The 60,948-nt window shown below is 41.3% G+C and overlaps 3 protein-coding genes and 2 long non-coding RNA genes across 5 annotated transcripts; 1 reads left to right on the top strand and 4 right to left on the bottom strand.

Annotated features, from left to right (window-relative positions):
• Positions 1-5,176: 5,176 nt before the first annotated feature.
• gyg1b (glycogenin 1b) lies at positions 5,177-16,120 on the bottom strand. The gene is made up of 7 exons (XM_084702766.1): positions 15,974-16,120; positions 14,448-14,583; positions 13,656-13,830; positions 13,197-13,359; positions 10,723-10,849; positions 8,004-8,220; positions 5,177-6,247 (listed from the first exon to the last, which is right to left on the bottom strand). Exons 1-7 carry the CDS (start codon positions 15,978-15,980, stop codon positions 6,110-6,112), a joined length of 963 nt encoding a protein of 320 aa, XP_084558892.1. The 5' UTR covers positions 15,981-16,120; the 3' UTR covers positions 5,177-6,109.
• A 2,075-nt stretch (positions 16,121-18,195) lies between these two features.
• LOC146275266 (uncharacterized) lies at positions 18,196-35,080 on the top strand. Its single transcript, XR_014766236.1, has 3 exons — positions 18,196-18,256; positions 25,360-25,441; positions 34,222-35,080. It is a non-coding gene; the product is annotated as an uncharacterized LOC146275266 (long non-coding RNA).
• Positions 21,879-27,305, bottom strand: LOC146275268 (uncharacterized). The gene is made up of 5 exons (XM_084702424.1): positions 25,884-27,305; positions 24,799-25,765; positions 23,512-23,673; positions 23,224-23,319; positions 21,879-22,926 (listed from the first exon to the last, which is right to left on the bottom strand). Exons 2-5 carry the CDS (start codon positions 24,931-24,933, stop codon positions 22,822-22,824), a joined length of 498 nt encoding a protein of 165 aa, XP_084558550.1. The 5' UTR covers positions 24,934-25,765; positions 25,884-27,305; the 3' UTR covers positions 21,879-22,821.
• On the bottom strand, positions 28,261-29,977 carry LOC146275267 (uncharacterized). Its single transcript, XR_014766250.1, has 3 exons — positions 29,914-29,977; positions 28,902-28,990; positions 28,261-28,336 (listed from the first exon to the last, which is right to left on the bottom strand). It is a non-coding gene; the product is annotated as an uncharacterized LOC146275267 (long non-coding RNA).
• Positions 35,081-42,979: 7,899 nt separating the features above from the next.
• LOC146275265 (uncharacterized) lies at positions 42,980-46,439 on the bottom strand. Its single transcript, XM_084702422.1, has one exon. It carries the CDS (start codon positions 46,028-46,030, stop codon positions 44,903-44,905), a length of 1,128 nt encoding a protein of 375 aa, XP_084558548.1. The 5' UTR covers positions 46,031-46,439; the 3' UTR covers positions 42,980-44,902.
• Positions 46,440-60,948: the final 14,509 nt, after the last annotated feature.

Raw genomic sequence — 60,948 nt, 5'->3', positions numbered from 1 at the left:
GATACATGATAACTTGTTATAATAGCCGAATTGATCCGGCCGCCATTTTGAATTAATTGAAAAACGTTTTTTCTTTACTCCTCCTACACATGTTGTCCAATCTTCACCACATTTGGCAGATATTATCTTCAGACCAAGCCTCACAAAAGCTTTCACATGTTTTTTTTTCTTTTTCGAAACTGTTTGCCCGCTACAGGCAATCAAAATGTGCCATTAAGCCAGCAAACAGGAAGTTGGGTCGTATTTCAGCAAATCTTTGATGGATTCACACCAAACTTGCTGCGTGTACTCGATACCCTCTGGTTCGCAATGTTTGGAGTAATCCGCCATTACTGCTTGCAGTTATATTTATTAGGTTCCTCCGGTAGGAGGGAACCTATTGTTAGGATTCCTCCGTAAGGAGGAAACCTATTGTTATTGTTAGTTTTATTCTTTTTTTTATTTTTTTATTCTTGTACCATGGAAGTCAATGGCAGCCCCTAGAACCATATGGTAACTTTTTGTGAAATTTGGCACACTCATTAAGGACAGTCACTTCTACAGTTACACCAAGTTTCATGTCTCCCATTAGACCACTCTAGCGCCACCAACGGGTCAAAGTTGGACTTGTGTTTACACATGTAACTTTTGAACCGTATGACCGATTTTCAAAAATGAGGTACTATTGGATTTTCAAAACCGTTTGTCCGCTACAGCCAATCAAAATCGGTAACAAAGCAACCAAACAGGAAATTGGATCAAATCTCGGCAAATCTTTGAGATGTCAACACCAAACTTGGTACGATGACTCGGAACTCTATTCTGAGGATGTCCACACAATTTGGTGTCATGTGATCACTGGGCGTGGCCGCAGGAAGCAAAAATGTGTTTTGGCCAATAACTATTGATTTGTTTGCCTTTATTAAGTGATTCCTTTGTCTCATGATATCTTGGGACATCCCGTGTGTGACTCATAATAATTTGTGATAATAGCCGAATTGATGCTGCCACCATTTTGAATTCATTGAAAAACGTTTTTTCTCTACTCCTCCTACAAATGTTGTCCAATCTTCACCAAATTTGGCAGATAAAATCTTCAGACCAAGCTTCACATGTTTTTTTTTTTTTTCGAAACCGTTTGCCCCCTACAGGCAATCAAAATGTGCCATTAAGCCAGCAAACAGGAAGTTGGCTTGTATTTCAGCAAATCTTTGATGGATTCACACCAAACTTGCTGCGTGTACTCGATACCCTCTGGTTCGCAATGTTTGGAGGAATCCGCCATTACTGCTTTGCAGTTATATTTATTATTATTATTATTATTGTAATTTAGCTCATGAACACATTGGTAAAAGGTTTTGAAATTTGGCATATTGATACAACATGCCACAACTACGGCCCAAACACAGACTGGCCCACATCATACCATAGGGGGCGCCACAGGCGACGCCCAAATGTCCACTTTGCAGAGTGGTTGCATTTCCACCCCATTGCTCCAATTCTTCTGAAACTTGGTGTGCATGCCTCATTTTTCACGAGGAACAAAAAAGCTTCAAGGACCCATAAGGTCCGCCATGATGGATTTTCCTGTACAGTGATAGTTTGGGAAAACATTAAAAATTCCTCTTCTCTTGAACCAAAGATCTAATTGACTTGGAATTTGGCACATATTTGTATCATTGATGTATTGAAAAACGTTACTTAAGGCAATTGAATCAAGTACAAAATGGCTGAAAGGGGTGTATTTATGTAAATTTCCACATTAACTCAATATGTTTATGTCATTTTCAATGATGGCTTTTCAAACCTAATAGGCTTTAAGGTGACATCACTCTGACGTACCGTACACAATTTCACCTTGGTATGTCAAAATAGGACTGAATTACAGCTGTTTGAACTTGGACCAAATCTGACAATGCTCACTATTGGAGAAACAGCTTTTTTTTGTACAGTAACTGAACATGCCAAAACTCAATACTGAGAATAGCTCAACGAGCTGGAACGGTGACCTGCAAAGTATAAGGTCGTAGGTTCGAATTCAGCCACACTGAGTCTGTCTTAAATTTGAATATATGTTTAGTTTAACAGGATGACATCGTTCTGAAGTACCATGCGCAATTTCACCTTGATATGTCAAAAGATCATTGAATTACAGCTGTTTAAACTTTGGCCAAATCGAACAAGGCATGCTACAGCGCAGGTGAAAAAAAAGTAATCTTAAGAGTATTTCAAGCATGTTCACATTTAATAGTACATTTCAAATATACTAAGAAAAAGTGTACTATCTGTAAATATATAAAAAGTATACTACCATCATGCTTTTACCAATTTTAAAGTTAATACGTTGAACACGCTTTAAAAAAATTGTACTACAGTACACTTTTAGTAAATATATTATAAAAAAATATAATTTAAGTAAAACGTATATGTAATTTCTCAACTGTACAACTGGAACTTTGTGTTTAAACATATTATTTGTATATTTTAAAATGCATGCTAAAAATGATCTTTGTAACAATGCACTTAAAGCTTACTTTAAAAATAAACATTTTAATATACTGAAATGTAAGGATATTTTAAGTTACTTTCGAAGTCCTTTCATCAATTCAGCCTTCAGTGTACTGGTATACATTTGCTGTACTGTAGTGTGTAGAAGATTAAAGTACCTCTTTTTTTTACAGTTTTCTTGTGCTTGTACGGCTTCTATTTCGAAGCGGCTTATAGTCCGGTTTTAGAACAAAAAAGTGGCTTCTTTCAAGATCTCTATTTAATGCTCAACACTTGAACGGGGGCTTATTACTTGAGGAATTATTTTCGGTATCTCTCATTTGCACTATCAGGGCTTGGAAATACAGTGAATTGCTAAAGTAGGCAAATGGCTAGTAGAACATAACATTTCATAATAATTTCAGTTAATCAAACAGCTGCAAGACCCAGTGAAATGTTACAGGCTAGCTAGCAAGCTAACGCTAGCGTCGCTAACATTACTAATTCAACTTTGGTAGTGTAAACAAGCTCTTTGTAAGCTCGTTTTAGATATTGTTTATGATCGTGTGGACCATGAGACACGGACGTGGTATCTTTTAAAAACTTGTATTTTACCACTGCTCTTCTTGACATAGCCATGCGAACAGCCCTCACTAAACTAATGGTTTCAGCATCAAGCCTAAAGCAACTCCCCAGGGACAAAACACCCTTGTCCTTTGTCACATAGAAAGGTCTGCTACAATAGGCTATCCTCCTGATTTGCAAGGTAGCTAACTAAACTTAGACAAACATAATTTCGTAGACATAACAATGGATTCTGCCACTAAATGAGTGACTTGGCTTTATTTCTGGAGATACTAGTATCCACAACCGAAGTGTGTTACACAATCCTGTAAGATCGCCTATACTCGTGCATTGCTCTTGGTACCCAGAATGCCCTGCGGCAAGCTGAAAAGCTACTAAGTTAAAGGAATTAGCTTGGTTAAATAAACATTGTTTGGAGTTCTATTGTTGTGTTCGTTTTGTTTTGATATGTGTAATGCTATGGTCTATAGTATAGATCATTTGAGTGTTCACCCTGATTGTGAATGTTGTCTAGTTAGATAGGTTTCCAAGCTATCTGTTACAAGCAGTTGACATGTAAGTACTCCATCATGTGTAGCATTACTCAACGCTGGCTGCACGATGGTACGTTTGTATTGAAAGTGCGAAATGACCCTCTGGGGGTCCAGGTAAAAAAAGTATATCAAAGTATACTTATCAATAGCATACTTGAGTAAACTTGAAGACTGATTAGTTATCAGTATATTTAAAGGTATTGAATGATTAAGTAATTTGAAGTGTGCTATTTTGGAACAACTTATTTTGTATGAAATATATTTAAATTGTAAATAAATTGTACTAAAGCACAATTTAAAGTGTATTAAGTGTACTTTTATGTTCTAAAGTCGAACAACTTCAAGTATACTTAGTACACTTTAAGTATATGGACATAGCCGTATACTTAAAGTGTACTAAGTATACTCGAAGTTGGCCACTAAATCCCTTTGGCTCTGGAGCAGTATTATAGATCGTAATAAGTAGCCAAGGCTGCTCCTGTCCAGGAGGCACTAATTCCAGAGGAACACTAGGAGACTCAACTGTTCCTTTACAAACACATGCACCTGTTGTTCTGAGCATCCGGTTTCCTTCCCCGGATCCGCAAGCGCCCCATACAGTGTTTGCACCTTCTTAAATTTCAGCTTCTTCTAAGTATTTGATGATAACTAACATAAAAGCATGAGAAGCATCCAACATCTCTCTTTCACACCATGTCTTTAGTTCCTTTACCAACATGTCATGGCCAGCCATCTTGAATGTTAACTCGAAATCAATGTAATTAAACAAAGTAAATATAATAGCAGAATGGGCACACATTACCATAGATACACTCCAAAGTCTTGTGCACAGCCTTTCCAGAAGAGAGGCAGCTGGTATGGGGAGGCAACGCCATATTTGCCCATAGTTTTTGAAGGGGATGTAGAAGAAGCTCATATTTGTGTGATGGTCAGGTGTCAACATACTTTTGGCCATACAGTATATTTTTGTAATATTCTGTATGACCACTTGATGGCAATGTGATACATAACTTCTGATTAAGGCTGCCCATCAAAAAAGAGAATAGTTATCATGCTTGCAAGTCTTATAGGACCTAAATAGATGCCTCAACACACTGTCATCCATAAATGGAATCTACACCAATTAATGTTCACTGTATGGAATAATATATGAAACACCTTGTGATATTTTAATATGTAATTGTTCCCAACCATGCATTTGTATGGTTGACTGCACCATTTAAATTGAATGTGTTACGTTAACATGAAACCTGGAGAATTGAGGCAGACTCCAATGCTATTGACACTAAAATAAATATTTCAACATTTCTCTATGCAATGACATTTTTCAAGTGTTATAATTCTGTACAGTTGTACGTTAGTGACTACTGCATACATTGACTTATCATGAGGTTTGATACCGTTTTAGAGATATGCCTTGTTATGTTACTTCCACCATGTCTAGTTACACTAAAACAAAGCAAGAGTTGTGATAACTACACCACAAAAGGTAATTTCCTATGGAAAATATTGTGCCTCCAAGACTTACAATGCAACATTGTATTATTTCATTATGTTGATGCAAATCTTGGAAACAAAAATACAACTCATGGTTCTGGTCTGACTATTCTTTATTTTTCAGATAAAGGGGCTGTGGTACAGACAACATTTGGATCAAGTAAGACAGTAGCAAGCTAAAAGACAAGCCAGGAGGTGCAATGACATGAGGAGGTGCAGAGAGAGCGGTCACCAGAGGCTGGAGTGTAACAGGCATTCAGGGTCCAGCTGTCAGACCAAAGGCCAACTGAAAACCTACACAGAGTTCAAATAAAAAAGCCTTGGCAAAGGTCTTTAAACAGTATAAAAACTAAGGCAGTAGGTAAAGCACACATTACAAAGCATTGTAAATTTCAGAGATTTAATAAAGATGCTAGTTCGTAGATTTGACTGACTGGTAAAAAATAAAAATAAATTGATGTGAATTTACATTTTGTCTCTGGCTATGTTGTGAAATTCACTCACATAAGACAGCAAGACAATGCAATAAATGCTTCTTAGAAGTATAGAGAACATGAGGATGTGTTGCCATCCATGTTCCTACAGAAAGGGTTAATTGAAGTGCAACAAAATCCTATTCGCTAATTTGGCAAACTTTCTGACAATAGTTGTAGACTCCCTTTAATTTTCTTGGCTAGGATTGATTTCATATCACATTGTGTTAGAAAATCATCCCCCCCAAAAAAAATCTGTACACCGGTATACAGTACTGTATGTTTGTTGATGAATAGTAACTTCACAGTGTAGATACATAGATAGTATATTAGAACAAAATTACAACACTAAAACACTGCATTGGGGGCCTGCACTGATTGTTATAAAATTCATTTTCCATTGTAACAGTATTAAGTTGTCTTTGAAGGTGACAGGGGTCAAGTATGGGTGGACGTGGTATGCAGCTGAAGTGAAGAAATTTTGAACTGGATTTCAGCCAATTATGGAATCAATCTATTAAACTGCATGTGCTCTCAATCTTTTTCATTACAAATTTATTTGAGAAAAGCATCTAGCTTTTTCTGGATATTCTCAAAAGAGTCCATTCCCATGTAATCTGCCTGACCCTGCTCCCATTTCTTCTTGCGTTCTTCTGAAGACAAGGCTTCTTGGGCTGCATAGTCCGTTTTCATCTAGCCACACAGAAATGCATGTCAGAAAGTCAGAATCCATCAATGTTTACACCAATTAAAGATTACTTTGCCGTTAATGCAGTTGTCTGGATTGACACCAAAACACACTACTGTCATTCCAAATAATTTAAAAGAAGTCTTTCAGATATATATGTTTAACCTTTAATTGTGATTCAAGAAATTCATTGAACTGGAATGTTACCAGATTTATAAAATTATATTTATATACCATGGGGGGGTAATTGGGAATAATGTACAGATTTTGCTCTTATGGAAAGACATTTGAACTTTTGTTCACCAATGAACTCATCACAATGTAGTAATGACTCAACTTTTGTTCCCCCGGTGTATAATTTACATGTATACAATATACAGAATACTTATCACAGCTAATCAATTCAAATAAAACTAAATTCATAATGAAAACAGTTTGTACAATTAACAGTTATTGGGCAATTATATACAAGACAATAAATCTGACTCAACTCTAAAATGATATAATGACTGATTAAATGTCACTGCCATGGCCGTGCCCGTTTAGGTTTGTTTTCCCTGCCCTGCTTAGTGTTTTCTGTCTGACTCTGTGTGTGTGTGTGTGTGTGTGTACACACCCACACAACCCCAATTCCCAAAAAGTTGGGACTATGTAAAATTTAAATTTAAATAAAAACAGAATGCAATGATTTGCAAATCTCAAACTCATGTCATTCAAAATAGATAATTGAAAACATGAAATGTTTAAACTGTGGAAATGCACCATTTCAAGGAAAAAATAACACAATTTGGAATTTTGATAGCCGCAACACGTCTCAAAAAAGTTAGATCGGGGGCAATATAAGTCTGGAAAAATTAAGTAAACAGCTTAACCCTTGTGTTTTCTTCGGGTCATTCTGACCCATCAGTCATTGTGACTCACCGTTGTTTGCAACAACTTTACCGCATACAAAAACAAAGTGAAGCATTTTCTTTTAACCGTTGGGCTGTCTCAGACACCCCACATTGCGAAGGTTAAAAGAAAATTATTCTTATTTGCTTTTGTATTGGGTAAACACAACGATGGTTCGTTATGAACCTTTTGGTCATGTCACCCAAAGGCAGGACAAGAGGCAGAGTCTCTCATACGTAAAGATTGGCAGAGGTTCACCAATCTCGGAAAACCTGCATCTACATATTGTGGAACCAGTTCCTCAACGTAAAATAATGTATAATGTTCCTCAACGTAAAATTGCCATGACTTTGAATATATCATCATCTACAGTATAATATAATTTAAAAAATTGAAGAACCTGGATAAATCTCTGTGTAAGGGACAAGTGAAAATATTGCATGCCCGTGATCTTCAGGCATGATTCTGTAATGGAAATCATTGCATGGGCTCGGAAACACCTCCAGAACACATTGTCTGTGAACACAGTTTGCCTTGCCATCCACAAATGCAGGTTAAAGCTCTATGATGCAAAGAAGAAGCCGTATGTGAACAGGATTCAGAAATGATTTATAATCTCTGGACTTTTCTGGGCTAAATGTAATTTAAAATAGACTGAGGCAAAGTGGGAAAACTGTTCCATGGTCAGACTAATTTAAATGTAATTTTGGAAACTATGGGCGGTGCATTTCTGGACTAATAAAATGTACAAGTATTCCCTCTGAGTTCCGAATCTTGGTAAATAAACACTTTTAGTTTAGATCCTGCCTGCCTTTCCTTGCATTTGGGTCCACCTCCTGCACCACCACATTAAAAGTGTTGTTGACTGACCTCCACACATCCAGAGTTGAAGGGCTGATCACCATATTGCTCGTGGAGCATGGGCACCACGGTGCTAGAGTAGAGGGTCCACCACTCCAGTAGGAAGGTGGGGTGTGAGGAGGCTTCCTGCATGTTCCCCTGGATCTTCCTTTCTTTGGGGTCAAACGTGTAGCTCCATGGCTTGGTCTGGCCTAGGAAATGGACTACCTTGGCGTTGCTACCGTATCTGAAAATGATGAAAAAACGACAACGAGTTACCGAGTTATCCTTCTTGGTCAGGTGCCTTGAGTGTGCTCACCTCAATGGAACTACCAGGTTCGGTAACACAGGCTACAACAAAACAACAAAATATAGCTGCAAGCAGCAATGGGGTGGCCAAGCAGGTGAGATGACCCAGAAGAAACTTTCGACATCCTCAGAAGATTGTTCCAAGTACACGCAGCTATGTTTGGCGGGAATCCATCATTTGCTGAGATACGACACAACTTTCTGTTTGGCGGCTCTGCTGCCGATTTCGATTGGCTATACCGGACAATTTCGAAAAGTAAAATCATTTAGATAGTTTGTGTGAGAATTGCATTGACTATAGGTAGCTTTGTATTGCTATTGCTTGTAGCTTGACTACAGGTAACTAGAGACTGCGGTGTACCTGGCTTCCTTTGCAGTGGCTTACAGTCTCGCTAATCAGAGAATCAGAGACATGACAAGGTCGTCGGCTTTGGCTGGATTCAAACATCTGACGTTGCCGTTGCCAGGACATCAACTTATCCTAGTGAGCAATTTTCAGTGCTGCAAATCACAGTTCAGTTACTGGGTAAAAATATAAGCAGTTTTTCCTGTGGCAAGCGATTGTCCGATATGGCCGAAGTTTAAACAGCTGTAATTCAGTCCTATTCTGACATGTCATGGTGATTGTGGTCTGAAGATAATCTGTCCAAATTTTGTGAATATTTGATACATTTTGTAGGAGGAGTAGGACAAAAACGTTTTTATTAATTAATTCAAAATGGCGGCATCAATTCGGCTGGTATCTCAAGTTAACATGTGTCAGACACGGGATCGCCCCCCTTGAGGTTAGAGGACACATATCTACAAAGCACAATAAATCTGACTCTTCTTGAGTGTAGATCCCCTGAGAATGAAACATTATCATTACCATTATGCTGTTAGACAGCTACTGTGGCATACCTGGCTTCACTAAACAAATAAACCAGTATCATGACATGCTTGATGACTGTGGCCTTGTTCAAACCTATGACCTTGCACTTCAGAGGAACCCGTCTTATCCCAGTGAGTTATTCTCACTGCAGGGAAATGCTGTGTTCAGTTACTGTATAAAAAAGTAAGCAGTTTTTCCTCTGGGAAGCGTTGTCAGATTTGATCCAAGTATAAAAAGCTGTAATTCAGTCCTATTTTGACATGTCAAGGTGATTGTGGTCTGAAAATGATTTGATTACATGTCCATGAAAATAAGAGCAACGGAGAACGAGGAGTTTGTTTTCATGAAAATTGACTGACTCTTCATGAGTATCAATCCCTTGAGAATTCAACATTATCGTGACCATTATGATTATAGTGGCGAAAAAAGGAGTAGCGGAAAAACGTTTCTCCTTGACATTCAAAAGGGCGGAGAATCTATATGACTGGGTATGACGTCATAGAGTGCGTTGAACTTGTCTTGATCCAGGGAATCCAATACCTCATATTGGAAAATGCGGCATATGGTTCAAAAGTAACGTGGCCACCAGTTACAGTAGTCCAGTTGTCAGAACAAATCACAGGTAACTTCCTCAAAATGTCTCCCCATGGCAATACTAGTGTTATTAGGTTTGATTTCAATCATATTTCCAATTAATTTTATGAGAAACATTCTGTAACCTAAGCAGGTTTACGACCAGCCCTGTCAATTCCATTTCCACATGAACAATCACATGCCAGTGTCTGGCACTCTGGGACAATGTGGGCAGAACTTGAAGTTCTGTCAAACAAACAACTTTTTAGCCAGTAAATACTTAGCAAAGAGAAGAGGGATAATAAGATTACCAGGGGATGCCATTAACCCATCTTAACCTTGGGCGGACCAAGCAGCGGTTAATGAGTGCTGCTTTTCATAGGGAGAAAAAAAACAACAAGATGGTGAGAGACAGTGATTAATAAAGAGAGAGTGAGAGAGAATTACCATGTGCTCAATGAGGATTTAGGACTTGAAATGGGTCTATTCTGGGATTGGGGTTCAACCACGTTATGACCCTGGTGTATATTTAACCCAACCAAAGGCAACGGATAGGAGGGGCACCTATGGGAGCTTAAGAGAGACAACTGCTGCTGTTACTGGCCCCTTCATCTCTCTCCTCATTGGTAACCTGATGTCATGGCTCAACTATACTTCCATGTGACTGTGTATCTGCTTACCTTCCCTGTATACTCTTCTGCCCACGCAGTCCCACAGTGCCCAAAGTATTTCTTGGGTTTCACTAGTTGTGTGTATCACAGCTAATTTGAAGTGGACATTAAAAGAAAATTCCAAGATTATACTTGTACTAATTTCCAAACCTCTTCATTGGTTAGCAACAAGTTACTGACAGCAATGTTTTGTAATCACAAAGACTCCATGCAGCAGCAGCCTGCCTAATGCCATTTCCTGTAGAAGGAATGTTGGGGAGGTGCGGCTTATACACAATGCAGTTTATTTTCTGAAAAATATGGTATACTTAAGGAATACACATACTGCTTGAATGCTGGAAGGTACGTGTAGATGGCTATGCTGCTGAGATTGTAGATGAAGGGGAGGTGCTTTGATATGTCTGCTGTTGCCCAAGTGTTGAAGTAGCCATTCAATACCCCTTGGTCCCCTCCTGCAAGAAGACAAACAATATGTTAATACTCAAAATGCTTAAAAATAAAATTGCTGACATTGTTACCCTGACATACAGTAGATACACTTAAGTATTGTTGTCAAATGCCAATAGTTTTGTCACGTATTTATTTGAACTAGAAAAAGGAATTCTCTGAACTGTGGATTTTTTACAATGTGAAAGGCAAGAAGTAAAGAAATGACTTAAGTATTGCTTTCCTGAAAGGTTGGATGTATAAATAAGATGAAATTGATAGTGACAGTCAACTGATGTATACACCTCTACAAACCTAGTAAGCTGATGCATGTTCACATTAGTCAGCATTTGGCCCTATGCTACTGTATAGGCCTTTGCCATTGACCCCCAGAGAACGGCGCAAGAGTTCATGAAGTCTACATTGAAGTTCCTAAACTAAATCATGAACATGCTCCTAAGCAGAGACCTGTACTGCCATAAAGACCGCAGGTCACTGTAGTTTAAGCTAGACAACCAAATCACTACATCGGCTCCAGAACAATCTTCTTATGCGAGCAAGCTTTCCAAAAAATATGAGCCTGTAGCATCCTCATTTCAAAAGGATAAGGCGGTTGAGCCAGAATTCCCATATTACATTGCATGTTGACTTTGGCACCAAATTATGCTGGAACGACAGAGCGCAAAGATGCCGCCTTAAGCCAGATCCGACTGTACAATAAAAGGTGGAATTGAATAGAGAACCCCTGTGATCGGCCTCTGGTGCCTCAAGCCATTTTAACATTACTCCCATTGTCTAGGAGATAGTGAGTTAAATGTGCTAGTATGGGAACATTATGTATTGCTTGTAGTAGGGCAGCACTCAGAAGAAATGCTAAAGGTCAGCGGAACTTCAAGCCAGTGCCCAACGGATCGTCCAGGGCAGGCTATAAATAAACACATTTTCAAATTAGCATAAAGAGGGGCTGTCACTGTCTACCAACTACACATAGAATCAAATGGTTTACATTGGACAAAAAGTTTTGGAAAAAAAAAAAAAGCACTTTGTGCAATAGATCTCATCACTAATGTGAGAGTCCTGAAGTGGATATAGTTGTAACTGGATAACATTGCAACAGGGCCTTATTTTTTATTTTTTTATTATTTATTTGCACAAAATATTATATAAAATAGATATGATTTGGTTGGCTAGTTTTAACTACAGTGACCTGTGGTCTTTATGGCAGTACAGGCAACAGGGCATTTACTTAGTGTAGTGTTACTGAGAGAGCTTCATACAGAAGCAAAAGACAATGTGCAACATTGATCTGAACTGAGCACTTTCTATGATGCCAGTCTTATTCCAGCCAACAGTCTCTAGTGGCAGCCAAAATGACCATCTCAAAGCATGTGCCACTATTAAGCACACTAATTGGTTTTTAAATAAACTTATGATGATTGCAAAGAGGTTTCCAAATTGTACTGTACATTGCACATAAGTTATAAAATGTAACACATTGTATCTATGTGCATGTTGTTCATGCTTCACATTTGCACAAATGTAATAATACAATCAGTACATTCTCATGAAGGTGCATTTACCACTTCACAGCTCTCATAAAGTTACGTTTAGCTAAAATATTGGGAGTTTACAATCTGTGAGCATACAGACAATAAAACAAGCATGAATGGCCTTCTTGTTACTAGGAGAAATTGTGCCAAGTTCCCTCATGTAGCTCTTGGGTACAATTGTAGAGGGCTGCAAGCAAGTGTTAGAGTGACAACTTTATTATGCAATACCACAAAAGAAAGTTGTAGTTTAGCTTGAGGTATGTCCTAAATGAAGAGGGATTTCTTGATTTACCTCATGAAAGAAAAAACAAAATGTTTTGTGATTACACTGAAGGCAGAATGACGACCACAAGTTAGTGGTGACCCTAGATGGGATCGTTTATTATCAACCAGTTCCTGGGATAGTTTTATGTCAACTAGTTCCCAAATTAAAATGGATCCTCAAATGTAACTTACGCCCCACCCAAGAATAACTTGAGAGCTGAGATTGGAGAGCCTTGTCTCTAAACCCCTTGCTGAAAGCAAAGTAAACTTGGAAGTTCGCATCATGCACCGAAGCACTTGAAGGCCATAGTTGAAACCTCCCAATGCTTTAAAAGGACACAGATAAACACCAACATTTGGAACTTGATTAATACACATTTCACAGTGAACTTTATTTTAATAGGAATTTAGGTTTACAGTTAGTGAGCATTATGAATTTGTGAAACAAACCCACTGGTTAGATACAGTCAACACCAAGTAAAAACTTCCCAATGCATATGGCTGTATCATAAGTACAGTATTAAACAGATGTATGCCAACAGACAAAAACATTACTTACCGTCAAAGCTGCCATGCTCTGTGCAATACTGAAGAAGTTTGCCGTAGGTCTCAAGAGATGGACAGAACACAAACACACCAGAGTTGAAACAGTCTGGCCAACCGGGATCTGGAGCAGCTGACAGCTCCTCTCTGTCAAACAACTCATCTATGTTTGAGACCACCTGTCAGCCAAACACACACAGGGATAAACACACAACTGTTGTTACTATGACAATCATTACTGTACCAACATATACGAAAGACGTCTCTTGTAGCATCTTAGAATCCAATCAGAAACCTGATAAAAATCTCTGGTCGTAACTATTACACAATACCAAGACCACAACAAATGCCATGACCAAAATACATCACCAGCACTGCTGTACTTGTTTATACTAGCGGATGGACAAAGATCACTTGCACAAACCTAAGGAGATGCCACTTCCTAAAATCTCTCGCTCCTCTATTAGGTCCTCACCAGTGTATCTGCATCCATGAAAACACATTTGGAGTAGTGGGTGAGTGCCCAGCAGTGGAGCTTGGTAAAGGTGATGCCCAGGTCTGGTCTTTTCATCATAGCCAGATGGGCAGTGTCACCACTATCCAACACATTCACCAGCCTCACCTCATCAAAGATCATTTTGAGCACTGCCCTGATGAGACAATATACAGATGAGACATTTACAAAGTTTGTAATGCATGTTAGTAAAATGATGTAACAATAAAAAAAAAAATTAGAAGCTGGCTTGATGCCACGCACAGAAGAGAAGCCTTGTGTGTAATTTATAAACATGTAAAAAATGTGCCTTCATGCACATCAAGAACATTGAACCAATTGTGGTGATCATTGTTGCAGTAGTACTTGGAACACACAATCAGCATCTGGTATGCAACAAAGCATGTTGAGTCTTGGAACTTCACTGGTTGCATAGTCCAAGACCATCAACTGTCACAACTTGTTTTTATCCATAATTCTGTAATAACCTTAATTATTAAGTAATTTAACTTGTTGCTTTACTACTGTACAAATGCACACTGAATTCCTTGAGACAATCCAACATCATAGGATAGGTAAAATAGTTTGGTCTTGTATGCTTTCACCGAGTTCTGACCCCTGGAGTCATGGCAGATCAGTGATTTCTCAAAGGAAAGGATGATGAAATAAATAATTTCAATTATAAATCAAGTATTCCAACAGGACCACAGATCAATTGCAGAAGGTCGCATCATACTACGTGTTGCATCAGAAGAGGGAGGAACAGGTTCTTACTGGCAGGGCCCTGACACTTGAGGACCGATGAGTGCCACCAATTTCTTGGCTGTCTTGTGGTTGTGCAGGGACTTGCCCAACACCATGGCTCCTCTGGCATAGTTGTCATTGGTAGCCAATGTCACAAAGGCCTGGTCTGGATGATAATCAAATCAATTGTTTCAATTAAGTTTCTAGGTGAGATAATGCTAGTTATTGCTGTGATTGTATCCCATTTCATTACATTCAAACAGAGGGAAGACGGGTTATAAATGCAGAACGATAATGTAAGATATAAGAACCTCAGAGACAACAGCTAATTCCAAATCAAATAAATTAGTAAATTATGCCAAATAATTTAGTCTGACAGTGAATAATCTGACAATTGTTGTTCTGACTGAAGCGCTCTGTAAACCATGTCTACCATTTCTGACCTTTTTCAAGTTAACTGGGTTGTAAGCTGTAAACTGCCAAGCTGTGCTCAAAAGAATGTTACTTGCCATAAATGAAAAGCTATTAATTGCCAGTGGGACTGCCAACTCATTCAAATCAGAAACAATGTTCTTTTGTATGATGGCAAATACAATGCAGTCTTGAAGTCTTAATGACAACTGCTGAATGTATATGAGGACAGAGGCAAATCAGCAGACATGGTCATTAAAATAATAACATTTTGTTATTATACATGGTATATAGAATATTGGGACCATTGCACTCATGTTTAAAACAAATCAAACTGTAGTTGTGAGAACTTAAAGCTCCTCCTCCCATTGTTTTAATTGGTTACAATAATCTGACCAAATGACAATGTAAAAGAGACGATTATTTTTGAATCCCTGCTGCTCAGTTAATTTGCAATGCGACATTAAAGCAGTTTCATAAGAATTTCGCATATTTCTCTACTCAGTCGTTGCTATAAAGAGGCGGGTCACCAAAAGCTTGCCTCAAACACAAAATACACACGCACACACATAGACACACTTGTGTATGGCAGTTAATAACTTGTTTTTTCAGATATATTGGGTGGTGGCATCGTTAGAACCCAAATAAAAGTTAAAAGGAAAACGGTTTCAGCCCACCCCCACCCGCCCCCGGTTTGTTCTATGACATAACAGCATTCTACAGCTAGGCACGCAGTGTTCAAGAACTACGTGCAGAATTTGAGTTCTTCGGGGAGGTTATAATAACAGCAACAAGCTTTGGGCTTCATTACTTCCGTATAGGGAAACAGTCAAGGATATTACATTGACGAGACAATGCGTAACATTTGGTCAACATTACAGAAAAAAACTTTCTTTCAAAGTCCAGACTGAGTCTGACAGAATTAAATATCCATGTAGTCAAATGACTAAATTATCTAAACACCTGCAGAGCTCACAAGAATCAGTATGCAAAACAAAAATATTGTGACTTTCATCCTGACAGCTTATAGTCGACAGATGCATTAAAAAAAGGTCGCGATAGGCTACCTAAACCAAACGTTATTTCCTCCATCTAAAGAAGACAAGAACTATCGGTTGTGCATGCGACTTCTGTAATGTACATACCTGCCATGATGTGAGAAGAAGTCGAAGCTACTTTGTAGCCTAGACTCGAGAGCACGGCAGCTTTACTTGGGGAAGAGACTGATCGTTTACACAAGAGGTGAATTTATACTGTCCGAGCATAACAATTTCAATGGACACGGTCACGTGACAAAGTTTAACGCACACACCCACTTCAGCAGCATGCGCCATTAAGCAGAGCTCTGCTTTTGCAAACCCACTAACAGCAGTATATACTGCAATGCATATAAGCATATGCTTATATTAAGGAATATACATTTGTTAGTGTAATTCACTGCATATTAAATCATGTTCTGATAAAGCCCATGGCGATTGTGGTGATTTGTAGTATTATACCTCAGACCACTAGGTGTCAGAAGTGGTTACTGATATAATGGTATAGCTATGGTTCGAGTTAGTAGAACTACAGGTGGATCTAAAAAGAACATCGTTGTAATGTGATTCCCGTCATGAAAATAAAAATAATATTAAAAAAACTGTTCTTTATTGAATAGAACAAAACATGGTACCAGGAGTGAAACAACTGTGAATATAGAATCGGAAGATTGAAGCGGATTGTGAACAGCGACATGATGGAAAGTTTGAAGCCACCAGAGCACCTGACGTTAACTGGGAATGTCGACAGCAATTAGCGTGGTTTTAAAGGGGCAATTGAATGTTTTTTGGGGGGTATTTCACACTGTTCCATAAGGTCTCCGAATAGGGTATGTAACATTGGTTGGGTTGAAAATGGCCCGGGTGCTGTTCTATGCCCTCTGACAGATCCTCTGAAATGTTCCCGGGAAAAAAACACTAGATTTTCTCCTTTTATGGTATGCTCATTAATATTTAGACAAGCTGTGCGCTGATTGGTTGGTTTTCAACGAGTGAAGCTGGGGAGCAAAAACGCAACACGGCCAACAGCAGCCCTCGCTGAAACACCAAAGTTGGAGACTTGAAATAAAAACGCGCAAATAAATCTATTGTGTCTACAAAACACTGTTTTCAACAGATTGACTATATATCATTTGAAATGTTAACATTACTTGTTTCCACTTCTGTTGTTGAAGCAAACCGGATTGACTTGGGTGGGTAGAACGTTAGGCTACAGTTTAACAACCAAACCATATCCTGATTCTACTCGGCTTCAGTTAGCTAGCTAGCTCTAAATAACTTGCTGAAAAATAACATGACCAATATCTGGACAAACATGCATCGTGAATCGTAGATTTACATTAGCCTACACAGGTTATTTATTTGAATGAAACACAGTCAGGAACATGATTCAACGTTAGCCCCATTGCCAATAAACTAGGCTAAATTATCACACATTCAACTTATGCTCTTGCGTAGCAAGCTAAACTTGTTTACATGCCTACAGTCTAGGTGTTACTAGTAACAGTTACTAGCAATGCTAAAGTATCCTGTATCAAGCACCTGCCTTTCTCCAGTTCTTTCAAATAGATTATCTAGACAGGCGTTAGCAATAAGCCAGACTGCTGTTCGTTTTCTGGCTATTTTTCGGAAGCTTCCCCTCTAATGCCGACTACAGCTAGTCTAGCTAAGGTCATTTGATGTGCGTAGAAACTTATTTAGCATTCTATCTGGTGTGCTATATTATATAAGAAATGTTAGCATTGCTAATAACTGTTAGCACAACATCATAATGTCCTTATAGCTTGCGGTTGCAATGAGCAGACTGAGTGTTAGCCTTCCCTGTACAGCCTGGAACACAGCATTTACGACCGAGGTCCATGTTCAATATCCTTGTTATAATTCAAAATGTTCTTCTTTGTAATTCCTTATAAGTAGCTTACACAGAGCAGCGCGCAGCTAAACTAGTATCGGAGATAGAGGCCACCTCGGGCTGGTCTGGATGTAAATTCGGGGGCGTGACAAAGATACAGACCAGAGCCAAAAAGGGCGGTCCCCGGTCCTACGTAGGACCGGTAGCTTTGTTGAAAAGCTAGCGTTTTACAGCCAAATTTTTTCTTTTTGAGATTTGAATAGGTAAGAGGTGTCAATGGACTTTGATATTCACGGTATGTTCATTTTACCCACGAACTGTCGTTATTCAACTATGACCAGGTAAAATCGGTTTTGCAGTCATTTGCCCCTTTAAGCAGCGGTTTCGTCTATATTTGGAGGCCATGGGACTGGATACAAAGCCGGATGCCAGAAAGGTAGCATTACTGCTTACAATAGCTGGTCCAGAAGCCGTCGAAGTGTACAACACTTTCGTTTTTGATGAGGAGGGTGACGGTGCAAAATTGGATGAAGTGCTGAGTAAGTTTGAGGCTCACTGTTCTCCAATGAAAAATGAGACATACGAGAGATATGTGTTCCGTTGTAGAATGCAGCAGCAAAGTGAACGTTTTGATAGTTTTCTGACTGACCTGAAGATAAAAGCACAGTCATGCAATTTTGAAACACTGAGGGACTCGATGGTAAGAGACCAGATCGTGTTTGGCATTGGCGACAAAAAGGTCAGAGAAAGGCTACTAAGAGAAGCGGAGCTAACGTTAGAAGCAGCCATCAAGATATGCCATGCAAGTGAGATGTCCCAAAAGCATTTAAAAACATTCAGTGAAATGGGAGTTGTTAACGTGAAAGAAGACGTGGATGTTGGTGCCATCTCAAGACCTGATAATGCTCGTCACAGTGCGCACAGCAGACAGAAGAAGGACTCATTCTACTGCAAAAGATGTGGCACACGCATACACTAAGGCAATGTCCTGCCTTTGGTAAGTAATGCAGTAACTGCTAGGGTAAGAACCATTTTGCAAAACAGTGTTTTTCAAGAGGAAATGAGAAGCAGAAAGGGAAATATGTTAATGTTGTGGAGGACACTGATTTGAGCGACACATTTTTTGTTGGCACGGTGAACTGTGAGGAGAAACCAGAAGATCAGATATTTGCTGTTAGAGGATAAATGGATAGTACCACTACAAATAAATGGGACTATAAATCACACTGAAATTAGATACTGGTGCAAAAGCAAATCTGATTAGCATGTCTGACATCAAAGCAATGAGAAAAAGACCAAAACTTCAAGGAAAGACACTTGCATTGAAAGATTACAATGGACAGAACATTGACCCCCCTATTTTGACGATCTGAAACGCAAGTATCAAAACGCAAAGCGCAAGTAACTTTGTGGGCGTGACTTCAGCTTGGTTGTTATTTTGCCGGCGGGATAAATGACTTTGCGCCTGGCGCAAATCTAAAAAGGGTTGGTCTGAAGTAGCTGCATTACTAATGGGTGTGGTTTGGGCGTAACGTGCAATAAAACAATCAGAGCATCATCTCAAATTCCCTTTTAGTTCCATAGCGAATTGCTTTTATAACGGCGGATTTGCCAGGCGCACGCCAGCGGTTCACAGCCGAGGAGATCGACGTTGTCGTCAGGGCCATAAAATATAGAGAAGTGACATTGTATGAGAAAAGCAGAGCAGTTTTCTCATTGCACTAAATTGCCCACTCATGCTACTCATTCAAATTATTATTCTTATTTTTACATATATATATTTTTTAATTGTTAAATTTTAAAATTGTTTAGTTCTTAGAATTAGTTTAAGTAATGTACTTAATTTATACCAGCATATGTTTATTGTTTGCACCTTCCTACCAAAGCAAATAGCGTATTTGTGTAACATAAGCTTAATGGCGAATAAACCGAATTCTGATTCTGATGGGCATGGGAGAAGAAACCTAACCAAATTAGCTTCGGTTAAACAGTCATGGGAGGAAATTGCCACCGTTGTTACAAATGAAGTTCACATACATAGAAATTTCTTATGAAAATCTTTTTATAATCACTGAAGAAATGTAACACGCCATAAATCAAAACAAAGTAACTTAGCTTCGCAGAAAGAAGACCCTGGCCCCGCCAGCAGTGTGCACGGACCAAGCTTGCGCCCTTAAAATAGCATCTGAATATTACGGCATTGACTTTAAACCACGTTTTTCCTGGTCAGTGGCGGAATAGTTTTTCGGAAACTGCAAAATAGCACCAGGGAACGTTTGCGCCGGAACACGCCTCCTTTTTCGCTGAACCGCCCACGGGAGCTTAAAGTCATTTCGACGTGCGTCTGTGGAGGGAAAAGTCGGCTTTGCGTCGAGTGCAAACTAGGAATGACACTTGCGTCGTTGACTAAGTCAATTGCGCTGGGTGCAAGATAGGGCCCTGAGTGTTTAAGCACCTGCAGGCTGCAAGTTACAGTGAAAGACAAAATGCACCACTTACTTTTCTCAGTTGTTCCTGAAGGACTCGATTCACTGCTTGGTGATAAAGCCTGTGAAGATTTAGAGCTTGTGAAAAGAGTATATCGAATCAACACTGACATGACAGCCTCATCTGACACTGTTGACTCAATAGTGCAGAATTTCTCAGAGGTCTTCAAAGGTTTTGGTGCACTGCCATTCACATACAAGATTCAGCTTAAGGAAAATACACAGCCAGTTGTGCATGCTGCAAGAAAAGTTCCAGTAGCATTAAGGGACAGTCTGAAGAAATAACTAAAACGAATGACCACGCTTGGTGTGATAAGGAAGATTGTGGAACCAACAGACTGGGTCAACTCCATGGTCTGTGTGAAGAAAAAGAATGGAGAGTTAAGAATATGCATGGATCCGAAAGATCTCAATGAAAACATCAAGCGTGAACACTATCAGATACCCAAGCATGAAGAGATCTACAGTGAGATGACAGGCACCAGATACTTCTCAAAACTGGATGCGTCACAAGGTTTTTGGCAACTCAAGCTGGACGAAAGTAGCACCAAACATTGCACTTTTAATACACCTTTTGGCAGATATTGTTTCCAGAGTCTACCTTTTGGAATGATATCCGCATCCGAAATATTCCACAGAGCGATGGAACACATCATTGAGGGACTAGAAGGTGTGCAAGCTTATGTTGATGACATCATTGTGTGGCAATCAACACCCCAACTGCACAATCAGAGACTTACAAGAGTTCTGGAGCGAATACAAAAGTATGGGCTAAAGCTCAACAAAAGCAAATGCCAATTCGCTGTTCAGGAAATAGTTTTCCTTGGAGATAAGCTGTCAGCACAAGGCATACAATCTGATCAAGAGAAGATCAATGCGATACTCAACATGCCACGGCCAACAGACAAGACAGGCGTACTACGCATAATGGGAATGGTGAACTTCATAGGGAAATTCATACCCAACCTGGCAGCGAAGACATCATGCATTTGTGACCTACTGCACAAGGATAATGATTTCAAGTGGACAACTTCACCTGAGAATGAATGGCAAGAGCTCAAAAGCACACTGACCACTGCAACTGCACTGACATTCTTCGACCCAACAAAGAGGATTAAAGTGTCTACAGATGCATCAAAGAATGGAATTGGTGGATTGCTTCTACAGGCTGAAGGTGAGCATTGGAAACCAGTAGCATACACATCCAGATCCATGACAGAGACTGAATGTAGATATGCTCAGATAGAGAAAGAATGCTGTAAAACCTGATGAGTAAAGTAAACTCAAATAGTTCAAGGAAACCGATTGCCTTGAACCATTTAAGTTAAATAACTCAAATCCTTTTAGTGAAAATAATTGCTTAAATGGAGTATTCCTAACTCAAGTATTTATTGTTAGGTATACTTAAGTAAATGAGTGACTAGTACTAACTCCATTGTTTGTATTGAACTTAAACATATTCATTATTTAAACTTATTTGTAATATTTGTATGAACTCATTAAAATGATGTAAAAGCAAATATATGATTTATATCTGCCTTACTTAAATAGCTTGTGTTACAACAACTCAAAAGGGTATAGCAGCTACTCAATTCATTTAAGGAAACTGATTGCCTTGAACCTTTAAATTTGCATTAACTCAATTCAAATACTATGTTAGATGCAATGGATTTATTTGAACAAATATGAGTCTTTGACCACAACATTACACATTATGCCATTATTACACATTATGAAATTACAAATAATTTCAATCAATCTTTACAAAAAATAAATCACTGAACAAATACATTTTCCTCACAACAGTTTCAAAAATTATAAACTAAAAGGTTGAAACGTTTTTTTAAAGTTATCATTTTATAATTATTTACCATCTCTCCATTCCTGTCTCCTCTCCATTCCCCTCTCCTCTCCATTCCTGTCTCATCTCCCTCTCAATTCCTGTCTCCTTTCCATTCCTGTCTCCTCTCCGTTGCTCCCCTCTCCATTCCTGTCTCCTCTCCCTCTCCATTCTTGTCTCCTCTCCCTCTCCATTCCTGTCTCCTCTCCCTCTCCATTCCTGTCTCCTCTCCCTCTCCATTCCTGTCTCCTCTCCATTCCTGTCTCCTCTCCCTCTCCATTACTGTCTCCTCTCCATTCCTGTCTCCTCTCCATTTCCGTCTCCTCTCCCCTTCCTGTCCATTTCCCTCTCCTCTCCATTCCCCTCCCCTATCCCTCTCCATTCCCCTCTATTAACAAAATGTTGGGCTTGCTTAAGAACTATCTTAACATAACTAACTATGCTACCTAATTAAACTAGGAGTGCTCTTGACATAACTAATTAAACCAACTGTGCTTGATCTCAGCAGCCAACAACAAGTCATTTTAAACCATGACTGCTGGAAGTATTGGTGCAGGACGTCCCCTGATTACACCAGCTGATTTTTCAAGGCCTGCAACTTAGGTTTGAGCTGCTTTCTTGTATCGTCTAGATTTAATAGGACTACCTGAATGAACTCAAAAAAGCCACTCAACTGCGCCGGATAGCTCAAATTGAGAGCATAAACCAAGCTGAACAACACCACCAATGCATCAGTCCAAGATTTGAGAGTCATAACAACCTGATCCTCCAGGATGACTTAAACATGGAGAGGTTGAAAGGGAATCCCTGCAGCCGTGTCCTCTTCAGCCACCACGGCCAACAGCGCCACTGCCCCCACCTGGAATGCTTCGAACTGCTCCTCCTGAAAGAGGGAGTACACATGAGGTCACAGAACATGTGTGTACCAAACACGTCAACTAAGATAGGCTTATTAATCAGATATAAACCTTAACTGGTACTCCTGGGAAACATGAAATTAGTGTTCTTCAAGTATTCACAGGTGTAGCATAAAACAGTTAACAATGGTATGGTAGAGGGAAGACACTTGATTGCAGAGGTGGGACAAAGTCCTCAAGTCTAAGTCTCAAGTCTTTTCATTCAAGTCTCAAGTCAAGACAGGCAAATCTCAAGTCCAGGGAGAATGAGAGATTAACGTCACCTTGCAACTCTTGAAGATCACTGATGAGTCTTCTTTTAGGTACAGTGGCAGACCAGCCAGTGCTGCTGTTGTAGTTGCACTGATGTCATTCTTGTCCTTTTACACAAAGAAAGGTTTTTAACTGAAACATTGAATATATAATTGTACAATTTTATTTCATCGATTTTATTTGATGCAACATTTAATTGTATTTAATTGACCATAAAATGTGATATCTGTTTCATCATTTCAGTCATTATTATTGTAATTACTTCCAACCTTTAGTAAACATATTAATAGCACCCTTACCTGCTCCTCATATGCCATCAGCAGATCTGCCATCTTCTCACCAAAAGCTCCAGTCTTCCTCTCTTTGTAGAGGTTGAGCAGCTGTGTAGTGTTTTTATTGAGCGCAGCAAAGAAGGAATATTGAAGGCTTTGATTTGTGATCCTATGGAATTCGCCATAGAGCTGTAACAAACACAAAAGCATAGAGACATCCAATAATGAGCCTAAATCATAACAAGTCCATATTGGAATTCATAAAGTGGTCTGATTCATGTGATTCCTTTAAAAATTTTGGACAACCGTTATATTTCCTAAGCATATCTGTAAAGGGCAAGCAGGTTGCAATGAAGCTGTTATTTTTCAAAGTTTTCCAGAGTAAGTGTCGAAGTAATGTATTTTTTATAGTGCTGTCAAACAATTAAAATATTTAATCGCATTAATGTCAGTTAGTTAACTCGCGATTAATCACAATTAATCGCACATTTTTATCTATTCTAAATGTCCCTGATTTCTTTTTGTCCCAATCTTTTTTCAAATTTTAATGCTCTTATCAACATAGAAAAGTGGTTCGGATTGCTTTGTGCAAATACTTTTTTTTATTGAAAACAACATTGCAATCGCCTGGCTTTGACGAGGGGGCAGAGAATTCGCATCAGCTGTGTGCTTGGCCATCAAGTGGTATTTCAGACTGGACGTGCTGCGATGATAGCTCAGTTTACAACGACAAAACACACAGATCACTGGTCTTGTCAATAGAACCATTTGGCAACTTTTTAAAAGCAAACTTTCCATTCAGAATCTTATTGGCATCCATTCGGCATCTCGCGCTCGTCATCCACTCAAAACGTAACGTTAGCCTACTACCAGAGAATGTCTAATATCCGTAAACGGGCTCTGCTACTACTCTTTGGCCAGCTCGCAAGCCAAACGAGTGTTTGGCGTGCCTGTTGTTTTGTTTCCGGTCTAGCTAGATCCGGTGTGGTTTTGTAGTTTTTCTAACGTCGGTAGTTGTTGCAACAGCATGTGAAAAAAACTACAAAGTTTGCTAGGCCAAAAAGAGCGTTAAAAGCGCGATAAAATAATTGACGCCGTTAATTTGGGTTTGCGTTAACGACGTTAATAACGCGTTAAACTGACAGCACTAATTTTTTACATAAATCATGAACCGTTTCCCTGATGAAATTATCGTGAGGACAATGTCACAATACATTTTTTTTTATCAAATCAAGCAATAATCAATGTTGGTTGTTTGTGTTTAACACACAACACCTTTGTTTTTTGTGTAGTGTCCCATTATGTTTTACTTACTTGAGCTTCAGAGAAGAGCCATCTATCTTTCAATTCTGCGATGGGAGGAGCTAACGTCACAATCTCTTCACGGCGAAGTGGAAAGGTGCGCTGCATGTGCTGATGGACGAGAACCATGTCTCTGTCAGCTGGCATCTTCTTGATTCCTCCAGGATCTCCATCCTTCTTGTCTCCAGTGTGTCCTTGTTCTCACCACAGGGATAGTTAGGGAGGAACCTCTTCTGGGTCGTTTTATGTTGGTCCGGGATGGTGTACCCGTCGGGTTGCTGCGGCTGCACTTTCCTGCATTCACAGCCACATCTTTTATGCCAGCTCTGCTTAGCTTAGTTCTGTAGTTGCCCATCTTGAAGCGAAGACTGTTCTTCCATGCTTCACATCCTGTTTGGGAACCTCTCTGTCAGGCAGGGGTTTTTATTCACAAGGGCATCTGCAGCCTTGCCTATCTGTTTGCTACTCGGATATGCCTTATGTCTATACATTTCCGCAGCCATCACATCCAGTATGTTATGTTTTTGATCCCTGGTTAACTTTAATATTTTGTCTTCCTTCTCAAACGCACAGTTGCCCTCTCTTAATGCAAACTCCACCTCGTATGAGAATGTCGGAACAACAAAAACTTCAGGCCATCTACAGAGGCGCTCAGGTGACTATATCTGATAACAACACTGTGTCATCAGTGCTGGCTGAACTCAGATCCAATTCAGTTACTTTAACTAACTTGACAGTTGCGATAGATGGCAGGTCCTCTATATTGACTAAATTGCATAAGGCATTATCAAATTCAGGGTCTTGGAATTGCAGGCGAAAGTCATAGTTCAGGTCAAGCTTATTTTTCAGATCCAGTATGAGGGCATTCACAGTCTCAGGGCGAGAGTGCAAGTTAAGCTTTTCAGCATTAACTTCATCCAGAATCACCCTTAGCTTGAGGACATTAGGCGTTGCCATTTGTACAACTGTGTAGGGAAGCCTGTAACAAACAAAAAAGATACTGCAAAGGTTAGTGTATGTTTCAGCAGCTACTGTGCCTGCACAGCAACATTAACATCTGGTGCTCCCTTATTTAATCAGTGTAAAATAGTACTCACTAACTGTAATTGTATTGCTTTGTCCAGGTACTCTATAGCTGTGCATGCAGGTATGACAGGCTGCTGCTGGATGTCAAGCTCCTCGTTTAATCTGAAACCGGAATGAAATGTTTAATGTGAGGATGTGTGAGGATAAGTTTGCTTGACACTTTGTAGGCCAACAACAGCATTTGGTCAGTCAGCTGATGCAGAGGTTTGACTGTATGGCCCTTTCTTTCATTAACGACCATCTCATATGAGCGCAAATGCTCAACATACCAAGAATCAAAGGCTTTCAGTACAAAGTAGATATCACTGCCAATCAGTAAGACGTTTTTGATCTCCTTAAACTCAGGCAAGGCTGCACATACCCCAGTGCATACAAACATCCCAGCCACAAAATCCATACCATCAATGGTTACCCTTTTTGTAGTATATACACTATTGCTGTCTGTGATGCTCAAAATGAGTGCATGTGTATCTGTCGGCAAAGACTGTACAAAGAGAGATTCCACTTTTGAAGTCTGGAATGGTGGCTTTAAAAATCTTGGTGATGACATGTAGAATGCCATACTCTTTTGGTGTCTCTCTGCCATAGTTTTATGAACATTTTTAAAGTTCTGTGTGTGGCGAATAATTTTCTTGAAAACGTTGTGTTTTCCCTCGAACCTCATTGTCCAAAGATGCACCAAAGGTAGGGCTGCACGATTAAGGCCAAAATGATAATCACGATTATTTTGATCAATATTGAGATCACGATAAATTATCACAATTATTTGTTGATTATAACCTAATCAAATTTTATTGTCACAATACATTGTACTTGCATAATGGATGTGTATAAAACTCATAATATATAGCCTAATCAATAAAAAACAAATACGGCAGGGCTCAGCATTAAGGCTTGTCCGCTTGTCCGGGACAAGTGGATTTTTTTTTAGGGCAAGTGGAAGAGAAATGTACTTTCCCCACTGGACAAGTTAAAACTCACACAAAATAAAATGGCACGTTACTTCATCTTTTGTTCCACTCATTACGTTTATTTTACCGATTTTATTTAACCGAATTCTGCATGAGCAAAACACAGATCTGTGTTCGCTCGAGTGGCATAGTCCCAAGATCTCTACAGACCTTGCAGCTAATTTAATGCTCAACAATTGAACGGGGGCTTATTACTTGAAAGAGGAATTATTTACTGTGTCGTCTCAGTTACACTAGGGCTTTGGAAAATTGTGCCAAGGTCAAATAGTCTAATGGCTAGTAGAACATAACATTTCAGAATAATTTCAGTAAATCAAGCAGCGCTGCAAGACCCAGTTAAAAGTTATGCAGCTAGCAAACGTTAGCTAGCATCGCTAACGACATTGGCTAACTCAACTAGTAGGCTATCCTCTGTATTTGCAAGCTATCTAAACTTCTAAAATATATGTAAGCTATCTAAAATAAGGCTTTAGGGATTAGCGAAGGCAGGTCACAGGTAGTTTTTTTTGTTTTCTTTGTTAAGATAGCAGCCTTATGACCAACTTCTATCTGTTGCGGAATTTTTCTCACGTTACTCTGTCTGTAACCGTCTACATCTAGAAATTGAGCTGCAGGTAACAACTCTGACTGGCTCATGGAGGCAGGTGAACAGACATTAGGTGTATTCGACTCCACGCAGCGCCGCAGCCTGCAGATTGGAGAAAGAGTTTACCATAGCCCAATACATAAAATGACACATTTTCCGACTTAAGGAGACGTTTATAACTACTCCCCGACAGCAAGCAGCAACTCTCGCTGGTCGTTTCACTCAGCCACAGCCAATGTCGAACGCACCTATTGGTTTACGGAGCGATAGATTGGCTTTGCAAAAAAAAACTTTGATACGGAGCGTTCTATGAAACGGCATGACGCATTTTAAATATCGCTCGATCACGCGAATTGGGGTGGGAAGGAAGTGGGTAACCGAAATCGTGATTAAAATTTGATTAATCGTGCAGCCCTAACCAAAGGTCCGAAACACTTTATGAGGTGAGGGTAGTGCTCGATGAAATGATGCTTCGGCCGTAACTGCAAGTTAGGAAAGACCTCCTGAAGAAGCTGCCTGTGATCTGCAATCTTGCAAGCCATGTACTGAATAGTATCGTCTGTGAAAGTATGTGACACAGCAAGCTCGACTATGTCTTTTAACTCCATTATGACCTCCCAAAATCTGTCCCCTTCTGGAACTCTTGAGCCAATAAGAACAAGAAGCAGTCTTAGCAGAGCGTGGTTCTCATGCCCATTTCCCCCTATTGTTCCTCGATTGGCAAACGTTAGTGGAATTGGGTGGGGGTGGTCAACTTTGTCAAAATGTTGGTAGGGAAAAGACAATATTTCTTTATTTAGATCTTCCAAAGAGAAATACTTATTTTTCATCATGCCTTTCAAACACAGGGCCAGCTCAACAGGAACCACACCTTCAAACAGGTCATGCAGTATGTCAGGTGGAAATCCTGTGATCGGGTGGAAATATGACAGATGATCAGAGAGGGCACAACTTTTTTTAACACCGTAATCATTTTCACAACCATCATTAAGTATTTCTTGAACAAGCCGATCATGTTGATTTTTGGTTCTAATCTCACAACTACCAGTGGTTGCATCTGATACCTGCATGTCTTCCTTGGAAGTGAGGCAAAACCGACAACAGTATGAACCTCTAAAACTCTCCTTGAAACCGGTTAGCCCATGTGCACCAAGGTTATCGGCCGCAACACAGTGGACTGTACCTTTGAGACACTGACCAAGTGTCTCGATATAGACACCTTGCTCTTCAAGGGTCTTTAGGTCGTTTAAGAGTGGCGCTAACACTTTTGCATATCCAAAAGTCTGTATATCATCTGTATTGCACAATAGGGCAAGTTGCATACAGTGTAGTGCTGAGCGATACTTCAGTGGTAGGCTAGCCAATGTCCAATAAACTGCACATGTTTTGTAGATTTTCCTTGAGGTTCGAAGAGGGTTTACAACTTCGAAAATCGTCAATATAAAGAATGACAGGTAATTTGAGTCCCTCACTGGAGAGAAGTGGATTTTCTTGACAGTAAGAGCTGTTGTGTGGTAGCTTCTTGGACTTTCTGCAATACATCTGCTTTTTTCAGCAACTCCTGCAGAGATGAGAGAATGGGCACATACATACATGAATGCTGTAAAGACTCAATAAGGTACTCTACAGGCTTAACAAGTGGAAACTTATAATATGACTTCCTCCTCTTAGCAGTTGACAATGGAGCATCAGATGTAATTGATTTGTGCAAAACGTTACTCTCTGAGACTGCTTGGACAATATCACTTACAACTGTGGCAGTTAAAGTGCAGTTATGTCTTTTCAGTACTTTCGTAACAGCTTCTTCTACAATAGGTTTTGATAGTGCAAACAACTCATCAACATGCTCAATGATTTCCTGTGTTGCCCTCTCTGATACATGGAGAATAGTTTGCAGTTTCAAAAAGAAGGCTGCCAAATTATGTTCCAATTGGTCAGCTAAACCGTCAGTGCTGCTACCGGCCACTGGGTTGGAATAGATAGTGTCTTCATCTGAAAGAGCTGCATCTTGACAAGTTCAATATCCTGGGAATCATTTGATTCATTTGGCACTACAACAGACACATCGTAATCAGAGTTATTCTGATGTTCTCTGCATTTGTGAGAATTATATGTTGAGTACACATTTGATTTAAACCTGCAGTCCATGAATGGACATGGAACAGTTTGCTTCATTTTTAAATGTCCCCTTAGATGAAGAAACATATCCCTCTCAACAAATGGCTGCTTGAAATCACACAGAGGGCAATGAAATGCCAAATTGTCTGCCACACCATGTGGGTCACTGCCTGCTACCCTTGTCTCAGTAACATAAGGTCTGTGTACTCTTGACATGTGTATCTTGAGTGAATTAAAACTGCTAAAAGTGCATTTACAGTTGTAATACAAACATGGTAAGGGAGAAACAGTAGAATACTGTCCATGTTGAAGTCTAATGTCTCAGTAAGCAGACTTTGATGGGACTAGAAAAAGCACATATCTTACATTTCCACATGACTTTGGTCCATGAGCTAAGCCACACCTGAACTTAAAATAATCTGTAGAAAGAAAACATAGTAGCCAAAATAAGGCAGTAACATTAATTTGATATAATTGTGTATTAGCTGTACAAGCAACAAATATATTGAATAATGCCTTAAATTAAATCAACAGTTTGATATCATTTAAAAAAATCTAAATCCCATTGTCCTTACTGCGCAACTGGTGAAAATTGCATGTGTATGAAACACACTGAATGATCTTACCACTTGAAGCCCAACACAATCACCACGTGGAGCCCAACACAATCACCACGTGGAGCCCAACAGAATCACCACATGGAGCCCAGCACAATTTTGCTAATGTTAACAATGTTATTAGGTTACGTTAACTTAAGATAACTCAAAAATTATGTGCAGATGTCAAAAACCCTAATGGATGAAAAGAGACTTGTTTCGTAGGAAAACTAAATGTTAAGAGAAAGTGCACGCTTTCCTCACAGTAATGTCGAAGTTAACGTTAGCTTTCAAATATCTTGCTAGCAAGCTAGCTAATAAAAGAGAGAACAGGACACAAAAACCACAGAAAATTTTCTCTCTTATCTCTTCACTTTCTTGAATATCTCTCTTCCCTCTTCACTTTCTTGAATTTCTTTCTTCTCTCCGCTTTCTTAACTGAGCCGTTGAGCTCATAGAGTTAATATAACTAGAGACAGCTACTTCTGTCTTTCAAGATGGCGTCCCCATTCATTTCTATGAAAAGTGCTCAGTGGCGCAGTGAGGCAAGCGAGAGCTCCTAATGGACCGCGCCATCTTTCCAGACCGACTCGTCCGGTCTTGCGCAGAAGCTTGTTCCTAGCTCCAAAACTCGTGCATGCTTGCAACTAGCTGTTTACGTCATACTTTGCGACAACCAGTCGCGAGCTTGTGAGCTGGAGCTAAGGCATTGCAGAAAACTGTCAGAATGTGGTACAAGTCCGATCAAGAAGCAGATAGCCTACATGTGAACTTTACGAAAATCAATATTAGTACTGTAGTATTATACGTGCAGGGCCTATACGTTGTTCTTTTTGCTTCACGTTTATAGTTTAACTGCTTATGTATTGTGTCAGATAAATAAACTGTAAACCTGAATATCTGGCTCCGTCGTTGTTCTAGCTTTGCAAAGCAAATTAAGGCTATACCTTTGTAACTATTATAATGATGATGAGTGTTGTTTACTATTACTATCTTATTGTTAATGCCATCGTTGTGGTGTTAACTGACTTAAAGTTCTAACAATATAACAACCATAACAATATTGACGTTATCAGACATCATTTACTCATCTTTGTCTTTGCCTCAGAATAACATGTCAACAATATAAAATGACACCGTAACATGCCACGATATTATAACTAATTATATTAGGCTATAATTACGTTTAGTCATGCCATGAGCATAATAGCGTTCATTACAAAATGGTTTAAAAATGATTGAAATTAACTCTACAAACAACCGTCATGTATGTGCAACCATTTGTAAAACGTGCTACAATACAGGCAGGCAGCTGTAGATTATCAAATCCTTTCTCCTTGTTCTCATTCAGCTTAGGTAAATCAGCGATTTGCTGATTCTCCCTTTTGTTCTCGTTCATTGTTCGTATCCGCGAGCACGTTTCCAGGAAACTTTTCTTGACGTAAGCAAATAAATGGGCTGCTAGTTTACCCATTTCGGATTGGTTTCAATCTTAGCAAAAATCAGGAAAAAAATCTATGAAAAAGCTAGTAGTATGAGCCAGGTTCGAGAATCGAACAAAAATTATTGGGGGAGATAGTTTTAGATATGTTGACTGGAGTTAATAGAATAAAAACGACCGGACGAGTCGGGTAGAAAATCGGAAATGCAATACCACCAACATCCACCGGGGCTGTTGCCTCAAGCCGAGAGTCGAGGGGTGGGGGCTTGGTTGCATAGAGTTAATATAACTAGAGACAGCTACTTCTGTCTTCCAAGATGGCGTCCCCATTCATTTCTATGAAAAGTGCTCAGTGGCGCAGTGAGGCAAGCGAGAGCGCAAAACTGGACGCAGCCATCTTTCCACTTCCGTGTCTTCCGGTCTAGCTTTAAACAGTGGCTCTTTTTTTCCCTAGCTCCGAGACCTCGTGCACGCTTGCAACTAGCTGTACACGTCATACTTTGCGACAACCAGTCGCGAGCATAGATTTATATGGTTACGAGCCTATGTTACGAGCGTGTGAGCTAAGGCATTGCAGTGGCAGAATGGGGTTCAAGTCCGATAAGAATCACACACATGATGCAAACTTAACGGAAATTTATTCTGTCACTGTATAGTATTCCTTTCACTTGTTTTTTAGAAATAGGCTATAGGGCTAAATATAGGGCTATTCTAGATGGAACTCATCACATAGGTTGTTTTTTTTCTTTGTGATATAAGTATGATTTCCAACGCATTGTATCGGATGAAATAAACTGTTAGCATGAACAGCTCCGTCTTTGTTCTCGCCAGGCAAAGAAAGCTTTATAGTTATTTTGGTAACCAAAATCTTCCATAATACAGACTTAGCATAGCTTACTTTCTTCACACTGCCTTCAATTTAACATCAGTGTAGAAATATGGCCATGTGTTTTATATGTTCATCCTAACCAAACGCCTATTAATGGATATAACGTGATCTAACAAGACTTGGTAATAATGTAATAAATAAAAGCTTGAGAACTGTGTCTAAAATATACTTTATTGGACATTTGCCTTTGAAAGGGGAATATTCGCAGAACCATATAGGCTACACGACGTTTCCATCAGATGTAAGTGGGGGTGAAACATTTAGTCACCGAGGACCTTCATTGTCCCACAAAAGCAGTCTGGCTTGATGACACGATCAACAAAAGAATAATGGGTGTGTTTAACAAAAGCTTCTGAAGGCAAGACTAATATTATTTAAATATAGGCCTATATAATTTCCTATTGTGGTTACCGGTTAAAGTATTAATCTTCGTCTTTGCTCCAGGCAGACGTCAACAATCTATGCTCGCGCTTAACATATTATATTTGCCATCATGTCATGAAAGTTTTTACGAAAAATCAAATCTGTTTTAAAATAACAGGAATAAACTATATTAACAACATGTCATGTATGTGTGACATTTGCTTAACTTGCTGCAACAGGGCAGGCAACTCAAGCCAGTGCTCCCTGTGCTCATTCAATATAAGTCTATGGCTCATTCAGCTCCATGTAAATCGGCTATCGGCCAATGTGAACTATTGTGCTTGTGCCCTGTTAGTATCCGCAAGCACATTTGCAGGCAACTTCTATTGACGTAGGCAAATAAATGGGGTGCTAGTTTACACATTTTGGATTGGTCTCAAACTAAGCAAAAATCGGGATAAATTATTCTATGAAAAAGCTAGTAGTATGAGCCAGGTTCGAGAATCGAACAAAAATTATTGGGGGAGATAGTTTTGTAAATGTTGACTGGAGTTAATAGAATAAAAACGACCGGAAGAGTCGGAAACCTAACCGTAATGCAATACCACCTACATCCACCGGGGCCGTTGCTTCAAGCCGAGGGGCGAAGGGTGGGGGCTTGCTTGGTTGAGCTGAGCTGGGTCAACGTGCCGTGTATCGTCACGCCTGGCTAGTTCTACTTCACACAAACAACAGCATGTGAGTGCGCTGCGTCGATGTTAAATAGATCGCTTGTCTAGATCCCCAAAATGCTGTATGGCGTCAATAATATTGGTTTAGGGTTGTAAACTGCATTAATGGGATCTAGACGCTACATTTCCTCCCCCCCCCCCCTTCTTTATTGACAAGTGTTTTCTGAAATAGCCCAATCCTCATAAAAGATGCTATGTGGGTTCTTTGATTTATTTATTCAACTGTAATCTCATTGTTCAAAGCTGCTAAAAACAAAAACAAATTCACAATGAAAATTACTAAGAAATGAAAACAACAGTGAGGTTTTAATGGTTTTACAAAAAATTTTAGCGAGAAAACGCCCCCCCCAAAATGTACACTTACATCCAGAGAAGACAAATCCACTGTCTTACGATTTTTCTTCCCTTAGCATCGATGCAGCCTCAAGCTGCCTATTAGCCACAAATCTGCGTAAGCTCCCGGGGCAACTGGAAATTGTGAACAAAGATCGCTTCTCGGCCTTTTGGCTCATATCAGTGACTCAATTGGTTCAGAGAGCGATCGACCGGCCGGTGGGCGTTACCCCTTTTCAGTTGGTGTCCAATTATTTTTGTGTGTTTTGTGTTAATTTGCATTTTCACTGACCCAGATTTCTGTCTCCCTTTTGTTCACAGGTCCACAGCCGGGTGCCGGAGCCAGTGCTGGAGGAGGAGTCACTCACCGGAATTTTCCATCTTCCACTGGCCCAGCCCAGTGCTGGGCCAGGTGAGTGCCTCCAAGGCCAGTACTTTTCCGGTCCCTCTGTGGGCCTTGTCTTGTGCTTGTATTGTGTTTGTTCTGTGTTTTAGCCTGTTTTCTGTCTAGTTCCCCCTTTTTGGTTGTGTAGCTTGTTAGCTGTTTTTGTCTGTCCCCCCCCCTCCCTTTGGGGCCTACTTTGTTGTCTTTAGTGTTGTTTTTTGGTGTTATAGTCTTGTGTTTTGTAGTGTTTGGTGTAGCCTAGCCACCAATTGCTTGATTGGTGGCAGGTGTGTCTGGTTAGGTGTTGTCAGTGTTTTTCCGTTGAGTGTGAGTCTCCATCTTGTGGCCGTTTATTTATTTAGCTTTTGTTTAGTCAAGTGTTGTTTGGTTTTTTTCTTGTCCCCCCCCCCCCCTTTTTTGGGCCTATTAAGTGTTGTCTTAAGTGTATTTTGTTTTTAGTCCTTTGTGAGTGTTAGTGTTGTTGGCATAGCCTAGCCGCCAATCCTAGATTGGTGGCAGGTGTGTCCTGTCTGGTTGGTGTCAGTGGTTTTTTCCGTGTCTCGTGAGTGTTTGTCTCCATCTTGTGGCCGTTTTTTTGTTTGGTTTTTTTGGATTTATTTAATTATTACTTGGTTTTTGTTTGTCCTCAGTCTTTGTTAAGTGTTTTGGTTTAATTTTCCCCAGCCGGTCCCTTAAGCCCCTTATTTTAGGAATTTCATTTAGGTGTTTTTGGTGGTAGTTTGTGTATAGTCCAGTTGCTGTTTGTCACCCCCTCACTTTTGTTCTGTAAGTCATTCCCTCGCCCTACCCCCCCCCTCCCCTACCCCCTCCCCCCTGACCTGTGTTTTTGTCTTCCCTTACCCTGTTGTGTTGGTGTGCCCCCCCCCCCCCCCCCCCGTTACCTCTCGCTGTGTCACCCCCCCCCCCCCCTAAGTGTATTGACCTTTGTTGAGTGTTGTTCGTGCCTCCAAAATGTCGGCCGCTCGTGCTGGCATGAGGAGGCACAACAGTGTCCGTTTTATGTTCAAGGTGGTGGGAGGAGTGAAGGTGGAGATGTCCAGGCTGGACTTCTCCAGGAAGGTGCTGCAGAGACTGCTCAGGTTCACCCCGGCCGACCTGAACTGCATCGTGGCCTTGCCTGCCGGGCAGGGCTTCGATGTCAGTTTCAGCGTGGCTGAAGGAATTCTGGACACGTTTCGAAGTAAGCAAAGATCAAGTGACCCAAACGTTTCGCGTGGAAAAACTGACTGACAACACCTTGAAAGTGGTGATTGTCAGGATGTTTAATGAGACTGTGAACCCCGAGGATATCTGTGTCTGGTTGAAAAGGTACTGCACAGTTAAAGGGGTTCCAGTTAGAGTGAAGGATCTGGATGGCATATGGAACGGAGCTTGGAGGGTGCCCATCCAGCAGGTTCCAGATACGACAGGTTTTGAAGGACTGAGGCAGTTACCCTCAATCATAGTGTTGGGGGAGAACAGGGGCTTCGTGCACTACGTGGGACAGCCAAAGTTGTGCAGAAAGTGCATGAAGCAGGGGCACCTCGCGGAGGCGTGCCAGGAGGTGGTGTGCGGCAAGTGTCGGGAGATTGGGCACGTCTTCGCGGAGTGCCCCAATGGGAGGGCTTGCAACTTGTGCGGCGAGCTCTCCCACCTGTTCAGAGACTGTCCTCGGTCCTTCGCCAACAAGGTCCGGGCGAGCAGGGCGCCCGCAGAACCTGAGGTGGCAAAGGAGAGACCCGAGGAAAAGAGGGCGGAGGGAGAGAAAGGAAAGGAGGCGGAGGAAGTGGGAGAGGCGGAGGAAGTGGTGGCGGACCCTGTTTTTACCCCTTTTAATCAGGTGGCCGCCGAGCACGAGGAAGCGAGAAAGGGCGGGGGAGAGGAGGCTGGGAGCTCTGAGGAGATTCTGCCAAATGCAGAATTCTCTGCATTCGGCAGAGAATTCATGAAGGGCACTTAGGTGTCGAAAAATTTAAAAGAAGGGCCATGCCAGACATACAGGTACAAGCAAACTAAAGAGCCCATGACTGTAACTGATGTACCAACAGCACCATGGTACAAAGTAGGGATGGACTTGTTTCATCTTAAAGGAAAGGACTACTTGGTAGTCATTGATTATCTCTCAAATTATCCTGAAATGGCATTACTATCAAGTACTACTTCCAGCTGTGTTATAACTCATGCAAAATCAATCTTTGCCAGACATGGCATTCCATATACAGTAATGAGTGACAATGGACCATGTTTCAACAGCAAAGAGTGGCAAGACTTTGCAAAAGCTTATGATTTTAACCATGTAACATCCAGCCCTCTATATGCACAGTCCAATGGAAAAGCTGTAAAAGGAGTCCATATTCTCAAACAACTCCTGAAAAAGGCAGCTGACAGCAGCTCAGATCCTTACCTTGCTCTACTCAGTTACATTGCATCACCTTTGGAGTGTGGGCTGTCACCTGGTGAGCTACTGATGAAAAGGAAACTCAGGACAACACTTCCAAGCTACTCGAAGCAAAAGAAACATCCTAAGCTGGAACAAAAGCTAAAACAACAGAAGATGATGCAAAAGACTTTCTATGACAGAACAGCTAAGCAGGTTCCGCCTCTGTCAGAGGGAACATCATGTTCTTATTTTCCTATTAAATTCTTGTTATTCACAGTCTCCATCTAGTGGCAAAGACAACATCCAACAAGATTAGCTGACTACAAAATCAATATGTTTATTCTTGCTAGCCCAAAGTTGTAAACAAAAACATCTAGAGTGGATGTAGAAACAGAAATCACCAAAAAATCATGAATTAAACTGCGGCCACACCAGAATCCTTACTGGACGTCTGCCCCAGTCTTTTTGGAAGGGAGCCAGGACCTTCTGTGTGGCCGGCACAGTTGAATATGTCCCTCTCTGAGTCTCTGCACTCTTCTTTCAGTTAATAGGCTGCCTATATATCTAAATAAATTATGTTTCAATATAGGCTACTGGAAAGCCTTAATAGTAAACATGCTCAATTTATTGCTCTGCCTTGATTTGAATTGGAAGTTGAATAAAAAATTTTTTTTACTACTTTAACAGATTTCTAATGGACATAAATGCACATAAATTATGTGTTGGATTTTCTGATCATATGCAGAGCTGCAAACTGGCTGCATATTCCTGCTTATTATGTGCATTCCTTTTGCACATTACATTACAACATAAAAATCCATCAAGCATTGTATAGATACAGCAATGTTCAATCATGCACATTCTGAGATTAAATGGATGGTTGATTGAACAGTTCTTGACTTTCTGTCAAGATATATGTGTACTATAGAAAGAGTGAGAGAGCGTAAAGAAAGTACAGAAGATACTGTATAGTCAGAGTGTGTGATATTCAGAGAATGATCACATTAACACTTGTGTACAGTTTATGACCTTACCCACAATAAATAAGACACCTACTGTACAACAACACAAAGAATCTCATCAACTGTCCATCTCTGAAGAGAATGTGCTACAAATAGCACAATATAATTGCATTATGAATAAAGGTCTCTGATTAGCATTTCAGCAAGGTGTGAGATTGTCCCTAGTGGGTGTGATCGCCAGTTTGAAAGATGGTGCAGGGGCATGAATGTGAGCTAATCTCTGGGACATTCCTGTGTGAATGCAGACAAGCGACAAAAGGGCTGGTTGGCTCTAACATGAGAATGAGCGATCATTGCAAGGAGACAGGGAGCAAATAATTGCTAAAGCTAAATAAAGTATTCAGATAACAGCAATAAAAGAAAAAGTGCAAACACAGTTTTCTCCATGGGTAGGGTGTGGATCTGAGTTGGCATAGACAGAAAGACGAACAACAATATGATCTAAAATATCTCAATTATTTCAGCACCTTTTATCTAAGTTAATGCATTTTGACACCCCTTAGTGGCCCTTTTGTCTTTTCATGTCATTTGTGGTACTTAACACCATCATTATATTCAAAAGTAACAATGTCTAGGCCCAGTTAGAATATGCAGCAACTCAGTTCTATACTATGTGCTGCTCTGAATGATATTCAAACATCCACGTTATCAATGTGCCAGGGTTGGACTCAATACTATTACTTCAGTTCAAGTTATGGTCCTGGGGCCAGTTCGTCGTAAGGGTTGAAGTTAAGTTAATCATTTGTCCCTTTAGCCCGTTAACATTAGCGAGCTAACTTAGAACCGCAAATATCGGTTCGTCGACGGCTGATCCGCATCCAAATCATGTGGTTAATTTCAATCAGGCTAAACTTATCAGGGCAAGTGCACGCACGTCCTACTTCAAAAGGCAGGAAAGTTCGATCACCAAAACCGTGATTGTCTAACGGTATAATGGCGGAAAAGACGAGAGAGCGGTGATATTCTCGCCATCTGAGCAAACTATTATAATATAATGAGTCTCTTCGAAGACAATAAGCATATTATCTTTGCTAAGTCAGACTCCGCCACCGCTGCCAGAGCAAGACAGGCATCTTAGCAAAAAAAATTGCCGATAAACTAAATGCGTATTTTGGTAAAATGTATAGGCTCATCTTTAGTGCCTTATTACCCCAATCAATCAGATCACATCAATTCAGAATATGTATAAAAACAAGGCCAAAGAATATCTAATTGATACAAATTCATAGACACTTATGAGGATATATGTAGGGTGATATCAGGTAAAATGGCCCACCTTTTGGTATATCCTTGGGACAACAATACAATACCATATATGCCTTTTCCATGTGTTTTTATGATTACTTATGACTGTTTTTGATATTTATTTGTTGAAATGATAAAATAATAATAAAATATAATTATTTAGGCCCTACAGTTCTTGAAACATCAGCTGTGCCAACTTTTTTTGCTCAAGAAGTTTCAGGTAAAATGGACCAGCTGTTCAGGTAAAATGGGCCAGTGAAACTGCAAAGGGAAATAGTAATTTATCAGCAATTTTATTTTTAAAACACAGTTGCGTATACTGCCACATAACATTTAAACTGCATTAAACAAACATATTCATATGTGCCATAATAAAAAAAAAAATGATCCTGAAGCCCAGACTCGTCACAGTTCCATATATATATATGTGACTGTGTGCCCTCAATACCCAGCTCAACCAAAAGGATCTCATACTGGTTAAACCACTGGCTAACCACCTCTTTATTGAGTCCAGCAGCCCGTGCTGCAGACAGGACCTCTGGCTTGCGCATCCCAAGCTCTGGGTTGTGCTTTAGAAAGTTCTTAAACCAGTAATATCCGGCCCTCCCTGCTGTCTTGAAGAAACCAGATATGTGGTTCTTGGCTGCAAAATCAAAGGCCACTTGCTGGACATCACGTTTTGTGAAGGGAAACCCCCTCTGCGACAATGTGTTAAGGGTGGCAGCAAGCTCCCTTTCCGCCTCCTGTGGAAAGTAGGGCTTCCGCCCTGACACATGTTCACTGCCAGTCACCTTTCCACTGATGCGTTTTTGCAGTGTGGATCGCGGCACACCCCAGGCTCTTGATAGGAGGTGCACACTCACTGTAATTCCTTTCTTCTCTCCCTCCATGTATTCATCTAAGGCCCCCTTCATCCTCTTTCCACAGACTGTAATTGTTTGGCTTTCCTTTCCATCCCTGTTTTATCTTTGTATCTTTTCCTCTCTGGTCCTTGCTCCTCCTCTCTTTTCTCTCCCTTTCCTTCTCCCTCTCTCCTCTCGCTTCCTTCTCGTTCGCCATACTCACTGTACATAAAATATCTACTACCATTATTACTGTTGGGGGGGGGGGGGGGTCATGGTGTGACACACACACCCTCACACTCCAACACATGTGTATGTGTGCATTTTAGCTGAAACCATGTTGCCCATTTTACCTCAGTGGGTTAAGGTAAATTAGGCCACCAAGAAAAACATCACTTTTTCAAAAAATATGTTCATATACCAAACTAACATTATTTTTGATTGATACTGAGACAGATATTATGCATAGTTTTTTTATGTGCATGTTTTTATAGATGTATCATCCTTATAATGGTTAAGTTAGATTTGGTATGCCAGGCTACTTACCATGCAGCTTTCTGGTGCCGTCTTGTTTGAATTATTGGCCCGTCCAACATAGCAACCATAAAGCAATAAAATCCGCTGTTACTTGTCAGGGCTGGGACCCTCAAACCTTAAATGGCCCACTTTACCTGATGGCCCATTTTACCTGATATCACACTATATATGCATGTAGGCCTATGTGTAAATCCCTCTTTGATTTCATTGACTGGGACATGGTCAGGGAATATGATGAATTGATTCATCAGCTGGTTAAGCGCCAAGTACACTTTTCTTACGACAACGCATGCTGTGGCTTTGCCAATGTTTTCTGCATTGCTTATACTGTATAAAAATGAACCTGACGCGAAAAACCTCAAGGCTATGCAGAGAGTCTGAAGCACAGTAAAAGTTTCAAGTAGCTTTGTTGTCAATTTATTCACATGTCAAGATATAAAAAGGAATCTATATTACGTTTTCCACTCTCCCACAGTGAAACATAAAAAGCACAGGCACAACAGATAAGACATTTCTTAAAACATTGCGTTACATATTCACATACTGCAATGTAGCCTACGAGAAGATCTTGCAAATAATCCTTGTCGGCTGAATCGATATTGCTCAAACAAGAACTCATCCGTGTGAAATAAAGGATCTTGGCGATCGCGAAGAACTCTATTGGTATGGAAAACTAATCGAACTATATATCTCCTTGGTCAGCTGGGTCTCTCAAAAAGGGAGCTGACAATTATTTTCCGCGGGTGTGGCAAGCTTATCCAGCTACACGTACGTTAGCCTGCTCTCGAGCAGGTTAGTGCTAATTGATATGTTACAATGGTGATTTATCTAAACTTGCTTCCACGAACCAAAAAGAGGGGCGTGTTTTATCTTAGCCTGAAAATTAGCTTTTCTTAACTGCTTAGCGAGCTACGACGAATACCCCTTTGGACAGTTGGAAGCTGGAGAAGGTGAGGAGTAGGGGGAAGGACAGTAATTGGGAATAGAAGTGGAGGATAATTGGGTGAGTTTGCTTGGCAAGGCCATTACATTACATTTATGCATTTAGCAGACGCTTTTATCCAAAGCAACTTCCAAGGGAGAGTTTTACAAAAGTGCATAGGTCACTGATCATAACAACGACATGCGTTCTGTGTGCTGTTTGACAACAAGGACGGGGGAGGGGACTCCCCAGCTGACAGGGACACAGCCCATCACTCCTAAATGATTCTCAACTGATTGGTTGGCCAATGAGAGGAACTCCTTCAAAAAGGAGCGGGGACTGAACAGAAGGAGATCCTACGGGGACACATGCAAGAGCACAAAGAGAAGCGACGACCGGTATTCCGCTACTCCCATTAAGACTTCGGAGGCACAACCACGGTTCAACTACAGAGCGTAAAGGGAAGTACTTGAATCTCTCCTGCAAAATTACTTTCACCGTGCGCAACCAGAGTAGCCAATTATTATTATTGTCCAGACAGGCTCGCTCTACGTACTACAAGCGGTGGTCCAAGGGAAGGAAGGAGCGGTACTGCGCGGAGCCGACAGCGGGTCTAGACCGGAGTGGACATATGCCAAAGCAGCCGTAGGCTACAAGACATTTCCTGGTTTTAAAGGACAGAGATTGTGTTTTCAGTATGTGGACATTTTATCCTTTATTATATCAATAAAAAACATTTTCTGCATCTGTCTCTTGGCTGTGTGACTGTGGCCTAAGGATAACACCTGCCTTTAACCGTGTCACTATTGTGACATCTTGAGCCTTTTCTTGAAGGTGGGGAGTTGATCAGTGTTCTTATGGAGGTGGGGAGTTAATTCCACCATTGGGGGGCCATACAGGAGAAGAGTTTGTGTTTGGACCGGGCGTTCTTTAGCGGTGGGACCACCAGACGGTTGTCAGAAGAAGACAGTGTATGGGGGTGTAAGGCTGGAGGAGAGACTTGATGTAGTCGGGTGCAGTCCCGTTCACCGCTCGGAAGGTCAGTACCAGAGTTTTGAATCTGATACGGGCCGTAATGGGAAGCCAGTGGAGGGAGATGAGGAGGGGGTAACATGGGAGCGTCTGGGTAGATTGAAGACCAGACGGGCTGCCGTATTCTGAATCCTCTGGAGAGGGCGGTTTGTGCATGCTGGGAGACCGGCGAGCAGCGAGTTGCAGTAGTCCAACTCTGACGGGACAGGTGCTTGGACAAGCAGCTGGGTGGAATGCTCAGACAGGTAACTCCTGATCTTCCGGGTGTTGTTGAGGGTGAATCTACATGACTGGGAGACCGCAGCAATGTGGGTTGTGAGGGAGAGCTCATATATATTTACTATTATTATTTATTTTCCCACTCTAACTCGTCCCTCAATTTTTGCACTTCATAGACAATGTCAGTATCAAAATGTTGCGTTGCTTGTATTGAAGTTTACGTTCCATTGCAGGGTTTCCATTGCAATTTTTTGTGGCGAAATGTAAAGCTAACGGTGGCTAACTAGCTAGCCACAGTCACTAACATCACAAACCTGTGCACTCTTAACTTCTGGTAGATAACTATGATGAAGAAAGTGTTTTGTCCGTCTCTTCATAAACGGAGTGACTAAGTTCAGTTGAGTTCTGGATTTCAATAAGTATTATCAATCTGCAGATTGGGAGAGAAAATCGGACCTCTGACCATAAATGACAACACAACACCAGGCTTAGGTCTCAATCATGTCTCTCTCAGCCCTGAAGGCTGGAGGACCATCTTTTATAGGGCACAAGAATGTAAACATAGATAGTGACAGTCAGGCAGTAATGACGTTACAACAGTCTCAGAGGAAAAGATTCACAGCTCCCAACACATGACCACTCAGCCTAGAGAGTTCATAGTTGGAGCTCTCCTTGTAGCCATAACAAGGAACATTTAGCCAGCACTTTCTCCTGACCCCGAACATCTATTAACCCTGACACATAGACACAATCTACTCTTATTAATAGCAAGCTTACATGAGAACATACTAACTAGTATCCAATGACTAGTTCTATTGATTAGTGAATAATGTAAGCACACAGGAAATCGCAATTTCTTCCACAGTCCCCCCCTTTTGACGTTTAACGTCAACACAACAACTGTTTATCTGGGGCCTGCTATGGTGCCTTACATTTCATAAGTTTTATAACATTTCAAAACCTTAACAATCAAACAATACCGTATCTGTTACTACCCAACGCAGCATACATGATTATAGGATTTAAAAGTATTACGTAGTACCCAATCATAGGTAAAACAAAATCAATGAAGTGAACAGCATAATGACAGTTCATCAATGATTCTAGAAACATAGGCATATTTCTCTGCTGGACATACCCCCTGGTCATGCTCTCGTGAGCTCAACACAGCAGGGTATCGATCAAACACTGTTCATTAAATTCAGAGTATTTCAAACAGTATTAAAGTAATAAAGTAACCACCTTTAATTATTGTTAACTAATCTGTGGTCAAGGACAGATCTATTCACATTGCATACAGCATTGTATATCAGTTGGAACATAGAAAGGAGCCAAATGGCCATCTTTATTACAATGGCAAAGTAGACACTTGGTACTTGAGATTAAATATCAGACATTTCAATCATTCCCAGGGCAATAAAGTAATCATCAGTCTTGCTTGCTTTTGTCTGTGGCTTGATTTGGGCTACCATAATCTTACTGGCAGCCTTCCGAGAGCCCACTGCACAGCACTGTACACAGCAGGCAGTACACATCTTCCAAGCACAAACCACAATCAGCACAACAACGATTAACATGCCCAATCCAGTGATTCCCATTTGAATGATAGTCGAAAAGAAACCCCCCACAGAGGAGGTCAGCCAATCAGCAAAATTCCAAGGTTCAGGTTCCCCCAAATCGGAAATGATCTCTTTAATGTGCGCAGCCATATTTGTGATATTAGCAGATTCATCTGGGATAAAAGTACAACAGTCATGACCTATCACAGCACATGTACCTCCCTGAGCTGACAACAGATAATCCAGTGCCATCCGGTTCTGCAGCACTACTTGTCTCATAGCCTTCATCTCATAAGCAACCGCAGTTAAGGCGTCGGCTGTCTCATTACCAATGGACTCCAACCCTACTGCTAAGCTCCTAATATCTCTAAAGGCAGTGATAATACCATACGCAGGGAGAATGGCAGCTGAGAAACGTGAAAAGTGGTTGTGCACTATTGATTCCAAGTGATGTGATCCCAGCTTCTTAGCATCTGCATTAACAATACTTCTCTTGTGGCGGTGCCACCAATGTTTTGGCAAGGGGTGCAGGGGCAACCCATCTACAGGTCTGAGGGCTCCTACAATAAACCCAAGGTAACATGTTCCTGACCAGTTGGCTGGCAGAAAATAATAAGCCCTGTTACCACATACCCACATGGTGCCATTGTTAGCTGCATGAGGAACCCCAAATGGATCTGTTGTAATACTTATCGGTCCACCTTTAACAGGCAAATCAGACAACTTTGTATAAGCATATGTCGACACAGTATGATTACACGTGCTGTTCCCCAATGCCCTCCCTGTCCCGTTATGAGTCACACATAACCACGCCTGTGGAGCATAGGCTAACCACAATGGGGGCGAATAGGTAACTCCTTTAGGAATGTGTCGCTTGTGTACAGTAACATTTTTTCACATTCAACCCGATACACTGCCAACTCCAGATCTCACACATATCTGCCTTAGAGAGTGGGACCGCTATCCAAGGATAGGTTCCTGCATGTTGGGGAATCATACCACACACCCAACAAGACCCATTTCCTCTCATTTTCCGTGCAGTCATTTTGGCGGTTCTTAGGAAGGTGTTGGCGAAGTATTCAGTCTTCATGTGTACTCCAAGGTGATGGGTGTCAATGTTCAAATCAGTTTCTTTGGGAGCATGTAATATTGACTCTGGTAGTGGCTCATGTCTGCGATATCTGTGGACTCGTGCGTCCGTTATCAGTAAATGTCTGTCAGGTGTGTGCGTCAGTTTATCTGTGGATATCATCTCTCGTCGTAGCTCAGGCAGCGGGCTCGGTTTCCTTGAAACAACCGAGGTCCTCTGCCTCAGTATCCTCTCGTTCCCGTTCTGGGTGCTGTCACCTGCTTCATGTAGAGGCCGGAGGAAGACTGAAAGTGTCTTCCCCTCTCCAGGCTCCTCTCTCTGGTTTCCTGTCTGGGTGCTCTCATCTGCTTCATGAATCACACATGGGGGAGAGAGGCATGGTAGCAACAGCAGCCCCTCTCTGGCTTTCACCACATGTGACTCACCTTTTGACGTCTTCAACACCTCCGGGTGGGTGCTCTTTGGGACCTCCGTCTCGGCGCCCCTGGATTGGAGTGCTGGACGGCAGGGTCCTGGTTCTGGCTCAAATCGGTCCGCTGGACTGGAACCTGCTCCCGAATCAGCCGCTGCGACCGGGTCTCCATCCCCCTTGGTGTACTCCCGAAGGAGCAGCCCAGTGGGGATGAGACAAATGGCAAGTTGGAGCAGGCACCATTTGGAGGTGCACCTGCTCCTCCACCGGCCCCTTGCTCTCCGTTGGGACCCTCCAACGTGTTGTTCGGTGGAGGGGCCGTTTTGCAGTGTGTCGCATGGATCCATGTCGGACGACCCTCCACTTTCACCGCTGTGTGAGTCACCAAGAGAACCAAGTATGGACCGGTCCATCTCGGTGAGAGGGCAGTCCTCCGTTTGTGCACTTTCACATACACGTAGTCTCCCGGTTGATAGGGATGACATGGCTCCCCAGCAGGTTCAGGCAGGGCAGCTTTCACCTGTGAATGCACAACCCTGGCTGCTCTAGTTAGGGCGTAACAAAAGTTTAACATTGTATCATCCATCTGGTGGATATTCATCTGTTTCAATGATAGTGGGGGAGAGACAGGCAATCTCATGGGTCTCCCTAAAACTATCTCGTGTGGAGAAAGTCCATTCCTCCTTTGGGGAGTGGACCTCATGGCCATAAGAGCTAGTGGGAGTGCATCAGGCCATTTTAGGCCAGTCTCTTCACATATCTTGGCTAGTTTGTTTTTCAAAGTTCCATTTTGCCTCTCCACTGCCCCCGCAGACTGTGGGTGGTAGGGACAGTGGAAATGCTGGTTGATCTGGAGCGCTTTACAAAGTTCCTGAACAATCTGACCTGTGAAATGGGAACCTCTATCACTGGACAGTCTTGTGGGGATCCCATATCTACAGATCACATCTCTCATGAGAATCTTGGCTACCGTGGTAGCATCCGCTTTCCGATATGGGTAGGCTTCTACCCATTTCGAAAACATGTCAACAATTACAAGTACATACTCAAAATTACAACACTTGTTCACCTGAATAAAATCAATTTGTAAATGCATAAAAGGACCACTTGGAGGTGGGTGGGCTGCGTCTCTTCTCTTTGGTCCCTTTCCGGGATTATGCTGCTGGAAGGTATGACACTGAGCACAATGTTGCTCAGCCTTTGTGGAAAAACCAGGTGCAAACCAATCAGTATTTACTATTGAGACCATACCCCCCTTGCTCGTATGGGCACAGCCGTGCGCCATGCGAGCCAACCAAGGGAACAATGCACGTGGCGCCACCACGCGGCCGTCGGGGTGGCTCCACACTGCTGAAGTAGGATCTTTCACACAGCCTACGGATAACCAACCATCCCTCTCAGTGTTATCAGCAGCGGCTTGAAGGTCCGCCACATCATGAAAAGAGAGAGTGTGTGTTTCCGGTTGCTGAGACACAGAAAAAATAGAGACCTGGGACACATCAGAGGATTTGGCCGCAGCCTTTGCTGCTAAATCAGCTTTAGCATTTCCTCTTGAAACATCATCTGTATTGTTAGTATGAGCCTCACACTTAACAATAGCTAGCTTTCTCGGTAGTAGTATTGCAGATAACAAATTATCAATCATCTTTCCATTCTTGATTGCTCCACCTGAGGAGTTAATGAAACCCCTTTCTCGCCATATGGCACCAAAATCGTGAGTAACTCCAAATCCATATCTTGAGTCGGTGTAAATATTTACGATCCTTCCTTCTGATAAACAACATGCCCTTGTCAGAGCAAACAACTCGGCTTGCTGTGCAGTGCATTGTGGAGACAGTTTACCAGATTCGAATGTCTCACTGTCCGTGCAGACCGCATATCCAGAGTTTAGAGAGCCATCCCATGCTCGGGACGAAGATCCATCTACATACAACACAAGTTCAGCATTTTCCATAGGTTTGTCAAACAAATCAGGTCTGGGTGTTAGCACTTTATCGACAACCATCTCACAGTCATGTGGTTCACCATCATCAGGGGTGGGCAACAATGAAGCTGGATTTAACGGGGAGCATCTATGGATTGTAATGTTACTTTGAGTCAACAAAATCAGTTCATACTTTGTAGCTCTGGTGGCTGACAGGTGTTGAGTTTTGGTGCGTAACAGAAGAGCACTTACTGCGTGAGGAACCATCACTGCCAAGGGCGACCCCAGCACTATATCTGAAGTTGCTTCCACACATGTTGCCGCAGCACAGACTGCTCGTAAGCACGGGGGAAAACCTGCTGCCACAGTATCTAAAGACGAACTCACATAGGCGATAGGCCTCCTAAGATTACCATGCTGCTGGGTCAGTACACCCTGGGCAAACCCTTTGGCCTCGTGGCAGTACAGTGTGAATGGCTTGGTGTAGTCCGGCAGACCGAGGGCTGGCGCCTGGGCCAAGGCCTGTTTGAGAGATACAAATGATTTATCAGCTTCAGTGTTCCACAACAAATGAGTATCAACCTGGCCCTTCATTAAATCAAGGAGAGGTCTAGCCAACAAAGCATAATCAAGGATCCATTGACGACAATACCCCGCTGAACCTAGAAAAGACTTTAGTTGTTTTGCTGTTCTAGGCTTCGGTATCAACCGGATGGCCTCCACTCTATCAGGAGTCAATAGCCGCTCTGTACCTTTGAGTGTATGGCCCAGATACTTGACCTCCTCGGACCATAACTGCAGTTTTGCCTTTGAGGCCTTGTGGCCCTTCTCAGCCAGTGCCTGTAGCACAGCAATAGTGTCCTGTTGGCAGGAGGCAAGGTTCTTAGAACATATCAAAAGGTCATCAATATACTGCACCAGAGTAGAGCCGGCTGCTAAGGTGACATCCTGGAGGTCCTCTCGTAAGGCTTGACTAAACAACGTAGGTGATTCGGTGTACCCCTGTGGCAGAACTGCAAACTTATACTGGACCTGGCGAAACGTGAATGCAAACAGATACTGGCTCTCTTCTGCAATGGGAACAGAGAAAAAGGCACAACATAAGTCAATTACTGAGTAATGAGTTGTGTCAACTGGAATGCAGCTGAGTATTGTAACAGGGTTAGGCACGACAGGATGTGTTGGGATAACACATGCGTTGACTGCTCGCAAATCCATAATAAACCTCCAAGTGTTTTTACTGGCCTTCTTCAAAGGGTAAATTGGGGTATTACATTTGCTCTTACAACATACAATGATTCCTTGTGCTAACAATGATGCAATTACTGGCTCAATTCCCTTTTCTGCGTCCTTACTGATAGGATACTGTGGTTTGTTCGGCAAAGGTTTTCTGGGATCTACAGTGATAACTACTGGGATAGCGTTCTTAATGCGTCCTACATCATTTGCATGCTCAGCCCATAACTGCTCGGGCACTGCTGCTAATAAGGCTGCATCCGTGGTGGAACGCTCTGAACAATCTCTGCAGTCCACCAATGGATCTGTGTGGGAATACAGAATGTGATAGGCCAAGTGTTCCTTTTCCTGAGGAATAGATAAGAACACTCCATCAGTAGTGCATTTAATGTCACAATTCAGTTTGCACAACAAATCCCTTCCCAAAAGATTTACTTCACACCCCGTAGTTAAAAGAAACGCATGCTCATCACTCAATGGACCAATATCAACTCTTAACGGCTTGCTAACCACTGTTTGAACAGGAATCCCAGATACCCCCACTGCATTGACTGTGTGTCTTGATTTTGGAAAATTTGGATAGTTTTGTGCTGCAATAACAGATCTAGTTGCTCCTGTGTCTATCAGAAAAGGAAGGTCTCTGCCTTCCACCTTCAACGTAATCATAGGTTCATTATCACTAGACACAGTTACTACCGGCATACATGTTGATGTTTCGAGTCCTAGGCCTCCCTATTGTTGTTGCTGTCTCTGACCTTGCGGCGGCTCGAACGGCTCAGTATCAGGCCAAGTCAACTGTCTCTGTTGGGGGTGGTGATTCTGGGGCTGTGAAAACCCATTGTACTCAAGGCGATACTGTTGGTTAGGAGGGGACTGGATCCCATACGAATGCTGGGTCTTTTTACCAAACTGCGCATACGTCTCAGGGCACTGGTGGGCCCAGTGACCTTTCTTCCCGCAGCGTCGACAAACATCCTTGCCCATTTCATCTGTCTGTCTCCCCCCCTTCGAGTTTCTCCCTTTTCCTTTACCTTTACCTTTACCCTTGAATCCTTTTTCCTGTTGTTCTAAAGAGCTTATTTGCAAAGCCATTAGTTTCTCAACTTTCTTTCCTGCATTTGCCTGCATTAATGTAAAATTATGCTTTGCATAATCCATAATCATATCAACTGTTTTGTTCTCCCAATGCAGAACTTGTTTCTTAACTTCTACCTGGAGTTCAGGGAGCAAACCACACATGAACACATGACAAAGTGGCACAGGGGAAGCGGCCGCAGTAAACCCAGAGTGTTTGTCAAATATCTTAGTAAGCCTTTCTAGGTAGTCTGTAGGTTCCTCGTCTTTCCTCTGTTTACAATCATACACTTTATTCCAGTCCAGAACACCAACTCCCATTTTTGGTATTACAGCTATCAAACGGCGTTTAAGTGCTTCATATGGTGCATTTTCAAGTTCAGCGTTTGGTGCAGGCCAAACTAGTTCTGCGTTATCCTCATCAGGAATCAATGCTTTCAGTTTTCTCAACACTCCAGGCTGGAGTGCTACCTCTAACAATTGATTCAAATCTAGAAAAGTAGGTCTGTGTGCATTGATAGTTATTTGCAGCTCTCTAATACATTTTGCTGGGTCTTCTCTTATGTCAGGGAAACCCTTACCTAACTCCCTCAGCTCAGTCACTGACCACGGGCGATAAAGGTACACAGGCTGTAATGCATCAGGACCTGGATAAGCTCGCATAGGGTACATGGGCACTGGAGGGTCTAACTGGTCAGTGTTACATGTCTTGCGTGTTTGATATGTATGGGGCTCTCTTTCTTTGCTTGAGTTACGTGAACCCCGAGCTGATTGAAAACCCCGACCTCTAGAGATTGCCCTCTCTATTTCTCGCCGTGGGTCGCTGCTCAACTGTCTCAATTTCGTCAGCAGGGCTAGTTCATCTTTAGTTAGGCCTACCGGATCAATCACATCTGTGGTGCTTGTAGCACCAAGTAACCCTTCAACCTTTTCTGGTAGTTTCTGTGCTGGCTGCTCCTGACCCAATGCTTCACCTAACAATGCATTTTCCCTGTCTCTGGCTCTCCTTTGCATAGCCACAGTCATAGCAACAACATCATCTTCATCTTCGGTAAATAAGCTACAAATCTTAGGTAGTGGTTTTCCTAGGGAATTTGCGCTACCTTCAGCCTTTTTCACGACTACTGACTTCTCACAATTTGTTTTCGCACTAGTCTGTTCACGCAACTCCATGTTAGCATGTTCAAGCAATGTCTCGAGTTCCCTCACTCTCCGAAATTGTTCAGTCTGATCACGTTTTAACAATGACTCCCGCATCTTCTGTTTCTCAAAGTGCTCTAGCTCGATTCTAGCAGTCTCTTGTTTGTCTCGCTCGAAACGTTCCAACTCTTTCCTAGCTTCTCTATCAGAATCAGTTTTAGCTTGTTCGGACCGTATTTTCTCAAGATAGCCAACTCCACGTCGTCTCGTAGCTTCAGTTAACCATATCATAAACATTGGCCAGTTGACAAAATGTTTAGTCATCCGACTTGTTTCCTTGTCTTGCAAAACCACTTTTAAGCTCTCCAATACTTTTACGTCAAATGTTCCCTCCAACGGAAAACAATGTGTCGGGTCATGATTAGTCCATGCATGCCATTTCTCAACGCTTGACACTGCTTGAATTCCATGTAAATCAAACATATACCGCGCTGGACTATTCTCAGGTAACAACGTCTCTATTGCTTTCGTATTGGACGCTAGATTACCCATACTGAATTACAATGTAGGCTATCTGTAACGAATCTCATAACGGTATGAAACCAACTTAATTGATTTACTGCAGCAATAATCAGACAGCACTTTAGAACAGTCACACAAACTCTTAAGAATAAACTACAAGAAGTGTGGTGGTGGTGAACTACAAATATGGCCTTTTCAAGCCAAAGTATCCTCGCCTTCCGGCGCTCGATCATGGGACGCGCATACAAAGACCCGACTCTTTGGGAACGCGCATACACTCATTTCCAAAACTCCGTTACCTCATGAGTAACAAAATAACCACAATTTTGTGCTTTAAAAAAACGAGTTAAATCATATAGGCTAACTGCCAGTCTATATTTCCCTTAGTGTTTGATTGTGTCCCTCGCTGATCATTAAGTGCCAAGATTGTCAGTTAACCTCCTAACTGTCCCTTTTACATTGACAAAGTATCCCTAACTTGTTTAAAACCCACTTTACCATTAAAAGTCGGTCTCTCGCATAAAGCCTTTGACCCTAACACATTATGACCGCCCACCTACTGTGCTTGGTCTAAAGGAAGAAAAACCCAAACAACACTTAATACAGTTACAATTCAAACGAAATAAAATCCCAATAAGATCTCTGTTCAAAAGAGAAAATTTTTAACATGCATTGAAAATAACATTTCCTTGTTTGGTTCACCCCTGGTCTGTATCTGTAAAACCATAACTCTCTGTTAACAGATCCTTTACCTCAGATCAAGAGTATATGGTCCGTATTCTCTGTTAACAGATCCTTTGCCTCAGATCAAGAATACAGATATGTTACATACTTTTTCAATACTTCCCGCGACCAGGGTTCTTGTACGCTATCAGAGTTTGCCAACTCTGACCAAGACAAAGTAAAAATAGCAAGTCAAACAATGACCCAAAATTACTAAACCAAACTCTACCTAAACTAAAACCTTCTATTATCTTCCTCCTGTTGAGGCCTAGCAGACTCTGCTCTGCTAAGACCAGGCTCCCAACTGAACGTCACAATAAAAAAAGGGTTCTTAAATTGTTTACGTTACCAGTATCGCAGAGGGACAGCAGGCGCACCAAGCACAAAGCAGTCCGTGAATGGGGTTTTTTAGAAAAAAGGATCCCCTTACCTTTTTGGTTTTGCGCGTCACGGGTTCTGCTTTATACTGGTGCCGCCGTGGGTCTCTCCTGGATCTGGTTCTGCAATCCTGCTGCTCGACAACGCCAATTGATGAAGAAAGTGTTTTGTCCGTCTCTTCATAAACGGAGTGACTAAGTTCAGTTGAGTTCTGGATTTCAATAAGTATTATCAATCTGCAGATTGGGAGAGAAAATCGGACCTCTGACCATAAATGACAACACAACACCAGGCTTAGGTCTCAATCATGTCTCTCTCAGCCCTGAAGGCTGGAGGACCATCTTTTATAGGGCACAAGAATGTAAACATAGATAGTGACAGTCAGGCAGTAATGACGTTACAACAGTCTCAGAGGAAAAGATTCACAGCTCCCAACACATGACCACTCAGCCTAGAGAGTTCATAGTTGGAGCTCTCCTTGTAGCCATAACAAGGAACATTTAGCCAGCACTTTCTCCTGACCCCGAACATCTATTAACCCTGACACATAGACACAATCTACTCTTATTAATAGCAAGCTTACATGAGAATATACTAACTAGTATCCAATGACTAGTTCTATTGATTAGTGAATAATGTAAGCACACAGGAAATCGCAATTTCTTCCACAACTAGCAACCTAAAACTGAAAGACAGCTGCAGAAACGCCACAGGCAAAGGCCAGGGTGATAACTATCTGCTCATTTAACATAATGATAAAAAACACAATTGTGAAATGTAATGTACACAGACATCCCAAGTCTCCCGGAAGTTCTGTGAGTCTCCCACATTTCATGAGACATAAAATAAGTTAAATAACAGAAAGTTTCTGAACTTACAACTCTTACAACAAAATACTATAGCAGTTATTTGGACATTTGTCTATGATATGCTTTGCAGATTACAAGATGTTGTCTCAAAGAGATTGCTTGAGGTGGTCCAGGATGGTGAAAAGGCACTGATGACCTTGGCCCTAGTCTGTTTCTCCTTCAGAAATATAATCAATAATAAAAACTTCTGGGACAGAGCTCACAGGACAGTAAGTAAAAAACTGTGCTTTGATAGTTGCCAACTTTAAATGATTAAGCATATTTATCACATGAAGCATAGTGTTCAGTTTGATAATCCTAAAATGTTGTAATACAGGGGTGACTAATTGGAGCAAGTTTTTGTATACATTGCTGAACTGCTCCCAGTGCTATTGTCCATACAACAGCTGCATGCTGGGTATTTATACTGTATATTGTAATTTGAAACTAGTTAGTTGGGCTAAAGCAGTACAGTAGGCCTAGATTCTAATGCGAGCGCACTACACAATGGTTGTGTAGAGCGCGTGTGAAGGGGGAGGGGGAGAAGTTGAGGAAGAGAGGAAGAGGCTTCTATAGTAACAATGGACGATCAATGGAAACTGACCTAACGATGATTAAGTTAAATCATTTGTAAAATACAATCAAACATCAACAATTCAAACACAACATGCCAATATGTCACAAGTAAGAAATATTGCAAATCGCAGTTACTTTTGTCGGTTTGAAGAACGGAGTCAAAGGTTCGTTATGTCCAACGAATAAAAACGGAATCTCTCGTCAAAGTTCCGGGCGCAAAGTGAATGTGCAGGTTATGAGGAAATAGACTAGAGTGTGCACCTCCAGTTGATCTTACGAACGAGCGGGGGCGATTGTACATTTGGGGGTTAAATACCCCAAAGAACAAGGGGGTCATCCCTGTGAAGGTGACCTCTCTCATTGGTCAGTTACTTCCACCTGGGCGTTGTACTGGGACCTACCCAGAGGTGTGAAGTGGCTGATAGTTTTGAGTTCCATTATCTCAAATGTCCCTGGAATGCTCAAACTTCAGAATATAACAATACAACGTTCATAACTGGTTTTGTTAGTATGATACAATTATTTTGATACCAAGATTGACTGATTTAACTATACCTGAAGGGAAGTTATAATCAAACATCAACTAACAACGTTCTAGGTAAATGAGACAAACACATTATAACACATCGACTACTGTCCTTGAATTAGTGTCCATGAGCCATGTAGTCCTTCAGAAAATGTTTGTAAAGGCCGTTATATGCTACTCCGTACTATACGATTACGGACACATGGGAAGGGCCTACGCATAGTTGGAACGCCCTGAAACGCCCTCTCCGTCGTCTGCGGGGCCAACAGAGACCTTTCCCGTGCACCGTTTAAATTCCTGTCGATCCGTCGTGCCGTGCTGTACGCGACGGATACCCCTTGGCCGTGATTGGTCCGCTACGACATCATTTCCAAACGACATCATTTCCGACTTCGACAGAAAGCCGTTTTCTCTAAGGTCGTCTTTTTGAAAGACGTCTGTGATGAGAACTTCTTGGAGAGAAATTTTATTGTGAGCTAGTTTATGCTCTACTCTAGCAAATTCAGAAACTTGAGTTTGTTGTCTGTGCACTGACTGCCACAGTTTAGTGACCTAGAGTAGTACATTGTAGTTTTGACTGTAGCCTATATACAGTTTGTATGGATCTTTTTGTTTCCAATTATATCAGTCTTTTTGTTTATCATTTTTCACATTAGATTATACACTTGGTGGAGAAATGAATTCACAAAACCAGAGCCTTGTCTATATCGCAGGGGTGTCAAACCCATTTTCACCGAGGGCCACATCAGCATGGTTGCCGTCAAAGGGCCAGTTGTAACTACGATGTAACGTCAGTAACGATGTAAAAACATGGTGTTTTTGTTGTAGCTTTTGTGAACATAGGGCATATTATGCTGCAATTTAAGTCCGCCTTTTAATTCTTGGACAATCTGCTGTTTTTCTTGGAGGATACATTTGCAAATTTTTCTCAGTGTTTGGTGCCAAAATGCAAGCGCGCATAGCGCAAGAGCAAAACTTGTTTTGCCCTTCATCTGAACGCAGAATAGCTTTTTGAGCTTTATGTAAAATAAACATTGCCGTTTTCCAATAGCCTAGGTAAAACCTTGTCTAATGAAGGTGATGTCTTCATCATTGGTGGCTCCAAATTGTCGATAAGGGAAGCAGAAACATGCTAGCTTGGCTGAGTACTCTAACCAAGTTCGAGAGCGATACCAACTTGGGTTGAATGCCCGAGGACCTTGGCTGAAAATGCACATGGGGTACGTTCGCAGAACCGGCTGCATTGGAGTGCTGTCATTCAAACCATGCTCGCCTTCACCCAGTTAAACTTTGCGTTTAACACTGATGTGCATACACTGCTTTCTAGAGGCGGGATGTCGTCACTTTGCCGTAACACAATTGAAATGCATGGTGAGAGATGTCGTTTTATGGTCAATGCACGCTGTAAAGCAGCGTAGACTTATTTCAATAGCCCATTAATCTTCAGCGGGCCACATAAAATGACGCGGCGGGCCTTGAGTTTGTCTTTAATATAATATTATGTGACTGCACCTGCTGCACTCATCGTCTGACTAGTGACAGCTGGTAAGAGTGTCACACGTGTGATGAGAGGTGGGAGATAAACAACGACGATTTCTAACTTACAAAGACGCAACAAAGCAACGTGTTTTCGACAAAAAAACGCTTCTCCACCTACTGTTCTGGCGGTGAATTGTTTTCAGCGCCCCCAGCCTTCGGAGAACCATAAAGGCAACATAAATGCTAATTAATCCGTCCTATCCTGCGGCCCGCACATCCGTAACGGAGTCGGAGTACCATACTGGCACCTTAAGTCCACACAAGAAAGTTCCTTCAAGTAATTCCCTTTGTTCTGACAATGTGAGACCATGGTCTCTGTTCCTGACCCCATGCTGGGTCAGGAATTTGAAGCTCCTACTCTGGGAGATAAGGACAAAGGGGGACAGACCCTTTCCTCGTCGGGGTAGGGGAAGGTGTGGATGGTACCATGCTTTGTCTGTGGACTCTCTGCTACACCTATTTCAATTTGAAGTAGCAGTTTCCCCCAACAGAATGCTTTTCATCAAAAGATGATGATGATTAAGATGATGAAGAGACATTGACTGCTGCCGCAGAAATGGATGCAGAGAATTATTTATGGTAGCTACTGGTATTTCTCGTCCCATGTACTTTTATTTACAGGCTTGTGCGGAATTGTCAGTTACACTGACGTTGTGAGAATAATTAATGTTTAAAAAACGATTTGCACATTCTGATCCTGTTGAACAGAGCATGGATGCTGTATACAGTAAGATGTCCATTTAATGGCAGGGGAATTTTGCATGTGGAACTGTGAAATGTAGCTAATGTAATCTCATGTATGCCCAGTTACAAGTAAGTGAGTTGTACAAATTGCAGCTCATGAAGAAAGACCAAGAGATGGTGTAGGCCTACTGAAGGAAGGAGTATAAAGGCTAATCTCGAAAAAGATTTACTGGAACACCAGTTACGAGAGGATGCATGGTCACAGGTGATGTTAATAGTAGAAACAATATACTACATTAATATTAATTGTTGAATTTGCTGAATTTCTATTTTGACCAAGAGATGTACTTAGGGCAGAAGAACAAAGGATGATCTTGTAAGGTTATCAACCTGCCCCCACCTCTCATATGGTAAAATATGGAGTAACTGGATGGAGTCTCAACTTGATGGCTCTCACATCTTTGTAACTTACTGTAGCATTGCTAGACATGTTGATAAGTGGGGGTCAAGATTCTGGTGTGATTGTAGTTGTTCTTGGGTATAAAAGGAATTGTGAAGCCTTGTTCTGTGGATTCTTGATCTCCTGAGACCTTCTCCTCAGCTCTGGCTTGTCCAACTCCTTCCTCACCTCATGCTTTCCATCTTTGGTTTACAATAATCATGGTAGAGTAGGCATAAGAGTTAACTTCATGGATTGCATTCATTTGCAATAAGATAAAATGATTATATTATTTAACCTTAATTTGACCAGTCTTGCTCTGATTTAACCCAAACAGTCAAATAACAAATTTCAGTGGTATTGGCATTATTTGGTTAATGTTAATACACTGTTCAGTTTCCCATCTTCCTTCAAACCATAGGGGAATTAGTTTTGGTTGTTTGGCCAATATATTGACCCCCAACAATGTTGAAATAGATTTGCTGAAACAACAGTTACAGGACAGTAGCCTACATCATGTAAATTGTTGGAATCATATGAATCATGTAAATTGTAGGAATAGCCGATAGAAATAGGCTACTCATTGTTAGATTTCTATTTGTAGGCAATAATGAAGACCAAATACAATTTCAATGATTTGTCTTTATTTCAGTACCAAAAAGCCTTTGGCCAATTCTGAGTGCAAGTCCACGGGGAGTAACACTACCGATGAAGACCCAAGGGCTGAGAATGTTGCTAAAATAAATTACAGATTGTGACAGGAAACAGTAACGTTAACTTAAGTATTCATCAGGGAATTAAAGTACATCAAACCGCAGTCTTAAAATTGTCTCCCGGCGTATAACTAAGCGAATACAATTTTGTTCGAGATCGCTTGGCGGAACCAAGAAATGATATGCCGTGTCTGCCAACGCTATCAGGCTCATAAAGTGGGAGGGGATCGGAAGAAACGCAGAGTTTGGCCTGGACAACCTGCTAGCGAGCAGGTTAGTTTCAAGGAGTAAGTTACCATGGAAACTTACCAAAAGGTTTTGTTACCTTTCTTTCTGAAACGTGGAACTCGGAGTATGCCTCTTTTCAGGGTTAAACGACTCAAAGTTTTCACTAAACCCGCTACTTGGAATACCCCCCTGGTCTTCTCTCTCCTCCTGTGGCCTTGGGCTGGCTCCCTTAATGCCTTCTCCTGATCATCTGATGGGCTGCAGGTGTGACCAGTGCCATGTGCCAAGTGGCTGCAGCATTTCAACAGGCAGATAGACTCCTTCTATCACCTCTACCACCTAATTGAAGTCTATGGACATGCCTTTTGGGCCGGATTGGCTGATCTGATTCCCCTGGTTTTCTACAACACACACAAACACACACACACACAGATACACACACACAAATATGCATACAGATACAGTCCACATGCACACACACACATGCACACACACACAAGCAAAACACAGGTTGGCAAAGTATCACGTTTGGACACATTTTCCCATTCCATGTGTCCAAACTTTTGACTGGTACTGTATATGTCTGCTACTGCTAATTAAAATGTATATATTACATTAACTTATAACACTAGGCTGCAATATTGTGAAGCAGCGCTAGAAATTTAGCAGTTGAATGTTGTTCCCCTAGATTACACACTGGATTGTACACAATCAAGTACTACGAATCAAGATTTGGCGTTAGCGAGGTAACTTCAGGTTCAACCCAGGGTTTTCTGTACTACGACGGTGGATTACTTGTTACCGGGGTAGATCACCATGGTAACATATGCTGAACGACTAACCTGATCGGGCGCAGGATAAGTTGGAGATCAGAGATCAACCGGTATGAAAACCCTGCCCATTAACTAATTCTTGACGATAATGTCGTCACCGTTCGTAGTAGATCCTGTGCAGCTTGGTGCGCTGATAGTGAGAGGTGCATTCAGAAGAGCCAGAACATTTAGAGACCGACAAAACCCTTTTGCATTCCCTCATGAGTATCTTTCTGAAATATATAGATTCTTAGCAGAGGGAATTACGTATATTGCCAGCTTCTTGAGCCGTATGTTGCCAATGCGACGCATTGAAGCTGTGCACTCAGTCCCACAGACTGAATGCATAGGGTTTCGTTATTTCGCTATGGGTAGCTAGTTTTATAGTGTGGGTGATGCGGAGAACCTGAGCAAGAACACGGTCTGCCGCGCAATTTTGAACGGATTTTATTTAATGGCTGTTGCCACCATATTCTGATTAATGGAGTGATGAAAAATAGATATCCAAAGTTCCCTTTGTAAAAACTTTGGACTCCTAATATGTTGACAAAATGAAAGGAGGTTTTTCACTCAATGTTCTGATTTCTGTTCTGGAAATGTATGCTAAGAATATCATATTTCACAACGTCATCATTTGCTCATTTAAACATAGTTGTACATTATTGGAAACTAGCAATGAAAACATTATTTGACCTACTATTAGTTATCAACTTGGGAGGTTTCATGTTGATATGTTATCCCTATTCACTGTGTCTCCCCTTAACCCTTTTGTCCTTGGGTTGCTTTGACCCATTTTCTAATCATTTCCATATCAGAAATTGGGGTTTTCTTTCAACCAAAACCTTTCAAACCAAAAAAAACAATGGGTATCTGTACAAAGCTCTTCACAAGTGATACATAAATGATCATTTCACTACTTTCGTTGATTTTTGATGTTTCATTCACTTTTATAGCATTTTTCAAAAATAATAAATAGGACATTGAAAGAGAGAAGTGGTGAAAAGCCACAAAAAGGTATAAAAAGATCAAAACGTAGACAAAAGTTTAACAAATACATCCTCATGTGTTCTTCCTCCCCTAGGAACAGGAAAAATATGTCAGTGTAACTAAGTTTAATGTCATTCATTCAGTCATGTACTATCTCTTCTCATATTCCAGTTTTTCTGTCTCCAACCTTGTTTTATTAATTAAAAGCCTCTTATAATCGAGCTCCAGGGTTCTGTTACACAGGGCCCTCACATTATCTGCTCCAACCTGGAACAAATGAAGAACATTGTCCCTTTGCAAGGCACACTTGGAGAAAGTTGAAGGTGTCCATTGACTACTGTGGTTCATTGCTTATACCTTGTGTCTTTGTCCTGGCCTTGAAGTGGAGGCCCTAGGCTCAGGGGGAGGAAGAAGTTCCTCTTCCTGCTGAGTTTAACACCATAGAAATTTAATCAATTGAGTCATATTTGAAATGAGCACTTTAAGGACTTAGGTCTTATGTTGAAACCACCACCATTAGTAAGTCATTACAGACACTTCAATCACAGCCACACGTTCACACACTCTCACCATCTGTGTTGCAAGTGGTAAATAAAACTCAAAAGTGAACCCCCAAAATGAGCAGGCAGACACAGTTTCCTGATCATCTAGGACTTCCACTTGAGAAAGTAAATGGTATATTTGATTAATATTCAGCAACCACATATGGCATACATACTGGCGTATGACTTAGTTTCACTGTTACCTCTGTATGGCACAGTGGGACGACAGTGGTGGCAGCAACACCACTGTATTTCCTGTCACTGCAGAGAACAGTAATACATTTCACCACAAACAATATTCATAAATAATTGTTGAATGAACATGGTCACATAGATTACTTGAAACATACATATGCCTGGGCTTCCAACCTGCTGCCACCAGTTGCCTAATTTATCTTCCTGTTGGCTGCAGGTAATTTCATTGTTCTATAGGCCTTTTGTAGCTATACAATATCCTACAAAAGGGACTAATTCAGGCAATTCAGCCTTGTACTTGTTGGCCTTAAAATATG

The sequence above is a fragment of the Hypomesus nipponensis genome, chromosome 8 (genome assembly GCF_054491055.1).
Source record: "Hypomesus nipponensis isolate SF chromosome 8, ASM5449105v1, whole genome shotgun sequence".
Taxonomy (NCBI): Eukaryota; Metazoa; Chordata; class Actinopteri; order Osmeriformes; family Osmeridae; genus Hypomesus; species Hypomesus nipponensis.
The sequence above is the reverse complement of the archived record's forward strand: the minus strand, read 5'-3'. Positions and strand labels throughout refer to the sequence as shown.

Excerpts from the sequence above, each read along its gene's own strand:
- gyg1b (XM_084702766.1), bottom strand. Across the intron at positions 8,221-10,722 it reads TACCTTCCAGCATTCAAGCA|ATACGGTAGCAACGCCAAGG; the intron begins GTATGTGTATTC and ends CATCATTTTCAG. Across the intron at positions 6,248-8,003 it reads TCAACTCTGGATGTGTGGAG|ATGAAAACGGACTATGCAGC; the intron begins GTCAGTCAACAA and ends CTGTGTGGCTAG.
- LOC146275268 (XM_084702424.1), bottom strand. The coding sequence starts at position 24,933 with ATGCCAGCTGACAGAGACATGGTTCTCGTCCATCAGCACATGCAGCGC. Across the intron at positions 23,674-24,798 it reads GGCTCTTCTCTGAAGCTCAA|CTCTATGGCGAATTCCATAG; the intron begins GTAAGTAAAACA and ends TGTTTGTTACAG. Across the intron at positions 23,320-23,511 it reads TGATGGCATATGAGGAGCAG|GACAAGAATGACATCAGTGC; the intron begins GTAAGGGTGCTA and ends TTTGTGTAAAAG.
- LOC146275265 (XM_084702422.1), bottom strand. The coding sequence starts at position 46,030 with ATGTCATCCCTATCAACCGGGAGACTACGTGTATGTGAAAGTGCACAA.